Genomic DNA, 71,211 nt, shown 5'->3' with positions numbered 1-71,211 from the left:
AAGGGCTGCATCTCCCCTGTAATCGCCTTCGCGCGGCACGCGGATCGGAACAATCCTTATCACGCTACGATTTTTTAATGCCGACAGGGACGGGCCGAAAGCTTGGCAGGTGGCGTTCGTTAGGAAAAGTCATGGACGTGATGCGGACCGAGTTTCAGGCCATTTGGACCTGGCCCGGCCTAGATGTGAGCCTTCAAAGTCAGCGCGTTTGTTTAAACTTTCTCCTCCAATTCGTTGCAATTGTACAAGCGTTTCTCGCTCATCCGACTGGAGCGTAACGCTTTATCTGTTAATATCTCTGGTCTCCTTGGGAGTAGAAAGTCTGTTCATGGCTCTTTGGAAAGGGATGCATCTCCCCTGTAATCGCCTTTAAGCGGCACGCGGATCGGACCCACCGTTCTCACGCTACGATTTTTTAAACGTGGTGCGCGTCGGAGAAAATGCGCGTAATATCTCTTGTCTCCTTGGGAGTAGAAAGTCTGTTCATGGCTCTTTGGAAAGGGCTGTATCTCCCCTGTAATCGCCTTCGAGCGGCACGCGCATCGGAACCATCGTTATCACGCTACGATTTTTTAATGCCGCCAGGGACGGGCCGAAAGCGTGGCAGGTGGCGTTCGTTAGGGACAGTCATGGAGGTGATGCGCACCGAGTTGCACGCCATTTGGAGTTGGCCCGGCCTAGATGTGAGCGTTCAAAGTCAGCGCGTTTGTTTAAACTTTCTCCTCCAATTCGTTGCAATTGTACAAGCGTTTCTCGTTCATCCGACTGGAGCGTAACGCTTTATATGTTAATATTTCTGGTCTCCTTGGGAGTAGAAAGTCTGTTCATGGCTCTTTTGAAAGGGATGCATCTCCCCTGTAATCGCCTTCGAGCGGCACGCGGATCGAACCCACGTTTTTCACGCTACGATTTTTTTTAAATGTGTTGCGCGGCGGAGAAAAGACGCGCGCCGGACTTATTTGCGGCTTAATATCTCTTGTCTCATTGGGTGTAGAAAGTCTGTTCATGGCTCTTTGGAAAGGGCTGCATCTCCCCTGTAATCGCCTTCGAGCGGCACGCGGATCGAACCCACGGTTTTCAAGCTATGATTTTTTTAAATGTGGTGCGCGGCGGAGGAAATGCACGCGTCGGACGTCATTTCGGCTTAATATCTCTTGTCTCCTTGGGAGTAGAAAGTCTTTTCATGGCTCTTTGGAAAGGGCTGCATCTCCGCTGTAATCGCCTTCGAGCGGCACGCGGATCGAACCCACGGTTTTCACGCTATGATTTTTTTAAATGTGGTGCGTGGCGGAGAAAATGCGCGCGTCGGACGTCATTTCGGCTTAATATCTATTGTCTCCTTGGGAGTAGAAAGTCTTTTCATGGCTCTTTGGAAAGGTTTGCATCTCCCTTGTAATCGCCTTTAAGCGGCACGCGGATTGGACCCACCGTTCTTCCGATACGATTTTTTAAATGTGGTGCGCGGCGTAGAAAAGACGCGCGTCGGATGTCATTTCGGCTTAATATCTCTTGTCTCCTTGGGAGTAGAAAGTCTTTTCATGGCTCTTTGGAAAGGGCTGCATCTCCCCTGTAATCGCCTTTAAGCGGCACGCGGATCGAACCCACGGTTTTCACGCTACGATTTTTTTTAAATGTGTTGCGCGGCGGAGAATAGACGCGCGCCGGACGTATTTGCGGCTTGATATCTCTTGTCTCATTGGGAGTAGAAAGTCTGTTCATGGCTCTTTGGAAAGGGCTGCATCTCCCCTGTAATCGCCTTCGAGCGGCACGCGGATCGAACCCACAGTTTTCACGCTATGATTTTTTTAAATGTGTTGCGCGTCGGAGAAAATGCGCGCGTCGGACGTCATTGCGGCTTAATATCTCTTGTCTCCTTGGGAGTAGAAAGTCTTTTCATGGCTCTTTGGAAAGGGCTGCATCTCCGCTGTAATCGCCTTCGAGCGGCACGCGGATCGAACCCACGGTTTTCACGCTATGATTTTTTTAAATGTGGTGCGCGTCGGAGAAAATGCGCGCGTCGGACGTCATTTCGGCTTAATATCTATTGTCTCCTTGGGAGTAGAAAGTCTTTTCATGGCTCTTTGGAAAGGTTTGCATCTCCCTTGTAATCGCCTTTAAGCGGCACGCGGATTGGACCCACCGTTCTTCCGATACGATTTTTTAAATGTGGTGCGCGGCGTAGAAAAGACGCGCGTAGGACGTATTTGCGGCTTAATATCTTTGGGCTCCTTGGGAGTAGGAAGTCTGTTCATGCCTCTTTGGAAAGGGCTGCATCTCCCCTGTAATCGCCTTCGAGCGGCACGTGGATCGAACCCACGGTTTTCACGCTATGATTTTTTAAAATGTGCTGCGCGGCGGAGAAAATGCGCGCGTCGGACGTCATTGCGGCTTAATATCTCTTGTCTCCTTGGGAGTAGAAAGTCTTTTCATGGTTCTTTGGAAAGGGCTGCATCTCCCCTGTAATCGCCTTCGCGCGGCACGCGGATCGGAACCATCCTTATCACGCTACGACTTTTTAATGCCGACAGGGACGGGCCGAAAGCTTGGCAGGTGGCGTTCGTTAGGAAAAGTCATGGACGTGATGCGGACCGAGTTGCAGGCCATTTGGACCTGGCCCGGCCTAGATGTGAGCCTTCAAAGTCAGCGCGTTTGTTTAAACTTTCTCCTCCAATTCGTTGCAATTGTACAAGCGTTTCTCGCTCATCCGACTGGAGCGTAACGCTTTATCTGTTAATATCTCTGGTCTCCTTGGGAGTAGAAAGTCTGTTCATGGCTCTTTGGAAAGGGCTGCATCTCCCCTGTAATCGCCTTCGAGCGGCACGCGGATCGAACCCACGGTTTTCACGCTATGATTTTTTTAAATGTGTTGCGCGTCGGAGAAAATGCGCGCGTCTGACGTCATTGCGGCTTAATATCTCTTGTCTCCTTGGGAGTAGAAAGTCTTTTCATGGCTCTTTGGAAAGGGCTGCATCTCCCCTGTGTTCGCCTTCGAGCGGCACGCGGATCGAACCCACGGTTTTCACGCTATGATTTTTTTAAATGTGGTGCGCGGCGGAGAAAATGCGCGCGTCGGACGTCATTTCGGCTTAATATCTATTGTCTCCTTGGGAGTAGAAAGTCTTTTCATGGCTCTTTGGAAAGGTTTGCATCTCCCTTGTAATCGCCTTTAAGCGGCACGCGGATTGGACCCACCGTTCTTCCGATACGATTTTTTAAATGTGTTGCGCGGCGGAGAAAAGACGCGCGCCGGACGTATTTGCGGCTTAATATCTCTTGTCTCATTGGGTGTAGAAAGTCTGTTCATGGCTCTTTGGAAAGGGCTGCATCTCCCCTGTAATCGCCTTCGAGCGGCACGCGGATCGAACCCACGGTTTTCACGCTGTGATTTTTTTAAATGTGCTGCGCGGCGGAGAAAATGCGCGCGTCGGATGTCATTGCGGCTTAATATCTCGTTTCCTTGGGAGTAGAAAGTCTTTTCATGGTTCTTTGGAAAGGGTTGCATCTCCCCTGTAATCGCCTTTAAGCGGCACGCGGATCGGACCCACCGTTCTCACGCTACGATTTTTTAAAATCCGCCAGGGACGGAACGAACGCTTGGCAGGTGGCGTTCGTGACGGACAGTCAAGCAGTTAATGCGCACCGAGCTGCAGGCCATTTGGACCTGGCCCAGCCTAGATGTGAGTTTTCAAAGTCAGCACGTTTGTTTCAAAGTTCTCCACCAATTCGTTGTAATTGCGTGTGTGCGCGTGAACACCAGGTTTGTGGAGGAGTTCGTCCTTGGACTGTACAAGGGGAGACAGTGTGTGGCCTGGCTGCGTGAGGTTGCAGTTTGCTGGGCATGAGAGATTGGCATGTGGTGCCCTGGAGGTGTGGTTGTTCCAGGACGGGCAAGGTGGGGTAGTGTGGCTGGGTGACGGTGCGCTTCACTGGGGATGTGGTTGTGAGTTGCAGGCCCATTCCTTTGAATGACAGAAAGGATCTGATTTGTTTCCAGGTTTAAACGTACTTTGCTGGGTATGACTGTGACCTCTTGGGCCAGGAAGTCTGTTTCTAGTTTTATTTAAACGGTCAAACTGCGTGAAGTGTGCCCAGGCCCAGAGCTACTTTGCTGGGCATGGCTGTGTGACCTCTTGGGCCTGGAAGTCTGGTTGTAGTATGATTTTAAAGGGTCAAATGCTCTCCATTGTGTGTCCAGGTTTAAGGCTACTTTGCTGGGCATGTGATTTGGACCCATCGGGTACGGAAGCCTTTCCGTCACGTGCTCGTTTTCCACGCCTTCAGCGCAGGTAGCCTGCGAATTTAAAACCGACGTGCATTTTATTCTTTTCCCCTTTTATCCTTTCATATCTCTCCGCTACCTTGGAGAAGAGAGACGCACGCGGGTAAATAAAATGTAAATATCTCTAAATATCTGTATAATATGTAAATAAAAGGAAGATGTGGTTGTGTAGTGTAGTCGTTTGATTATAAATAATCTCATAATAATTTTATCCACAAATTCTTATACATTTATACATGTTTATCTCTCTCTTTGTGTGTGTGTGTGTGTGTGGTTCTGTGTCACTAGTGGGGCCTGTGGCCCGATTGGAGTGTTTGCGGTGTGAGAAGGAGGAGTTGGAGAACAGTTTGTTGGAGCAGCTGAAGGAGTTGAGGTTGCAGAAGCAGAAGGAGCTGCAGGTTCTTCAGGAGATGCTGAAACACAAGCAGCAGGAGGAGACAGAGCTCCTGCAGAAACAGCAGGAGGAGGAGGAGCATAACAGGTCCATCAAGAGTAAGTACTATGGAAATGCAATAATACTAACATAACTAATAATGAATGTTAGCCTTTAGGCTCCAATAAAAGTGATACTAATATATGTATAGTACTATATATATTATATTTTATATATTCAGTAGTAATTATGTAGTATATACAATCTATGTTATATCCAGCAGTAATGATACTTGCTCTGGCAGATATGAAAATGGCCTGTGAACAGGAGAAGAAATCTCTGGAGGAAGAACTTGAGAAGCTCAGACTGTCACTGCAGGTAGAGATCCCTTATAGTGTCAGTACACATCCACCAGTAGCTCCACCTTTCACTTATAACGTCAGTACACATTCAGTACACATTCCCACCTTTCCATTGTACTGGCTGTAGTGATGATTCGTGTGTGTGTTATACCAGCCCATAGAGGAGGACATTATGAGTCTGAAAGTGGCGCTGGAGATGAAGAACCAGGAGATCAAAGATCAGCACGATCTTTTGGTCAAACTATATACTCTGTATGTATACTATATACTCTGTATGTAGTACCTGGTTTAACACTATACCCTCAGCTTACTCTAGTCTGCAGATGTGAAGAAATTAAACAGAATGTGTATCTGTGTATATGTGCGCACCTGTATGTGTCTGGTTGTAGTATTATTTAAAGGGTCAAACTCCGTAAAGTGTGCCCAGGCCCAGAGCTACTTTGATGGGCATGATTCTGTGACCTCTTGGGCCTTGAAATGTGGTGCTTTGAATGATTTAAAGAGTGAAACGGTCTGAAGTGTGCCCACGTTTAAAGCAACCTTGCTGGGCATGACTGTGTGACCTCTTGGGCCAGGAAGTCTGTTTCTAGTTTTATTTAAACGGTCAAACTGCGTGAAGTGTGCCCAGGCCCAGAGCTACTTTGCTGGGCATGACTGTGTGACCTCTTGGGCCTGGAAGTCTGGTTGTAGTATGATTTTAAAGGGTCAAATGGTCTCCATTGTGTGTCCAGGTTTAAGGCTACTTTGCTGGGCATGTGATTTGGACCCATCGGGTACGGAAGCCTTTCCGTCACGTGCTCGTTTTCCACGCCTTCAGCGCAGGTAGCCTGCGAATTTAAAACCGACGTGCATTTTATTCTTTTCCCCTTTTATCCTTTCATATCTCTCCGCTACCTTGGAGAAGAGAGACGCACGCGGGTAAATAAAATGTAAATATCTCTAAATATCTGTATAATATGTAAATAAAAGGAAGATGTGGTTGTGTAGTGTAGTCGTTTGATTATAAATAATCTCATAATAATTTTATCCACAAATTCTTATACATTTATACATGTTTATCTCTCTCTGTGTGTGTGTGTGTGTGTGTGTGTGTCTGTGTGTGTGTGTGTGTGGTTCTGTGTCACTAGTGGGGCCTGTGGCCCGATTGGAGTGTTTGCGGTGTGAGAAGGAGGAGTTGGAGAACAGTTTGTTTGAGCAGCTGAAGGAGTTGAGGTTGCAGAAGCAGAAGGAGCTGCAGGTTCTTCAGGAGATGCTGAAACACAAGCAGCAGGAGGAGACAGAGCTCCTGCAGAAACAGCAGGAGGAGGAGGAGCATAACAGGTCCATCAAGAGTAAGTACTATGGAAATGCAATAATACTAACATAACTAATAATGAATGTTAGCCTTTAGGCTCCAATAAAAGTGACACTAATATATGTATAGTACTATATATATTATATTTTATATATTCAGCAGTAATTATGTAGTATATACAATCTGTGTTATATCCAGCAGTAATGATACTTGCTCTGGCAGATATGAAAATGGCCTGTGAACAGGAGAAGAAATCTCTGGAGGAAGAACTTGAGAAGCTCAAACTGTCACTGCAGGTAGAGATCCCTTATAGTGTCAGTACACATCCACCAGTACCACCACCTCTCACTTATAACGTCAGTACACATTCAGTACACATTCCCACCTTTCCATTGTACTGGCTGTAGTGATGATTCGTGTCTGTGTTATACCAGCCCATAGAGGAGGACATTATGAGTCTGAAAGTGGCGCTGGAGATGAAGAACCAGGAGATCAAAGATCAGCACGATCTTTTGGTCAAACTATATACTCTATATGTATACTATATCGAACCCACGGTTTTCACGCTACGATTTTTTTAAATGTGGTGAGCTGCGGAGAAAAGACGCGGTCCGGACGTATTTGTGGCTTAATATCTCTTGTCTCCTTGGGAGTAGGAAGTCTGTTCATGGCTCTTTGGAAAGGGCTGCATCTCCCCTCTAATCGCCTTCGAGCTTCAAGCGGATTGGACCCACGGTTATCACGCTACGATTTTTTAAAGCCGCCAGGGACGGGCTGAAAGCGTGGCAGGTGGCGTTCGTTAGGGACAGTCATGGAGGTGATGCGCACCGAGTTGCACGCCATTTGGACTTGGCCAGACCTAGATGTGAGCGTTCAAAGTCAGCGCGTTTGTTTAAACTTTCTCCTCCAATTCGTTGCAACTGCTCAAGCGTTTCTCGCTCATCCGACTGGAGCGTAACGCTTTATATGTTAATATCTCTTGTCTCCTTGGGAATAGAAAGTCTTTTCATGGTTCTTTGGAAAGGGTTGCATCTCCCCTGTAATCGCCTTCGCGCGGCACGCGGATCGGAACCATCCTTATCACGCTACGATTTTTTAATGCCGACAGGGACGGGCCGAAAGCTTGGCAGGTGGCGTTCGTTAGGAAAAGTCATGGACGTGATGCGGACCGAGTTGCAGGCCATTTGGACCTGGCCCGGCCTAGATGTGAGCCTTCAAAGTCAGCGCGTTTGTTTAAACTTTCTCCTCCAATTCGTTGCAATTGTACAAGCGTTTCTCGCTCATCCGACTGGAGCGTAACGCTTTATCTGTTAATATCTCTGGTCTCCTTGGGAGTAGAAAGTCTGTTCATGGCTCTTTGGAAAGGGATGCATCTCCCCTGTAATCGACTTTAAGCGGCACGCGGATCGGACCCACCGTTCTCACGCTACGATTTTTTAAACGTGGTGCGCGTCGGAGAAAATGCGCGTAATATCTCTTGTCTCCTTGGGAGTAGAAAGTCTGTTCATGGCTCTTTGGAAAGGGCTGTATCTCCCCTGTAATCGCCTTCGAGCGGCACGCGCATCGGAACCATCGTTATCACGCTACGATTTTTTAATGCCGCCAGGGACGGGCCGAAAGCGTGGCAGGTGGCGTTCGTTAGGGACAGTCATGGAGGTGATGCGCACCGAGTTGCACGCCATTTGGAGTTGGCCCGGCCTAGATGTGAGCGTTCAAAGTCAGCGCGTTTGTTTAAACTTTCTCCTCCAATTCGTTGCAATTGTACAAGCGTTTCTCGTTCATCCGACTGGAGCGTAACGCTTTATATGTTAATATTTCTGGTCTCCTTGGGAGTAGAAAGTCTGTTCATGGCTCTTTTGAAAGGGATGCATCTCCCCTGTAATCGCCTTCGAGCGGCACGCGGATCGAACCCACGTTTTTCACGCTACGATTTTTTTTAAATGTGTTGCGCGGCGGAGAAAAGACGCGCGCCGGACGTATTTGCGGCTTAATATCTCTTGTCTCATTGGGTGTAGAAAGTCTGTTCATGGCTCTTTGGAAAGGGCTGCATCTCTCCTGTAATCGCCTTCGAGCGGCACGCGGATCGAACCCACGGTTTTCAAGCTATGATTTTTTTAAATGTGGTGCGCGGCGGAGGAAATGCTCGCGTCGGACGTCATTTCGGCTTAATATCTCTTGTCTCCTTGGGAGTAGAAAGTCTTTTCATGGCTCTTTGGAAAGGGCTGCATCTCCGCTGTAATCGCCTTCGAGCGGCACGCGGATCGAACCCACGGTTTTCACGCTATGATTTTTTTAAATGTGGTGCGCGGCGGAGAAAATGCGCGCGTCGGACGTCATTTCGGCTTAATATCTATTGTCTCCTTGGGAGTAGAAAGTCTTTTCATGGCTCTTTGGAAAGGTTTGCATCTCCCTTGTAATCGCCTTTAAGCGGCACGCGGATTGGACCCACCGTTCTTCCGATACGATTTTTTAAATGTGGTGCGCGGCGTAGAAAAGACGCGCGTCGGACGTCATTTCGGCTTAATATCTCTTGTCTCCTTGGGAGTAGAAAGTCTTTTCATGGCTCTTTGGAAAGGGCTGCATCTCCCCTGTAATCGCCTTTAAGCGGCACGCGGATCGAACCCACGGTTTTCACGCTACGATTTTTTTTAAATGTGTTGCGCGGCGGAGAATAGACGCGCGCCGGACGTATTTGCGGCTTGATATCTCTTGTCTCATTGGGAGTAGAAAGTCTGTTCATGGCTCTTTGGAAAGGGCTGCATCTCCCCTGTAATCGCCTTCGAGCGGCACGCGGATCGAACCCACGGTTTTCACGCTATGATTTTTTTAAATGTGTTGCGCGTCGGAGAAAATGCGCGCGTCGGACGTCATTGCGGCTTAATATCTCTTGTCTCCTTGGGAGTAGAAAGTCTTTTCATGGCTCTTTGGAAAGGGCTGCATCTCCGCTGTAATCGCCTTCGAGCGGCACGCGGATCGAACCCACGGTTTTCACGCTATGATTTTTTTAAATGTGGTGCGCGGCGGAGAAAATGCGCGCGTCGGACGTCATTGCGGCTTAATATCTCTTGTCTCCTTGGGAGTAGAAAGTCTTTTCATGGTTCTTTGGAAAGGGCTGCATCTCCCCTGTAATCGCCTTCGCGCGGCACGCGGATCGGAACCATCCTTATCACGCTACGATTTTTTAATGCCGACAGGGACGGGCCGAAAGCTTGGCAGGTGGCGTTCGTTAGGAAAAGTCATGGACGTGTTGCGGACCGAGTTGCAGGCCATTTGGACCTGGCCCGGCCTAGATGTGAGCCTTCAAAGTCAGCGCGTTTGTTTAAACTTTCTCCTCCAATTCGTTGCAATTGTACAAGCGTTTCTCGCTCATCCGACTGGAGCGTAACGCTTTATCTGTTAATATCTCTGGTCTCCTTGGGAGTAGAAAGTCTGTTCATGGCTCTTTGGAAAGGGCTGCATCTCCCCTGTAATCGACTTCGAGCGGCACGCGGATCGAACCCACGGTTTTCACGCTATGATTTTTTTAAATGTGTTGCGCGTCGGAGAAAATGCGCGCGTCGGACGTCATTGCGGCTTAATATCTCTTGTCTCCTTGGGAGTAGAAAGTCTTTTCATGGCTCTTTGGAAAGGGCTGCATCTCCCCTGTAATGGCCTTCGAGCGGCACGCGGATCGAACCCACGGTTTTCACGCTACGATTTTTTTTAAATGTGTTGCGCGGCGGAGAAAAGACGCAAGCCGGACGTATTTGCGGCTTAATATCTCTTGTCTCATTGGGTGTAGAAAGTCTGTTCATGGCTCTTTGGAAAGGGCTGCATCTCCCCTGTAATCGCCTTCGAGCGGCACGCGGATCGAACCCACGGTTTTCACGCTATGATTTTTTTAAATGTGGTGCGCGGCGGAGGAAATGCGCGCGTCGGACGTCATTTCGGCTTAATATCTCTTGTCTCCTTGGGAGTAGAAAGTATTTTCATGGCTCTTTGGAAAGGGCTGCATCTCCGCTGTAATCGCCTTCGAGCGGCACGCGGATCGAACCCACGGTTTTCACGCTATGATTTTTTTAAATGTGGTGCGCGGCGGAGAAAATGCGCGCGTCGGACGTCATTTCGGCTTAATATCTATTGTCTCCTTGGGAGTAGAAAGTCTTTTCATGGCTCTTTGGAAAGGTTTGCATCTCCCTTGTAATCGCCTTTAAGCGGCACGCGGATTGGACCCACCGTTCTTCCGATACGATTTTTTAAATGTGGTGCGCGGCGTAGAAAAGACGCGCGTAGGACGTATTTGCGGCTTAATATCTTTGGGCTCCTTGGGAGTAGGAAGTCTGTTCATGCCTCTTTGGAAAGGGCTGCATCTCCTCTGTAATCGCCTTCGAGCGGCACGCGGATCGAACCCACGGTTTTCACGCTATGATTTTTTTAAATGTGGTGCGCGGCGGAGGAAATGCGCGCGTCGGACGTCATTTCGGCTTAATATCACTTGTCTCCTTGGGAGTAGAAAGTCTTTTCATGGCTCTTTGGAAAGGTTTGCATCTCCCTTGTAATCGCCTTTAAGCGGCACGCGGATTGGACCCACTGTTCTTCCGATACGATTTTTTAAATGTGGTGCGCGGCGTAGAAAAGACGCGCGTAGGACGTATTTGCGGCTTAATATCTTTGGGCTCCTTGGGAGTAGGAAGTCTGTTCATGCCTCTTTGGAAAGGGCTGCATCTCCCCTGTAATCGCCTTCGAGCGGCACGTGGATCGAACCCACGGTTTTCACGCTATGATTTTTTTAAATGTGCTGCGCGGCGGAGAAAATGCGCGCGTCGGACGTCATTGCGGCTTAATATCTCTTGTCTCCTTGGGAGTAGAAAGTCTTTTCATGGTTCTTTGGAAAGGGCTGCATCTCCCCTGTAATCGCCTTCGCGCGGCACGCGGATCGGAACCATCCTTATCACGCTACGATTTTTTAATGCCGACAGGGACGGGCCGAAAGCTTGGCAGGTGGCGTTCGTTAGGAAAAGTCATGGACGTGATGCGGACCGAGTTGCACGCCATTTGGACCTGGCCCGGCCTAGATGTGAGCCTTCAAAGTCAGCGCGTTTGTTTAAACTTTCTCCTCCAATTCGTTGCAATTGTACAAGCGTTTCTCGCTCATCCGACTGGAGCGTAACGCTTTATCTGTTAATATCTCTGGTCTCCTTGGGAGTAGAAAGTCTGTTCATGGCTCTTTGGAAAGGGCTGCATCTCTCCTGTAATCGCCTTCGAGCGGCACGCGGATCGAACCCACGGTTTTCACGCTATGATTTTTTTAAATGTGTTGCGCGTCGGAGAAAATGCGCGCGTCGGACGTCATTGCGGCTTAATATCTCTTGTCTTCTTGGGAGTAGAAAGTCTTTTCATGGCTCTTTGGAAAGGGCTGCATCTCCCCTGTAATGGCCTTCGAGCGGCACGCGGATCGAGCCCACGGTTTTCACGCTACGATTTTTTTTAAATGTGTTGCGCGGCGGAGAAAAGACGCGCGCCGGACGTATTTGCGGCTTAATATCTCTTGTCTCATTGGGTGTAGAAAGTCTGTTCATGGCTCTTTGGAAAGTGCTGCATCTCCCCTGTAATCGCCTTCGAGCGGCACGCGGATCGAACCCACGGTTTTCACGCTATGGTTTTTTTTAAATGTGGTGCGCGGCGGAGGAAATGCGCGCGTCGGACGTCATTTCGGCTTAATATCTCATGTCTCCTTGGGAGTAGAAAGTATTTTCATGGCTCTTTGGAAAGGGCTGCATCTCCACTGTAATCGCCTTCGAGCGGCACGCGGATCGAACCCACGGTTTTCACGCTATGATTTTTTTAAAGGTGGTGCGCGGCGGAGAAAATGCGCGCGTCGGACGTCATTTCGGCTTAATATCTATTGTCTCCTTGGGAGTAGAAAGTCTTTTCATGGCTCTTTGGAAAGGTTTGCATCTCCCTTGTAATCGCCTTTAAGCGGCACGGGGATTGGACCCACCGTTCTTCCGATACGATTTTTTAAATGTGGTGCGCGGCGTAGAAAAGACGCGCGTAGGACGTATTTGCGGCTTAATATCTTTGGGCTCCTTGGGAGTAGAAAGTCTTTTCATGGCTCTTTGGAAAGGGCTGCATCTCCCCTGTAATCGCCTTTAAGCGGCACGCGGATCGAACCCACGGTTTTCACGCTACGATTTTTTTTAAATGTGTTGCGCGGCGGAGAATAGACGCGCGCCGGACGTATTTGCGGCTTGATATCTCTTCTCTCATTGGGAGTAGAAAGTCTGTTCATGGCTCTTTGGAAAGGGCTGCATCTCCCCTGTAATCGCCTTCGAGCGGCACGCGGATCGAACCCACGGTTTTCACGCTATGATTTTTTTAAATGTGTTGCGCGTCGGAGAAAATGCGCGCGTCGGACGTCATTGCGGCTTAATATCTCTTGTCTCCTTGGGAGTAGAAAGTCTTTTCATGGCTCTTTGGAAAGGGCTGCATCTCCGCTGTAATCGCCTTCGAGCGGCACGCGGATCGAACCCACGGTTTTCACGCTATGATTTTTTTAAATGTGGTGCGCGTCGGAGAAAATGCGCGCGTCGGACGTCATTTCGGCTTAATATCTATTGTCTCCTTGGGAGTAGAAAGTCTTTTCATGGCTCTTTGGAAAGGTTTGCATCTCCCTTGTAATCGCCTTTAAGCGGCACGCGGATTGGACCCACCGTTCTTCCGATACGATTTTTTAAATGTGGTGCGCGGCGTAGAAAAGACGCGCGTAGGACGTCATTGCGGCTTAATATCTTTGGGCTCCTTGGGAGTAGGAAGTCTGTTCATGCCTCTTTGGAAAGGGCTGCATCTCCCCTGTAATCGCCTTCGAGCGGCACGTGGATCGAACCCACGGTTTTCACGCTATGATTTTTTTAAATGTGCTGCGCGGCGGAGAAAATGCGCGCGTCGGACGTCATTGCGGCTTAATATCTCTTGTCTCCTTGGGAGTAGAAAGTCTTTTCATGGTTCTTTGGAAAGGGCTGCATCTCCCCTGTAATCGCCTTCGCGCGGCACGCGGATCGGAACCATCCTTATCACGCTACGATTTTTTAATGCCGACAGGGACGGGCCGAAAGCTTGGCAGGTGGCGTTCGTTAGGAAAAGTCATGGACGTGATGCGGACCGAGTTTCAGGCTATTTGGACCTGGCCCGGCCTAGATGTGAGCCTTCAAAGTCAGCGCGTTTGTTTAAACTTTCTCCTCCAATCCGTTGCAATTGTACAAGCGTTTCTCGCTCATCCGACTGGAGCGTAACGCTTTATCTGTTAATATCTCTGGTCTCCTTGGGAGTAGAAAGTCTGTTCATGGCTCTTTGGAAAGGGATGCATCTCCCCTGTAATCGCCTTTAAGCGGCACGCGGATCGGACCCACCGTTCTCATGCTACGATTTTTTAAACGTGGTGCGCGTCGGAAAAAATGCGCGTAATATCTCTTGTCTCCTTGGGAGTAGAAAGTCTGTTCATGGCTCTTTGGAAAGGGCTGTATCTCCCCTGTAATCGCCTTCGAGCGGCACGCGCATCGGAACCATCGTTATCACGCTACGATTTTTTAATGCCGCCAGGGACGGGCCGAAAGCGTGGCAGGTGGCGTTCGTTAGGGACAGTCATGGAGGTGATGCGCACCGAGTTGCACGCCATTTGGAGTTGGCCCGGCCTAGATGTGAGCGTTCAAAGTCAGCGCGTTTGTTTAAACTTTCTCCTCCAATTCGTTGCAATTGTACAAGCGTTTCTCGCTCATCCGACTGGAGCGTAACGCTTTATCTGTTAATATCTCTGGTCTCCTAGGGAGTAGAAAGTCTGTTCATGGCTCTTTGGAAAGGGATGCATCTCCCCTGTAATCGCCTTCGAGCGGCACGCGGATCGAACCCACGGTTTTCAAGCTATGATTTTTTTAAATGTGGTGCGCGGCGGAGGAAATGCGCGCGTCGGACGTCATTTCGGCTTAATATCTCTTGTCTCCTTGGGAGTAGAAAGTCTTTTCATGGCTCTTTGGAAAGGGCTCCATCTCCGCTGTAATCGCCTTCGAGCGGCACGCGGATCGAACCTACGGTTTTCACGCTATGATTTTTTTAAATGTGGTGCGCGGCGGAGAAAATGCGCGCGTCGGACGTCATTTCGGCTTAATATCTATTGTCTCCTTGGGAGTAGAAAGTCTTTTCATGGCTCTTTGGAAAGGTTTGCATCTCCCTTGTAATCGCCTTTAAGCGGCACGCGGATTGGACCCACCGTTCTACCGATACGATTTTTTAAATGTGGTGCGCGGCGTAGAAAAGACGCGCGTAGGACGTATTTGCGGCTTAATATCTTTGGGCTCCTTGGGAGTAGGAAGTCTTTTCATGCCTCTTTGGAAAGGGCTGCATCTCCCCTGTAATCGCCTTCGAGCGGCACGCGGATCGAACCCACGGTTTTCACGCTATGATTTTTTTAAATGTGGTGCGCGGCGGAGGAAATGCGCGCGTTGGACGTCATTTCGGCTTAATATCTCTTGTCTCCTTGGGAGTAGAAAGTCTTTTCATGGCTCTTTGGAAAGGGCTGCATCTCCGCTGTAATCGCCTTCGAGCGGCACGCGGATCGAACCCACGGTTTTCACGCTATGATTTTTTTAAATGTGGTGCGTGTCGGAGAAAATGCGCGCGTCGGACGTCATTTCGGCTTAATATCTATTGTCTCCTTTGGAGTAGAAAGTCTTTTCATGGCTCTTTGGAAAGGTTTGCATCTCCCTTGTAATCGCCTTTAAGCGGCACGCGGATTGGACCCACCGTTCTTCCGATACGATTTTTTAAATGTGGTGCGCGGCGTAGAAAAGACGCGCGTAGGACGTATTTGCGGCTTAATATCTTTGGGCTCCTTGGGAGTAGGAAGTCTGTTCATGCCTCTTTGGAAAGGGCTGCATCTCCCCTGTAATCGCCTTCGAGCGGCACGTGGATCGAACCCACGGTTTTCACGCTATGATTTTTTTAAATGTGCTGCGCGGCGGAGAAAATGCGCGCGTCGGACGTCATTGCGGCTTAATATCTCTTGTCTCCTTGGGAGTAGAAAGTCTTTTCATGGTTCTTTGGAAAGGGCTGCATCTCCCCTGTAATCGCCTTCGCGCGGCACGCGGATCGGAACCATCCTTATCACGCTACGATTTTTTAATGCCGACAGGGACGGGCCGAAAGCTTGGCAGGTGGCGTTCGTTAGGAAAAGTCATGGACGTGATGCGGACCGAGTTGCAGGCCATTTGGACCTGGCCCGGCCTAGATGTGAGCCTTCAAAGTCAGCGCGTTTGTTTAAACTTTCTCCTCCAATTCGTTGCAATTGTACAAGCGTTTCTCGCTCATCCGACTGGAGCGTAACGCTTTATCTGTTAATATCTCTGGTCTCCTTGGGAGTAGAAAGTCTGTTCATGGCTCTTTGGAAAGGGATGCATCTCCCCTGTAATCGCCTTTAAGCGGCACGCGGATCGGACCCACCGTTCTCATGCTACGATTTTTTAAACGTGGTGCGCGTCGGAAAAAATGCGCGTAATATCTCTTGTCTCCTTGGGAGTAGAAAGTCTGTTCATGGCTCTTTGGAAAGGGCTGTATCTCCCCTGTAATCGACTTCGAGCGGCACGCGCATCGGAACCATCGTTATCACGCTACGATTTTTTAATGCCGCCAGGGACGGGCCGAAAGCGTGGCAGGTGGCGTTCGTTAGGGACAGTCATGGAGGTGATGCGCACCGAGTTGCACGCCATTTGGAGTTGGCCCGGCCTAGATGTGAGCGTTCAAAGTCAGCGCGTTTGTTTAAACTTTCTCCTCCAATTCGTTGCAATTGTACAAGCGTTTCTCGCTCATCCGACTGGAGCGTAACGCTTTATCTGTTAATATCTCTGGTCTCCTAGGGAGTAGAAAGTCTGTTCATGGCTCTTTGGAAAGGGATGCATCTCCCCTGTAATCGCCTTCGAGCGGCACGCGGATCGAACCCACGGTTTTCAAGCTATGATTTTTTTAAATGTGGTGCGCGGCGGAGGAAATGCGCGCGTCGGACGTCATTTCGGCTTAATATCTCTTGTCTCCTTGGGAGTAGAAAGTCTTTTCATGGCTCTTTGGAAAGGGCTGCATCTCCGCTGTAATCGCCTTCGAGCGGCACGCGGATCGAACCTACGGTTTTCACGCTATGATTTTTTTAAATGTGGTGCGCGGCGGAGAAAATGCGCGCGTCGGACGTCATTTCGGCTTAATATCTATTGTCTCCTTGGGAGTAGAAAGTCTTTTCATGGCTCTTTGGAAAGGTTTGCATCTCCCTTGTAATCGCCTTTAAGCGGCACGCGGATTGGACCCACCGTTCTTCCGATACGATTTTTTAAATGTGGTGCGCGGCGTAGAAAAGACGCGCGTAGGACGTATTTGCGGCTTAATATCTTTGGGCTCCTTGGGAGTAGGAAGTCTTTTCATGCCTCTTTGGAAAGGGCTGCATCTCCCCTGTAATCGCCTTCGAGCGGCACGCGGATCGAACCCACGGTTTTCACGCTATGATTTTTTTAAATGTGGTGCGCGGCGGAGGAAATGCGCGCGTTGGACGTCATTTCGGCTTAATATCTCTTGTCTCCTTGGGAGTAGAAAGTCTTTTCATGGCTCTTTGGAAAGGGCTGCATCTCCGCTGTAATCGCCTTCGAGCGGCACGCGGATCGAACCCACGGTTTTCACGCTATGATTTTTTTAAATGTGGTGCGTGTCGGAGAAAATGCGCGCGTCGGACGTCATTTCGGCTTAATATCTATTGTCTCCTTTGGAGTAGAAAGTCTTTTCATGGCTCTTTGGAAAGGTTTGCATCTCCCTTGTAATCGCCTTTAAGCGGCACGCGGATTGGACCCACCGTTCTTCCGATACGATTTTTTAAATGTGGTGCGCGGCGTAGAAAAGACGCGCGTAGGACGTATTTGCGGCTTAATATCTTTGGGCTCCTTGGGAGTAGGAAGTCTGTTCATGCCTCTTTGGAAAGGGCTGCATCTCCCCTGTAATCGCCTTCGAGCGGCACGTGGATCGAACCCACGGTTTTCACGCTATGATTTTTTTAAATGTGCTGCGCGGCGGAGAAAATGCGCGCGTCGGACGTCATTGCGGCTTAATATCTCTTGTCTCCTTGGGAGTAGAAAGTCTTTTCATGGTTCTTTGGAAAGGGCTGCATCTCCCATGTAATCGCCTTCGCGCGGCACGCGGATCGGAACCATCCTTATCACGCTACGATTTTTTAATGCCGACAGGGACGGGCCGAAAGCTTGGCAGGTGGCGTTCGTTAGGAAAAGTCATGGACGTGATGCGGACCGAGTTGCAGGCCATTTGGACCTGGCCCGGCCTAGATGTGAGCCTTCAAAGTCAGCGCGTTTGTTTAAACTTTCTCCTCCAATTCGTTGCAATTGTACAAGCGTTTCTCGCTCATCCGACTGGAGCGTAACGCTTTATCTGTTAATATCTCTGGTCTCCTTGGGAGTAGAAAGTCTTTTCATGGCTCTTTGGAAAGGGATGCATCTCCCCTGTAATCGCCTTTAAGCGGCACGCGGATCGAACCTACGGTTTTCACGCTATGATTTTTTTAAATGTGGTGCGCGGCGGAGAAAATGCGCGCGTCGGACGTCATTTCGGCTTAATATCTATTGTCTCCTTGGGAGTAGAAAGTCTTTTCATGGCTCTTTGGAAAGGTTTGCATCTCCCTTGTAATCTCCTTTAAGCGGCACGCGGATTGGACCCACCGTTCTTCCGATACGATTTTTTAAATGTGGTGCGCGGCGTAGAAAAGACGCGCGTAGGACGTATTTGCGGCTTAATATCTTTGGGCTCCTTGGGAGTAGGAAGTCTTTTCATGCCTCTTTGGAAAGGGCTGCATCTCCCCTGTAATCGCCTTCGAGCGGCACGCGGATCGAACCCACGGTTTTCACGCTATGATTTTTTTAAATGTGGTGCGCGGCGGAGGAAATGCGCGCGTCGGACGTCATTTCGGCTTAATATCTCTTGTCTCCTTGGGAGTAGAAAGTCTTTTCATGGCTCTTTGGAAAGGGCTGCATCTCCCCTGTAATCGCCTTTAAGCGGCACGCGGATTGGACCCACCGTTCTTCCGATACGATTTTTTAAATGTGGTGCGCGGCGTAGAAAAGACGCGCGTAGGACGTATTTGCGGCTTAATATCTTTGGGCTCCTTGGGAGTAGGAAGTCTGTTCATGCCTCTTTGGAAAGGGCTGCATCTCCCCTGTAATCGCCTTCGAGCGGCACGTGGATCGAACCCACGGTTTTCACGCTATGATTTTTTTAAATGTGCTGCGCGGCGGAGAAAATGCGCGCGTCGGACGTCATTGCGGCTTAATATCTCTTGTCTCCTTGGGAGTAGAAAGTCTTTTCATGGTTCTTTGGAAAGGGCTGCATCTCCCCTGTAATCGCCTTCGCGCGGCACGCGGATCGGAACCATCCTTATCACGCTACGATTTTTTAATGCCGACAGGGACGGGCCGAAAGCTTGGCAGGTGGCGTTCGTTAGGAAAAGTCATGGACGTGATGCGGACCGAGTTGCAGGCCATTTGGACCTGGCCCGGCCTAGATGTGAGCCTTCAAAGTCAGCGCGTTTGTTTAAACTTTCTCCTCCAATTCGTTGCAATTGTACAAGCGTTTCTCGCTCATCCGACTGGAGCGTAACGCTTTATCTGTTAATATCTCTGGTCTCCTTGGGAGTAGAAAGTCTGTTCATGGCTCTTTGGAAAGGGATGCATCTCCCCTGTAATCGCCTTTAAGCGGCACGCGGATCGGACCCACCGTTCTCACGCTACGATTTTTTAAACGTGGTGCGCGTCGGAGAAAATGCGCGTAATATCTCTTGTCTCCTTGGGAGTAGAAAGTCTGTTCATGGCTCTTTGGAAAGGGCTGTATCTCCCCTGTAATCGCCTTCGAGCGGCACGCGCATCGGAACCATCGTTATCACGCTACGATTTTTTAATGCCGCCAGGGACGGGCCGAAAGCGTGGCAGGTGGCGTTCGTTAGGGACAGTCATGGAGGTGATGCGCACCGAGTTGCACGCCATTTGGAGTTGGCCCGGCCTAGATGTGAGCGTTCAAAGTCAGCGCGTTTGTTTAAACTTTCTCCTCCAATTCGTTGCAATTGTACAAGCGTTTCTCGTTCATCCGACTGGAGCGTAACGCTTTATATGTTAATATTTCTGGTCTCCTTGCGAGTAGAAAGTCTGTTCATGGCTCTTTTGAAAGGGATGCATCTCCCCTGTAATCGCCTTCGAGCGGCACGCGGATCGAACCCACGTTTTTCACGCTACGATTTTTTTTAAATGTGTTGCGCGGCGGAGAAAAGACGCGCGCCGGACGTATTTGCGGCTTAATATCTCTTGTCTCATTGGGTGTAGAAAGTCTGTTCATGGCTCTTTGGAAAGGGCTGCATCTCCCCTGTAATCGCCTTCGAGCGGCACGCGGATCGAACCCACGGTTTTCAAGCTATGATTTTTTTAAATGTGGTGCGCGGCGGAGAAAATGCGCGCGTCGGACGTCATTTCGGCTTAATATCTATTGTCTCCTTGGGAGTAGAAAGTCTTTTCATGGCTCTTTGGAAAGGTTTGCATCTCCCTTGTAATCGCCTTTAAGCGGCACGCGGATTGGACCCACCGTTCTTCCGATACGATTTTTTAAATGTGGTGCGCGGCGTAGAAAAGACGCGCGTCGGACGTCATTTCGGCTTAATATCTCTTGTCTCCTTGGGAGTAGAAAGTCTTTTCATGGCTCTTTGGAAAGGGCTGCATCTCCCCTGTAATCGCCTTTAAGCGGCACGCGGATCGAACCCACGGTTTTCACGCTACGATTTTTTTTAAATGTGTTGCGCGGCGGAGAATAGACGCGCGCCGGACGTATTTGCGGCTTGATATCTCTTGTCTCATTGGGAGTAGAAAGTCTGTTCATGGCTCTTTGGAAAGGGCTGCATCTCCCCTGTAATCGCCTTCGAGCGGCACGCGGATCGAACCAACGGTTTTCACGCTATGATTTTTTTAAATGTGTTGCGCGTCGGAGAAAATGCGCGCGTCGGACGTCATTGCGGCTTAATATCTCTTGTCTCCTTGGGAGTAGAAAGTCTTTTCATGGCTCTTTGGAAAGGGCTGCATCTCCGCTGTAATCGCCTTCGAGCGGCACGCGGATCGAACCCACGGTTTTCACGCTATGATTTTTTTAAATGTGTTGCGCGTCGGAGAAAATGCGCGCGTCGGACGTCATTGCGGCTTAATATCTCTTGTCTCCTTGGGAGTAGAAAGTCTTTTCATGGCTCTTTGGAAAGGGCTGCATATCCGCTGTAATCGCCTTCGAGCGGCACGCGGATCGAACCCACGGTTTTCACGCTATGATTTTTTTAAATGTGGTGCGCGTCGGAGAAAATGCGCGCGTCGGACGTCATTTCGGCTTAATATCTATTGTCTCCTTGGGAGGAGAAAGTCTTTTCATGGCTCTTTGGAAAGGTTTGCATCTCCCTTGTAATCGCCTTTAAGCGGCACGCGGATTGGACCCACCGTTCTTCCGATACGATTTTTTAAATGTGGTGCGCGGCGTAGAAAAGACGCGCGTCGGACGTCATTTCGGCTTAATATCTCTTGTCTCCTTGGGAGTAGAAAGTCTTTTCATGGCTCTTTGGAAAGGGCTGCATCTCCCCTGTAATCGCCTTTAAGCGGCACGCGGATCGAACCCACGGTTTTCACGCTACGATTTTTTTTAAATGTGTTGCGCGGCGGAGAATAGACGCGCGCCGGACGTATTTGCGGCTTGATATCTCTTGTCTCATTGGGAGTAGAAAGTCTGTTCATGGCTCTTTGGAAAGGGCTGCATCTCCCCTGTAATCGCCTTCGAGCGGCACGCGGATCGATCCAACGGTTTTCACGCTATGATTTTTTTAAATGTGTTGCGCGTCGGAGAAAATGCGCGCGTCGGACGTCATTGCGGCTTAATATCTCTTGTCTCCTTGGGAGTAGAAAGTCTTTTCATGGCTCTTTGGAAAGGGCTGCATCTCCGCTGTAATCGCTTTCGAGCGGCACGCGGATCGAACCTACGGTTTTCACGCTATGATTTTTTTAAATGTGTTGCGCGTCGGAGAAAATGCGCGCGTCGGACGTCATTGCGGCTTAATATCTCTTGTCTCCTTGGGAGTAGAAAGTCTTTTCATGGCTCTTTGGAAAGGGCTGCATCTCCGCTGTAATCGCCTTCGAGCGGCACGCGGATCGAACCCACGGTTTTCACGCTATGATTTTTTTAAATGTGGTGCGCGTCGGAGAAAATGCGCGCGTCGGACGTCATTTCGGCTTAATATCTATTGTCTCCTTGGGAGGAGAAAGTCTTTTCATGGCTCTTTGGAAAGGTTTGCATCTCCCTTGTAATCGCCTTTAAGCGGCACGCGGATTGGACCCACCGTTCTTCCGATACGATTTTTTAAATGTGGTGCGCGGCGTAGAAAAGACGCGCGTAGGACGTATTTGCGGCTTAATATCTTTGGGCTCCTTGGGAGTAGCAAGTCTGTTCATGCCTCTTTGGAAAGGGCTGCATCTCCCCTGTAATCGCCTTCGAGCGGCACGTGGATCGAACCCACGGTTTTCACGCTATGATTTTTTTAAATGTGCTGCGCGGCGGAGAAAATGCGCGCGTCGGACGTCATTGCGGCTTAATATCTCTTGTCTCCTTGGGAGTAGAAAGTCTTTTCATGGCTCTTTGGAAAGGGCTGCATCTCCGCTGTAATCGCCTTCGAGCGGCACGCGGATCGAACCCACGGTTTTCACGCTATGATTTTTTTAAATGTGGTGCGCGGCGGAGAAAATGCGCGCGTCGGACGTCATTTCGGCTTAATATCTATTGTCTCCTTGGGAGTAGAAAGTCTTTTCATGGCTCTTTGGAAAGGTTTGCATCTCCCTTGTAATCGCCTTTAAGCGGCACGCGGATTGGACCCACCGTTCTTCCGATACGATTTTTTAAATGTGGTGCGCGGCGTAGAAAAGACGCGCGTAGGACGTATTTGCGGCTTAATATCTTTGGGCTCCTTGGGAGTAGGAAGTCTGTTCATGCCTCTTTGGAAAGGGCTGCATCTCCCCTGTAATCGCCTTCGAGCGGCACGCGGATCGAACCCACGGTTTTCACGCTATGATTTTTTTAAATGTGCTGCGCGGCGGAGAAAATGCGCGCCTCGGATGTTATTGCGGCTTAATATCTCGTTTCCTTGGGAGTAGAAAGTCTTTTCATGGTTCTTTGGAAAGGGTTGCATCTCCCCTGTAATCGCCTTTAAGCGGCACGCGGATCGGACCCACCGTTCTCACGCTACGATTTTTTAAACGTGGTGCGCGTCGGAGAAAATGCGCGTAATATCTCTTGTCTCCTTGGGAGTAGAAAGTCTGTTCATGGCTCTTTGGAAAGGGCTGTATCTCCCCTGTAATCGCCTTCGAGCGGCACGCGCATCGGAACCATCGTTATCACGCTACGATTTTTTAATGCCGCCAGGGACGGGCCAAAAGCGTGGCAGGTGGCGTTCGTTAGGGACAGTCATGGAGGTGATGCGCACCGAGTTGCACGCCATTTGGAGTTGGCCCGGCCTAGATGTGAGCGTTCAAAGTCAGCGCGTTTGTTTAAACTTTCTCCTCCAATTCGTTGCAATTGTACAAGCGTTTCTCGTTCATCCGACTGGAGCGTAACGCTTTATATGTTAATATTTCTGGTCTCCTTGCGAGTAGAAAGTCTGTTCATGGCTCTTTTGAAAGGGATGCATCTCCCCTGTAATCGCCTTTGAGCGGCACGCGGATCGAACCCACGTTTTTCACGCTACGATTTTTTTTAAATGTGTTGCGCGGCGGAGAAAAGACGCGCGCCGGTCGTATTTGCAGCTTAATATCTCTTGTCTCATTGGGTGTAGAAAGTCTGTTCATGGCTCTTTGGAAAGGGCTGCATCTCCCCTGTAATCGCCTTCGAGCGGCACGCGGATCGAACCCACGGTTTTCAAGCTATGATTTTTTTAAATGTGGTGCGCGGCGGAGGAAATGCGCGCGTCGGACGTCATTTCGGCTTAATATCTCTTGTCTCCTTGGGAGTAGAAAGTCTTTTCATGGCTCTTTGGAAAGGGCTGCATCTCCGCTGTAATCGCCTTCGAGCGGCACGCGGATCGAACCCACGGTTTTCACGCTATGATTTTTTTAAATGTGGTGCGCGGCGGAGAAAATGCGCGCGTCGGACGTCATTTCGGCTTAATATCTCTTGTCTCCTTGGGAGTAGTAAGTCTTTTCATGGCTCTTTGGAAAGGGCTGCATCTCCCCTGTAATCGCCTTCGAGCGGCACGCGGATCGAACCCACGGTTTTCACGCTATGATTTTTTTAAATGTGGTGCGCGGCGGAGAAAATGCGCGCGTCGGACGTCATTTCGGCTTAATATCTCTTGTCTCCTTGGGAGTAGAAAGTCTTTTCATGGCTCTTTGGAAAGGGCTGCATCTCCCCTGTAATCGCCTTTAAGCGGCACGTGGATCGGACCCACCGTTCTCACGCTAAGATTTTTTAAATGTGGTGCGCGGCGGAGAAAATGCGCGTGTCGGACATCATTGCTGCTTAATATCTCTTGTCTCCTTGGGAGTAGGAAGTCTGTTCATGGCTCTTTGGAAAGGGCTGCATCTCCGCTGTAATCGCCTTCGAGCGGCACGCGGATCGAACCCACGGTTTTCACGCTATGATTTTTTTAAATGTGGTGCGCGGCGGAGAAAATGCGCGCGTCGGACGTCATTTCGGCTTAATATCTATTGTCTTCTTGGGAGTAGAAAGTCTTTTCATGGCTCTTTGGAAAGGTTTGCATCTCCCTTGTAATCGCCTTTAAGCGGCACGCGGATTGGACCCACCGTTCTTCCGATACGATTTTTTAAATGTGGTGCGCGGCGTAGAAAAGACGCGCGTAGGACGTATTTGCGGCTTAATATCTTTGGGCTCCTTGGGAGTAGGAAGTCTGTTCATGCCTCTTTGGAAAGGGCTGCATCTCCCCTGTAATCGCCTTCGAGCGGCACGTGGATCGAACCCACGGTTTTCACGCTATGATTTTTTTAAATGTGCTGCGCGGCGGAGAAAATGCGCGCGTCGGACGTCATTGCGGCTTAATATCTCTTGTCTCCTTGGGAGTAGAAAGTCTTTTCATGGTTCTTTGGAAAGGGCTGCATCTCCCCTGTAATCGCCTTCTCGCGGCACGCGGATCGGACCCACCGTTCTTACGCTACGATTTTTTAAATGTGGTGCGCGGCGTAGAAAAGACGCGCGTAGGACGTATTTGCGGCTTAATATCTTTGGGCTCCTTGGGAGTAGGAAGTCTGTTCATGCCTCTTTGGAAAGGGCTCCATCTCCCCTGTAATCGCCTTCGAGCGGCACGCGCATCGGAACCATCGTTATCACGCTACGATTTTTTAATGCCGCCAGGGACGGGCCAAAAGCGTGGCAGGTGGCGTTCGTTAGGGACAGTCATGGAGGTGATGCGCACCGAGTTGCACGCCATTTGGAGTTGGCCCGGCCTAGATGTGAGCGTTCAAAGTCAGCGCGTTTGTTTAAACTTTCTCCTCCAATTCGTTGCAATTGTACAAGCGTTTCTCGTTCATCCGACTGGAGCGTAACGCTTTATATGTTAATATTTCTGGTCTCCTTGCGAGTAGAAAGTCTGTTCATGGCTCTTTTGAAAGGGATGCATCTCCCCTGTAATCGCCTTTGAGCGGCACGCGGATCGAACCCACGTTTTTCACGCTACGATTTTTTTTAAATGTGTTGCGCGGCGGAGAAAAGACGCGCGCCGGACGTATTTGCAGCTTAATATCTCTTGTCTCATTGGGTGTAGAAAGTCTGTTCATGGCTCTTTGGAAAGGGCTGCATCTCCCCTGTAATCGCCTTCGAGCGGCACGCGGATCGAACCCACGGTTTTCAAGCTATGATTTTTTTAAATGTGGTGCGCGGCGGAGGAAATGCGCGCGTCGGACGTCATTTCGGCTTAATATCTCTTGTCTCCTTGGGAGTAGAAAGTCTTTTCATGGCTCTTTGGAAAGGGCTGCATCTCCGCTGTAATCGCCTTCAAGCGGCACGCGGATCGAACCCACGGTTTTCACGCTATGATTTTTTTAAATGTGGTGCGCGGCGGAGAAAATGCGCGCGTCGGACGTCATTTCGGCTTAATATCTATTGTCTCCTTGGGAGTAGAAAGTCTTTTCATGGCTCTTTGGAAAGGTTTGCATCTCCCTTGTAATCGCCTTTAAGCGGCACGCGGATTGGACCCACCGTTCTTCCGATACGATTTTTTAAATGTGGTGCGCGGCGTAGAAAAGACGCGCGTCGGACGTCATTTCGGCTTAATATCTCTTGTCTCCTTGGGAGTAGAAAGTCTTTTCATGGCTCTTTGGAAAGGGCTGCATCTCCCCTGTAATCGCCTTTAAGCGGCACGCGGATCGAACCCACGGTTTTCACGCTACGATTTTTTTTAAATGTGTTGCGCGGCGGAGAATAGACGCGCGCCGGACGTATTTGCGGCTTGATATCTCTTGTCTCCTTGGGAGTAGAAAGTCTTTTCATGGCTCTTTGGAAAGGTTTGCATCTCCCTTGTAATCGCCTTTAAGCGGCACGCGGATTGGACCCACCGTTCTTCCGATACGATTTTTTAAATGTGGTGCGCGGCGTAGAAAAGACGCGCGTAGGACGTATTTGCGGCTTAATATCTTTGGGCTCCTTGGGAGTAGGAAGTCTGTTCATGCCTCTTTGGAAAGGGCTGCATCTCCCCTGTAATCGCCTACGAGCGGCACGTGGATCGAACCCACGGTTTTCACGCTATGATTTTTTTAAATGTGCTGCGCGGCGGAGAAAATGCGCGCGTCGGACGTCATTGCGGCTTAATATCTCTTGTCTCCTTGGGAGTAGAAAGTCTTTTCATGGTTCTTTGGAAAGGGTTGCATCTCCCCTGTAATCGCCTTTAAGCGGCACGCGGATCGGACCCACCGTTCTCACGCTACGATTTTTTAAACGTGGTGCGCGTCGGAGAAAATGCGCGTAATATCTCTTGTCTCCTTGGGAGTAGAAAGTCTGTTCATGGCTCTTTGGAAAGGGCTGTATCTCCCCTGTAATCGCCTTCGAGCGGCACGCGCATCGGAACCATCGTTATCACGCTACGATTTTTTAATGCCGCCAGGGACGGGCCAAAAGCGTGGCAGGTGGCGTTCGTTAGGGACAGTCATGGAGGTGATGCGCACCGAGTTGCACGCCATTTGGAGTTGGCCCGGCCTAGATGTGAGCGTTCAAAGTCAGCGCGTTTGTTTAAACTTTCTCCTCCAATTCGTTGCAATTGTACAAGCGTTTCTCGTTCATCCGACTGGAGCGTAACGCTTTATATGTTAATATTTCTGGTCTCCTTGCGAGTAGAAAGTCTGTTCATGGCTCTTTTGAAAGGGATGCATCTCCCCTGTAATCGCCTTTGAGCGGCACGCGGATCGAACCCACGTTTTTCACGCTACGATTTTTTTTAAATGTGTTGCGCGGCGGAGAAAAGACGCGCGCCGGACGTATTTGCAGCTTAATATCTCTTGTCTCATTGGGTGTAGAAAGTCTGTTCATGGCTCTTTGGAAAGGGCTGCATCTCCCCTGTAATCGCCTTCGAGCGGCACGCGGATCGAACCCACGGTTTTCAAGCTATGATTTTTTTAAATGTGGTGCGCGGCGGAGGAAATGCGCGCGTCGGACGTCATTTCGGCTTAATATCTATTGTCTCCTTGGGAGTAGAAAGTCTTTTCATGGCTCTTTGGAAAGGTTTGCATCTCCCTTGTAATCGCCTTTAAGCGGCACGCGGATTGGACCCACCGTTCTTCCGATACGATTTTTTAAATGTGGTGCGCGGCGTAGAAAAGACGCGCGTAGGACGTATTTGCGGCTTAATATCTTTGGGCTCCTTGGGAGTAGGAAGTCTGTTCATGCCTCTTTGGAAAGGGCTGCATCTCCCCTGTAATCGCCTTCGAGCGGCACGCGGATCGAACCCACGGTTTTCACGCTATGATTTTTTTAAATGTGGTGCGCGGCGGAGGAAATGCGCGCGTCGGACGTCATTTCGGCTTAATATCTCTTGTCTCCTTGGGAGTAGAAAGTCTTTTCATGGCTCTTTGGAAAGGGCTGCATCTCCGCTGTAATCGCCTTCGAGCGGCACGCGGATCGAACCCACGGTTTTCACGCTATGATTTTTTTAAATGTGGTGCGTGTCGGAGAAAATGCGCGCGTCGGACGTCATTTCGGCTTAATATCTATTGTCTCCTTTGGAGTAGAAAGTCTTTTCATGGCTCTTTGGAAAGGTTTGCATCTCCCTTGTAATCGCCTTTAAGCGGCACGCGGATTGGACCCACCGTTCTTCCGATACGATTTTTTAAATGTGGTGCGCGGCGTAGAAAAGACGCGCGTAGGACGTATTTGCGGCTTAATATCTTTGGGCTCCTTGGGAGTAGGAAGTCTGTTCATGCCTCTTTGGAAAGGGCTGCATCTCCCCTGTAATCGCCTTCGAGCGGCACGTGGATCGAACCCACGGTTTTCACGCTATGATTTTTTTAAATGTGCTGCGCGGCGGAGAAAATGCGCGCGTCGGACGTCATTGCGGCTTAATATCTCTTGTCTCCTTGGGAGTAGAAAGTCTTTTCATGGTTCTTTGGAAAGGGCTGCATCTCCCCTGTAATCGCCTTCGCGCGGCACGCGGATCGGAACCATCCTTATCACGCTACGATTTTTTAATGCCGACAGGGACGGGCCGAAAGCTTGGCAGGTGGCGTTCGTTAGGAAAAGTCATGGACGTGATGCGGACCGAGTTGCAGGCCATTTGGACCTGGCCCGGCCTAGATGTGAGCCTTCAAAGTCAGCGCGTTTGTTTAAACTTTCTCCTCCAATTCGTTGCAATTGTACAAGCGTTTCTCGCTCATCCGACTGGAGCGTAACGCTTTATCTGTTAATATCTCTGGTCTCCTTGGGAGTAGAAAGTCTGTTCATGGCTCTTTGGAAAGGGATGCATCTCCCCTGTAATCGCCTTTAAGCGGCACGCGGATCGGACCCACCGTTCTCACGCTACGATTTTTTAAACGTGGTGCGCGTCGGAGAAAATGCGCGTAATATCTCTTGTCTCCTTGGGAGTAGAAAGTCTGTTCATGGCTCTTTGGAAAGGGCTGTATCTCCCCTGTAATCGCCTTCGAGCGGCACGCGCATCGGAACCATCGTTATCACGCTACGATTTTTTAATGCCGCCAGGGACGGGCCAAAAGCGTGGCAGGTGGCGTTCGTTAGGGACAGTCATGGAGGTGATGCGCACCGAGTTGCACGCCATTTGGAGTTGGCCCGGCCTAGATGTGAGCGTTCAAAGTCAGCGCGTTTGTTTAAACTTTCTACTCCAATTCGTTGCAATTGTACAAGCGTTTCTCGTTCATCCGACTGGAGCGTAACGCTTTATATGTTAATATTTCTGGTCTCCTTGCGAGTAGAAAGTCTGTTCATGGCTCTTTTGAAAGGGATGCATCTCCCCTGTAATCGCCTTCGAGCGGCACGCGGATCGAACCCACGTTTTTCACGCTACGATTTTTTTTAAATGTGTTGCGCGGCGGAGAAAAGACGCGCGCCGGACGTATTTGCGGCTTAATATCTCTTGTCTCATTGGGTGTAGAAAGTCTGTTCATGGCTCTTTGGAAAGGGCTGCATCTCCCCTGTAATCGCCTTCGAGCGGCACGCGGATCGAACCCACGGTTTTCAAGCTATGATTTTTTTAAATGTGGTGCGCGGCGGAGAAAATGCGCGCGTCGGACGTCATTTCGGCTTAATATCTATTGTCTCCTTGGGAGTAGAAAGTCTTTTCATGGCTCTTTGGAAAGGTTTGCATCTCCCTTGTAATCGCCTTTAAGCGGCACGCGGATTGGACCCACCGTTCTTCCGATACGATTTTTTAAATGTGGTGCGCGGCGTAGAAAAGACGCGCGTCGGACGTCATTTCGGCTTAATATCTCTTGTCTCCTTGGGAGTAGAAAGTCTTTTCATGGCTCTTTGGAAAGGGCTGCATCTCCCCTGTAATCGCCTTTAAGCGGCACGCGGATCGAACCCACGGTTTTCACGCTACGATTTTTTTTAAATGTGTTGCGCGGCGGAGAATAGACGCGCGCCGGACGTATTTGCGGCTTGATATCTCTTGTCTCATTGGGAGTAGAAAGTCTGTTCATGGCTCTTTGGAAAGGGCTGCATCTCCCCTGTAATCGCCTTCGAGCGGCACGCGGATCGAACCAACGGTTTTCACGCTATGATTTTTTTAAATGTGTTGCGCGTCGGAGAAAATGCGCGCGTCGGACGTCATTGCGGCTTAATATCTCTTGTCTCCTTGGGAGTAGAAAGTCTTTTCATGGCTCTTTGGAAAGGGCTGCATCTCCGCTGTAATCGCCTTCGAGCGGCACGCGGATCGAACCCACGGTTTTCACGCTATGATTTTTTTAAATGTGTTGCGCGTCGGAGAAAATGCGCGCGTCGGACGTCATTGCGGCTTAATATCTCTTGTCTCCTTGGGAGTAGAAAGTCTTTTCATGGCTCTTTGGAAAGGGCTGCATCTCCGCTGTAATCGCCTTCGAGCGGCACGCGGATCGAACCCACGGTTTTCACGCTATGATTTTTTTAAATGTGGTGCGCGTCGGAGAAAATGCGCGCGTCGGACGTCATTTCGGCTTAATATCTATTGTCTCCTTGGGAGGAGAAAGTCTTTTCATGGCTCTTTGGAAAGGTTTGCATCTCCCTTGTAATCGCCTTTAAGCGGCACGCGGATTGGACCCACCGTTCTTCCGATACGATTTTTTAAATGTGGTGCGCGGCGTAGAAAAGACGCGCGTCGGACGTCATTTCGGCTTAATATCTCTTGTCTCCTTGGGAGTAGAAAGTCTTTTCATGGCTCTTTGGAAAGGGCTGCATCTCCCCTGTAATCGCCTTTAAGCGGCACGCGGATCGAACCCACGGTTTTCACGCTACGATTTTTTTTAAATGTGTTGCGCGGCGGAGAATAGACGCGCGCCGGACGTATTTGCGGCTTGATATCTCTTGTCTCATTGGGAGTAGAAAGTCTGTTCATGGCTCTTTGGAAAGGGCTGCATCTCCCCTGTAATCGCCTTCGAGCGGCACGCGGATCGATCCAACGGTTTTCACGCTATGATTTTTTTAAATGTGTTGCGCGTCGGAGAAAATGCGCGCGTCGGACGTCATTGCGGCTTAATATCTCTTGTCTCCTTGGGAGTAGAAAGTCTTTTCATGGCTCTTTGGAAAGGGCTGCATCTCCGCTGTAATCGCTTTCGAGCGGCACGCGGATCGAACCTACGGTTTTCACGCTATGATTTTTTTAAATGTGTTGCGCGTCGGAGAAAATGCGCGCGTCGGACGTCATTGCGGCTTAATATCTCTTGTCTCCTTGGGAGTAGAAAGTCTTTTCATGGCTCTTTGGAAAGGGCTGCATCTCCGCTGTAATCGCCTTCGAGCGGCACGCGGATCGAACCCACGGTTTTCACGCTATGATTTTTTTAAATGTGGTGCGCGTCGGAGAAAATGCGCGCGTCGGACGTCATTTCGGCTTAATATCTATTGTCTCCTTGGGAGGAGAAAGTCTTTTCATGGCTCTTTGGAAAGGTTTGCATCTCCCTTGTAATCGCCTTTAAGCGTCACGCGGATTGGACCCACCGTTCTTCCGATACGATTTTTTAAATGTGGTGCGCGGCGTAGAAAAGACGCGCGTAGGACGTATTTGCGGCTTAATATCTTTGGGCTCCTTGGGAGTAGGAAGTCTGTTCATGCCTCTTTGGAAAGGGCTGCATCTCCCCTGTAATCGCCTTCGAGCGGCACGTGGATCGAACCCACGGTTTTCACGCTATGATTTTTTTAAATGTGCTGCGCGGCGGAGAAAATGCGCGCGTCGGACGTCATTGCGGCTTAATATCTCTTGTCTCCTTGGGAGTAGAAAGTCTTTTCATGGCTCTTTGGAAAGGGCTGCATCTCCGCTGTAATCGCCTTCGAGCGGCACGCGGATCGAACCCACGGTTTTCACGCTATGATTTTTTAAATGTGGTGCGCGGCGGAGAAAATGCGCGCGTCGGACGTCATTTCGGCTTAATATCTATTGTCTCCTTGGGAGTAGAAAGTCTTTTCATGGCTCTTTGGAAAGGTTTGCATCTCCCTTGTAATCGCCTTTAAGCGGCACGCGGATTGGACCCACCGTTCTTCCGATACGATTTTTTAAATGTGGTGCGCGGCGTAGAAAAGACGCGCGTAGGACGTATTTGCGGCTTAATATCTTTGGGCTCCTTGGGAGTAGGAAGTCTGTTCATGCCTCTTTGGAAAGGGCTGCGTCTCCCCTGTAATCGCCTTCGAGCGGCACGCGGATCGAACCCACGGTTTTCACGCTATGATTTTTTTAAATGTGCTGCGCGGCGGAGAAAATGCGCGCCTCGGATGTTATTGCGGCTTAATATCTCGTTTCCTTGGGAGTAGAAAGTCTTTTCATGGTTCTTTGGAAAGGGTTGCATCTCCCCTGTAATCGCCTTTAAGCGGCACGCGGATCGGACCCACCGTTCTCACGCTACGATTTTTTAAACGTGGTGCGCGTCGGAGAAAATGCGCGTAATATCTCTTGTCTCCTTGGGAGTAGAAAGTCTGTTCATGGCTCTTTGGAAAGGGCTGTATCTCCCCTGTAATCGCCTTCGAGCGGCACGCGCATCGGAACCATCGTTATCACGCTACGATTTTTTAATGCCGCCAGGGACGGGCCAAAAGCGTGGCAGGTGGCGTTCGTTAGGGACAGTCATGGAGGTGATGCGCACCGAGTTGCACGCCATTTGGAGTTGGCCCGGCCTAGATGTGAGCGTTCAAAGTCAGCGCGTTTGTTTAAACTTTCTCCTCCAATTCGTTGCAATTGTACAAGCGTTTCTCGTTCATCCGACTGGAGCGTAACGCTTTATATGTTAATATTTCTGGTCTCCTTGCGAGTAGAAAGTCTGTTCATGGCTCTTTTGAAAGGGATGCATCTCCCCTGTAATCGCCTTTGAGCGGCACGCGGATCGAACCCACGTTTTTCACGCTACGATTTTTTTTAAATGTGTTGCGCGGCGGAGAAAAGACGCGCGCCGGACGTATTTGCAGCTTAATATCTCTTGTCTCATTGGGTGTAGAAAGTCTGTTCATGGCTCTTTGGAAAGGGCTGCATCTCCCCTGTAATCGCCTTCGAGCGGCACGCGGATCGAACCCACGGTTTTCAAGCTATGATTTTTTTAAATGTGGTGCGCGGCGGAGGAAATGCGCGCGTCGGACGTCATTTCGGCTTAATATCTCTTGTCTCCTTGGGAGTAGAAAGTCTTTTCATGGCTCTTTGGAAAGGGCTGCATCTCCGCTGTAATCGCCTTCGAGCGGCACGCGGATCGAACCCACGGTTTTCACGCTATGATTTTTTTAAATGTGGTGCGCGGCGGAGAAAATGCGCGCGTCGGACGTCATTTCGGCTTAATATCTCTTGTCTCCTTGGGAGTAGAAAGTCTTTTCATGGCTCTTTGGAAAGGGCTGCATCTCCCCTGTAATCGCCTTCGAGCGGCACGCGGATCGAACCCACGGTTTTCACGCTATGATTTTTTTAAATGTGGTGCGCGGCGGAGAAAATGCGCGCGTCGGACGTCATTTCGGCTTAATATCTCTTGTCTCCTTGGGAGTAGAAAGTCTTTTCATGGCTCTTTGGAAAGGGCTGCATCTCCCCTGTAATCGCCTTTAAGCGGCACGTGGATCGGACCCACCGTTCTCACGCTAAGATTTTTTAAATGTGGTGCGCGGCGGAGAAAATGCGCGTGTCGGACATCATTGCTGCTTAATATCTCTTGTCTCCTTGGGAGTAGGAAGTCTGTTCATGGCTCTTTGGAAAGGGCTGCATCTCCGCTGTAATCGCCTTCGAGCGGCACGCGGATCGAACCCACGGTTTTCACGCTATGATTTTTTTAAATGTGGTGCGCGGCGGAGAAAATGCGCGCGTCGGACGTCATTTCGGCTTAATATCTATTGTCTTCTTGGGAGTAGAAAGTCTTTTCATGGCTCTTTGGAAAGGTTTGCATCTCCCTTGTAATCGCCTTTAAGCGTCACGCGGATTGGACCCACCGTTCTTCCGATACGATTTTTTAAATGTGGTGCGCGGCGTAGAAAAGACGCGCGTAGGACGTATTTGCGGCTTAATATCTTTGGGCTCCTTGGGAGTAGGAAGTCTGTTCATGCCTCTTTGGAAAGGGCTGCATCTCCCCTGTAATCGCCTTCGAGCGGCACGTGGATCGAACCCACGGTTTTCACGCTATGATTTTTTTAAATGTGCTGCGCGGCGGAGAAAATGCGCGCGTCGGACGTCATTGCGGCTTAATATCTCTTGTCTCCTTGGGAGTAGAAAGTCTTTTCATGGCTCTTTGGAAAGGGCTGCATCTCCGCTGTAATCGCCTTCGAGCGGCACGCGGATCGAACCCACGGTTTTCACGCTATGATTTTTTAAATGTGGTGCGCGGCGGAGAAAATGCGCGCGTCGGACGTCATTTCGGCTTAATATCTATTGTCTCCTTGGGAGTAGAAAGTCTTTTCATGGCTCTTTGGAAAGGTTTGCATCTCCCTTGTAATCGCCTTTAAGCGGCACGCGGATTGGACCCACCGTTCTTCCGATACGATTTTTTAAATGTGGTGCGCGGCGTAGAAAAGACGCGCGTAGGACGTATTTGCGGCTTAATATCTTTGGGCTCCTTGGGAGTAGGAAGTCTGTTCATGCCTCTTTGGAAAGGGCTGCGTCTCCCCTGTAATCGCCTTCGAGCGGCACGCGGATCGAACCCACGGTTTTCACGCTATGATTTTTTTAAATGTGCTGCGCGGCGGAGAAAATGCGCGCCTCGGATGTTATTGCGGCTTAATATCTCGTTTCCTTGGGAGTAGAAAGTCTTTTCATGGTTCTTTGGAAAGGGTTGCATCTCCCCTGTAATCGCCTTTAAGCGGCACGCGGATCGGACCCACCGTTCTCACGCTACGATTTTTTAAACGTGGTGCGCGTCGGAGAAAATGCGCGTAATATCTCTTGTCTCCTTGGGAGTAGAAAGTCTGTTCATGGCTCTTTGGAAAGGGCTGTATCTCCCCTGTAATCGCCTTCGAGCGGCACGCGCATCGGAACCATCGTTATCACGCTACGATTTTTTAATGCCGCCAGGGACGGGCCAAAAGCGTGGCAGGTGGCGTTCGTTAGGGACAGTCATGGAGGTGATGCGCACCGAGTTGCACGCCATTTGGAGTTGGCCCGGCCTAGATGTGAGCGTTCAAAGTCAGCGCGTTTGTTTAAACTTTCTCCTCCAATTCGTTGCAATTGTACAAGCGTTTCTCGTTCATCCGACTGGAGCGTAACGCTTTATATGTTAATATTTCTGGTCTCCTTGCGAGTAGAAAGTCTGTTCATGGCTCTTTTGAAAGGGATGCATCTCCCCTGTAATCGCCTTTGAGCGGCACGCGGATCGAACCCACGTTTTTCACGCTACGATTTTTTTTAAATGTGTTGCGCGGCGGAGAAAAGACGCGCGCCGGACGTATTTGCAGCTTAATATCTCTTGTCTCATTGGGTGTAGAAAGTCTGTTCATGGCTCTTTGGAAAGGGCTGCATCTCCCCTGTAATCGCCTTCGAGCGGCACGCGGATCGAACCCACGGTTTTCAAGCTATGATTTTTTTAAATGTGGTGCGCGGCGGAGGAAATGCGCGCGTCGGACGTCATTTCGGCTTAATATCTCTTGTCTCCTTGGGAGTAGAAAGTCTTTTCATGGCTCTTTGGAAAGGGCTGCATCTCCGCTGTAATCGCCTTCGAGCGGCACGCGGATCGAACCCACGGTTTTCACGCTATGATTTTTTTAAATGTGGTGCGCGGCGGAGAAAATGCGCGCGTCGGACGTCATTTCGGCTTAATATCTCTTGTCTCCTTGGGAGTAGAAAGTCTTTTCATGGCTCTTTGGAAAGGGCTGCATCTCCCCTGTAATCGCCTTCGAGCGGCACGCGGATCGAACCCACGGTTTTCACGCTATGATTTTTTTAAATGTGGTGCGCGGCGGAGAAAATGCGCGCGTCGGACGTCATTTCGGCTTAATATCTCTTGTCTCCTTGGGAGTAGAAAGTCTTTTCATGGCTCTTTGGAAAGGGCTGCATCTCCCCTGTAATCGCCTTTAAGCGGCACGTGGATCGGACCCACCGTTCTCACGCTAAGATTTTTTAAATGTGGTGCGCGGCGGAGAAAATGCGCGTGTCGGACATCATTGCTGCTTAATATCTCTTGTCTCCTTGGGAGTAGGAAGTCTGTTCATGGCTCTTTGGAAAGGGCTGCATCTCCGCTGTAATCGCCTTCGAGCGGCACGCGGATCGAACCCACGGTTTTCACGCTATGATTTTTTTAAATGTGGTGCGCGGCGGAGAAAATGCGCGCGTCGGACGTCATTTCGGCTTAATATCTATTGTCTTCTTGGGAGTAGAAAGTCTTTTCATGGCTCTTTGGAAAGGTTTGCATCTCCCTTGTAATCGCCTTTAAGCGTCACGCGGATTGGACCCACCGTTCTTCCGATACGATTTTTTAAATGTGGTGCGCGGCGTAGAAAAGACGCGCGTAGGACGTATTTGCGGCTTAATATCTTTGGGCTCCTTGGGAGTAGGAAGTCTGTTCATGCCTCTTTGGAAAGGGCTGCATCTCCCCTGTAATCGCCTTCGAGCGGCACGTGGATCGAACCCACGGTTTTCACGCTATGATTTTTTTAAATGTGCTGCGCGGCGGAGAAAATGCGCGCGTCGGACGTCATTGCGGCTTAATATCTCTTGTCTCCTTGGGAGTAGAAAGTCTTTTCATGGCTCTTTGGAAAGGGCTGCATCTCCGCTGTAATCGCCTTCGAGCGGCACGCGGATCGAACCCACGGTTTTCACGCTATGATTTTTTAAATGTGGTGCGCGGCGGAGAAAATGCGCGCGTCGGACGTCATTTCGGCTTAATATCTATTGTCTCCTTGGGAGTAGAAAGTCTTTTCATGGCTCTTTGGAAAGGTTTGCATCTCCCTTGTAATCGCCTTTAAGCGGCACGCGGATTGGACCCACCGTTCTTCCGATACGATTTTTTAAATGTGGTGCGCGGCGTAGAAAAGACGCGCGTAGGACGTATTTGCGGCTTAATATCTTTGGGCTCCTTGGGAGTAGGAAGTCTGTTCATGCCTCTTTGGAAAGGGCTGCATCTCCCCTGTAATCGCCTTCGAGCGGCACGCGGATCGAACCCACGGTTTTCACGCTATGATTTTTTTAAATGTGCTGCGCGGCGGAGAAAATGCGCGCCTCGGATGTTATTGCGGCTTAATATCTCGTTTCCTTGGGAGTAGAAAGTCTTTTCATGGTTCTTTGGAAAGGGTTGCATCTCCCCTGTAATCGCCTTTAAGCGGCACGCGGATCGGACCCACCGTTCTCACGCTACGATTTTTTAAACGTGGTGCGCGTCGGAGAAAATGCGCGTAATATCTCTTGTCTCCTTGGGAGTAGAAAGTCTGTTCATGGCTCTTTGGAAAGGGCTGTATCTCCCCTGTAATCGCCTTCGAGCGGCACGCGCATCGGAACCATCGTTATCACGCTACGATTTTTTAATGCCGCCAGGGACGGGCCAAAAGCGTGGCAGGTGGCGTTCGTTAGGGACAGTCATGGAGGTGATGCGCACCGAGTTGCACGCCATTTGGAGTTGGCCCGGCCTAGATGTGAGCGTTCAAAGTCAGCGCGTTTGTTTAAACTTTCTCCTCCAATTCGTTGCAATTGTACAAGCGTTTCTCGTTCATCCGACTGGAGCGTAACGCTTTATATGTTAATATTTCTGGTCTCCTTGCGAGTAGAAAGTCTGTTCATGGCTCTTTTGAAAGGGATGCATCTCCCCTGTAATCGCCTTTGAGCGGCACGCGGATCGAACCCACGTTTTTCACGCTACGATTTTTTTTAAATGTGTTGCGCGGCGGAGAAAAGACGCGCGCCGGACGTATTTGCAGCTTAATATCTCTTGTCTCATTGGGTGTAGAAAGTCTGTTCATGGCTCTTTGGAAAGGGCTGCATCTCCCCTGTAATCGCCTTCGAGCGGCACGCGGATCGAACCCACGGTTTTCAAGCTATGATTTTTTTAAATGTGGTGCGCGGCGGAGGAAATGCGCGCGTCGGACGTCATTTCGGCTTAATATCTCTTGTCTCCTTGGGAGTAGAAAGTCTTTTCATGGCTCTTTGGAAAGGGCTGCATCTCCGCTGTAATCGCCTTCGAGCGGCACGCGGATCGAACCCACGGTTTTCACGCTATGATTTTTTTAAATGTGGTGCGCGGCGGAGAAAATGCGCGCGTCGGACGTCATTTCGGCTTAATATCTCTTGTCTCCTTGGGAGTAGAAAGTCTTTTCATGGCTCTTTGGAAAGGGCTGCATCTCCCCTGTAATCGCCTTCGAGCGGCACGCGGATCGAACCCACGGTTTTCACGCTATGATTTTTTTAAATGTGGTGCGCGGCGGAGAAAATGCGCGCGTCGGACGTCATTTCGGCTTAATATCTCTTGTCTCCTTGGGAGTAGAAAGTCTTTTCATGGCTCTTTGGAAAGGGCTGCATCTCCCCTGTAATCGCCTTTAAGCGGCACGTGGATCGGACCCACCGTTCTCACGCTAAGATTTTTTAAATGTGGTGCGCGGCGGAGAAAATGCGCGTGTCGGACATCATTGCTGCTTAATATCTCTTGTCTCCTTGGGAGTAGGAAGTCTGTTCATGGCTCTTTGGAAAGGGCTGCATCTCCGCTGTAATCGCCTTCGAGCGGCACGCGGATCGAACCCACGGTTTTCACGCTATGATTTTTTTAAATGTGGTGCGCGGCGGAGAAAATGCGCGCGTCGGACGTCATTTCGGCTTAATATCTATTGTCTTCTTGGGAGTAGAAAGTCTTTTCATGGCTCTTTGGAAAGGTTTGCATCTCCCTTGTAATCGCCTTTAAGCGTCACGCGGATTGGACCCACCGTTCTTCCGATACGATTTTTTAAATGTGGTGCGCGGCGTAGAAAAGACGCGCGTAGGACGTATTTGCGGCTTAATATCTTTGGGCTCCTTGGGAGTAGGAAGTCTGTTCATGCCTCTTTGGAAAGGGCTGCATCTCCCCTGTAATCGCCTTCGAGCGGCACGTGGATCGAACCCACGGTTTTCACGCTATGATTTTTTTAAATGTGCTGCGCGGCGGAGAAAATGCGCGCGTCGGACGTCATTGCGGCTTAATATCTCTTGTCTCCTTGGGAGTAGAAAGTCTTTTCATGGCTCTTTGGAAAGGGCTGCATCTCCGCTGTAATCGCCTTCGAGCGGCACGCGGATCGAACCCACGGTTTTCACGCTATGATTTTTTAAATGTGGTGCGCGGCGGAGAAAATGCGCGCGTCGGACGTCATTTCGGCTTAATATCTATTGTCTCCTTGGGAGTAGAAAGTCTTTTCATGGCTCTTTGGAAAGGTTTGCATCTCCCTTGTAATCGCCTTTAAGCGGCACGCGGATTGGACCCACCGTTCTTCCGATACGATTTTTTAAATGTGGTGCGCGGCGTAGAAAAGACGCGCGTAGGACGTATTTGCGGCTTAATATCTTTGGGCTCCTTGGGAGTAGGAAGTCTGTTCATGCCTCTTTGGAAAGGGCTGCATCTCCCCTGTAATCGCCTTCGAGCGGCACGCGGATCGAACCCACGGTTTTCACGCTATGATTTTTTTAAATGTGCTGCGCGGCGGAGAAAATGCGCGCCTCGGATGTTATTGCGGCTTAATATCTCGTTTCCTTGGGAGTAGAAAGTCTTTTCATGGTTCTTTGGAAAGGGTTGCATCTCCCCTGTAATCGCCTTTAAGCGGCACGCGGATCGGACCCACCGTTCTCACGCTACGATTTTTTAAACGTGGTGCGCGTCGGAGAAAATGCGCGTAATATCTCTTGTCTCCTTGGGAGTAGAAAGTCTGTTCATGGCTCTTTGGAAAGGGCTGTATCTCCCCTGTAATCGCCTTCGAGCGGCACGCGCATCGGAACCATCGTTATCACGCTACGATTTTTTAATGCCGCCAGGGACGGGCCAAAAGCGTGGCAGGTGGCGTTCGTTAGGGACAGTCATGGAGGTGATGCGCACCGAGTTGCACGCCATTTGGAGTTGGCCCGGCCTAGATGTGAGCGTTCAAAGTCAGCGCGTTTGTTTAAACTTTCTCCTCCAATTCGTTGCAATTGTACAAGCGTTTCTCGTTCATCCGACTGGAGCGTAACGCTTTATATGTTAATATTTCTGGTCTCCTTGCGAGTAGAAAGTCTGTTCATGGCTCTTTTGAAAGGGATGCATCTCCCCTGTAATCGCCTTTGAGCGGCACGCGGATCGAACCCACGTTTTTCACGCTACGATTTTTTTTAAATGTGTTGCGCGGCGGAGAAAAGACGCGCGCCGGACGTATTTGCAGCTTAATATCTCTTGTCTCATTGGGTGTAGAAAGTCTGTTCATGGCTCTTTGGAAAGGGCTGCATCTCCCCTGTAATCGCCTTCGAGCGGCACGCGGATCGAACCCACGGTTTTCAAGCTATGATTTTTTTAAATGTGGTGCGCGGCGGAGGAAATGCGCGCGTCGGACGTCATTTCGGCTTAATATCTCTTGTCTCCTTGGGAGTAGAAAGTCTTTTCATGGCTCTTTGGAAAGGGCTGCATCTCCGCTGTAATCGCCTTCGAGCGGCACGCGGATCGAACCCACGGTTTTCACGCTATGATTTTTTTAAATGTGGTGCGCGGCGGAGAAAATGCGCGCGTCGGACGTCATTTCGGCTTAATATCTCTTGTCTCCTTGGGAGTAGAAAGTCTTTTCATGGCTCTTTGGAAAGGGCTGCATCTCCCCTGTAATCGCCTTCGAGCGGCACGCGGATCGAACCCACGGTTTTCACGCTATGATTTTTTTAAATGTGGTGCGCGGCGGAGAAAATGCGCGCGTCGGACGTCATTTCGGCTTAATATCTCTTGTCTCCTTGGGAGTAGAAAGTCTTTTCATGGCTCTTTGGAAAGGGCTGCATCTCCCCTGTAATCGCCTTTAAGCGGCACGTGGATCGGACCCACCGTTCTCACGCTAAGATTTTTTAAATGTGGTGCGCGGCGGAGAAAATGCGCGTGTCGGACATCATTGCTGCTTAATATCTCTTGTCTCCTTGGGAGTAGGAAGTCTGTTCATGGCTCTTTGGAAAGGGCTGCATCTCCGCTGTAATCGCCTTCGAGCGGCACGCGGATCGAACCCACGGTTTTCACGCTATGATTTTTTTAAATGTGGTGCGCGGCGGAGAAAATGCGCGCGTCGGACGTCATTTCGGCTTAATATCTATTGTCTTCTTGGGAGTAGAAAGTCTTTTCATGGCTCTTTGGAAAGGTTTGCATCTCCCTTGTAATCGCCTTTAAGCGGCACGCGGATTGGACCCACCGTTCTTCCGATACGATTTTTTAAATGTGGTGCGCGGCGTAGAAAAGACGCGCGTAGGACGTATTTGCGGCTTAATATCTTTGGGCTCCTTGGGAGTAGGAAGTCTGTTCATGCCTCTTTGGAAAGGGCTGCATCTCCCCTGTAATCGCCTTCGAGCGGCACGTGGATCGAACCCACGGTTTTCACGCTATGATTTTTTTAAATGTGCTGCGCGGCGGAGAAAATGCGCGCGTCGGACGTCATTGCGGCTTAATATCTCTTGTCTCCTTGGGAGTAGAAAGTCTTTTCATGGTTCTTTGGAAAGGGCTGCATCTCCCCTGTAATCGCCTTCTCGCGGCACGCGGATCGGACCCACCGTTCTTACGCTACGATTTTTTAAATGTGGTGCGCGGCGTAGAAAAGACGCGCGTAGGACGTATTTGCGGCTTAATATCTTTGGGCTCCTTGGGAGTAGGAAGTCTGTTCATGCCTCTTTGGAAAGGGCTCCATCTCCCCTGTAATCGCCTTCGAGCGGCACGCGGATCGAACCCACGGTTTTCACGCTATGATTTTTTTAAATGTGCTGCGCGGCGGAGAAAATGCGCGCGTCGGACGTCATTGCGGCTTAATATCTCTTGTCTCCTTGGGAGTAGAAAGTCTTTTCATGGTTCTTTGGAAAGGGTTGCATCTCCCCTGTAATCGCCTTTAAGCGGCACGCGGATCGGACCCACCGTTCTCACGCTACGATTTTTTAAACGTGGTGCGCGTCGGAGAAAATGCGCGTAATATCTCTTGTCTCCTTGGGAGTAGAAAGTCTGTTCATGGCTCTTTGGAAAGGGCTGTATCTCCCCTGTAATCGCCTTCGAGCGGCACGCGCATCGGAACCATCGTTATCACGCTACGATTTTTTAATGCCGCCAGGGACGGGCCAAAAGCGTGGCAGGTGGCGTTCGTTAGGGACAGTCATGGAGGTGATGCGCACCGAGTTGCACGCCATTTGGAGTTGGCCCGGCCTAGATGTGAGCGTTCAAAGTCAGCGCGTTTGTTTAAACTTTCTCCTCCAATTCGTTGCAATTGTACAAGCGTTTCTCGTTCATCCGACTGGAGCGTAACGCTTTATATGTTAATATTTCTGGTCTCCTTGCGAGTAGAAAGTCTGTTCATGGCTCTTTTGAAAGGGATGCATCTCCCCTGTAATCGCCTTTGAGCGGCACGCGGATCGAACCCACGTTTTTCACGCTACGATTTTTTTTAAATGTGTTGCGCGGCGGAGAAAAGACGCGCGCCGGACGTATTTGCAGCTTAATATCTCTTGTCTCATTGGGTGTAGAAAGTCTGTTCATGGCTCTTTGGAAAGGGCTGCATCTCCCCTGTAATCGCCTTCGAGCGGCACGCGGATCGAACCCACGGTTTTCAAGCTATGATTTTTTTAAATGTGGTGCGCGGCGGAGGAAATGCGCGCGTCGGACGTCATTTCGGCTTAATATCTCTTGTCTCCTTGGGAGTAGAAAGTCTTTTCATGGCTCTTTGGAAAGGGCTGCATCTCCGCTGTAATCGCCTTCGAGCGGCACGCGGATCGAACCCACGGTTTTCACGCTATGATTTTTTTAAATGTGGTGCGCGGCGGAGAAAATGCGCGCGTCGGACGTCATTTCGGCTTAATATCTATTGTCTCCTTGGGAGTAGAAAGTCTTTTCATGGCTCTTTGGAAAGGTTTGCATCTCCCTTGTAATCGCCTTTAAGCGGCACGCGGATTGGACCCACCGTTCTTCCGATACGATTTTTTAAATGTGGTGCGCGGCGTAGAAAAGACGCGCGTCGGACGTCATTTCGGCTTAATATCTCTTGTCTCCTTGGGAGTAGAAAGTCTTTTCATGGCTCTTTGGAAAGGGCTGCATCTCCCCTGTAATCGCCTTTAAGCGGCACGCGGATCGAACCCACGGTTTTCACGCTACGATTTTTTTTAAATGTGTTGCGCGGCGGAGAATAGACGCGCGCCGGACGTATTTGCGGCTTGATATCTCTTGTCTCCTTGGGAGTAGAAAGTCTTTTCATGGCTCTTTGGAAAGGTTTGCATCTCCCTTGTAATCGCCTTTAAGCGGCACGCGGATTGGACCCACCGTTCTTCCGATACGATTTTTTAAATGTGGTGCGCGGCGTAGAAAAGACGCGCGTAGGACGTATTTGCAGCTTAATATCTTTGGGCTCCTTGGGAGTAGGAAGTCTGTTCATGCCTCTTTGGAAAGGGCTGCATCTCCCCTGTAATCGCCTACGAGCGGCACGTGGATCGAACCCACGGTTTTCACGCTATGATTTTTTTAAATGTGCTGCGCGGCGGAGAAAATGCGCGCGTCGGACGTCATTGCGGCTTAATATCTCTTGTCTCCTTGGGAGTAGAAAGTCTTTTCATGGTTCTTTGGAAAGGGTTGCATCTCCCCTGTAATCGCCTTTAAGCGGCACGCGGATCGGACCCACCGTTCTCACGCTACGATTTTTTAAACGTGGTGCGCGTCGGAGAAAATGCGCGTAATATCTCTTGTCTCCTTGGGAGTAGAAAGTCTGTTCATGGCTCTTTGGAAAGGGCTGTATCTCCCCTGTAATCGCCTTCGAGCGGCACGCGCATCGGAACCATCGTTATCACGCTACGATTTTTTAATGCCGCCAGGGACGGGCCAAAAGCGTGGCAGGTGGCGTTCGTTAGGGACAGTCATGGAGGTGATGCGCACCGAGTTGCACGCCATTTGGAGTTGGCCCGGCCTAGATGTGAGCGTTCAAAGTCAGCGCGTTTGTTTAAACTTTCTCCTCCAATTCGTTGCAATTGTACAAGCGTTTCTCGTTCATCCGACTGGAGCGTAACGCTTTATATGTTAATATTTCTGGTCTCCTTGCGAGTAGAAAGTCTGTTCATGGCTCTTTTGAAAGGGATGCATCTCCCCTGTAATCGCCTTTGAGCGGCACGCGGATCGAACCCACGTTTTTCACGCTACGATTTTTTTTAAATGTGTTGCGCGGCGGAGAAAAGACGCGCGCCGGACGTATTTGCAGCTTAATATCTCTTGTCTCATTGGGTGTAGAAAGTCTGTTCATGGCTCTTTGGAAAGGGCTGCATCTCCCCTGTAATCGCCTTCGAGCGGCACGCGGATCGAACCCACGGTTTTCAAGCTATGATTTTTTTAAATGTGGTGCGCGGCGGAGGAAATGCTCGCGTCGGACGTCATTTCGGCTTAATATCTCTTGTCTCCTTGGGAGTAGAAAGTCTTTTCATGGCTCTTTGGAAAGGGCTGCATCTCCGCTGTAATCGCCTTCGAGCGGCACGCGGATCGAACCCACTGTTTTCACGCTATGATTTTTTTAAATGTGGTGCGCGGCGGAGAAAATGCGCGCGTCGGACGTCATTTCGGCTTAATATCTATTGTCTCCTTGGGAGTAGAAAGTCTTTTCATGGCTCTTTGGAAAGGTTTGCATCTCCCTTGTAATCGCCTTTAAGCGGCACGCGGATTGGACCCACCGTTCTTCCGATACGATTTTTTAAATGTGGTGCGCGGCGTAGAAAAGACGCGCGTCGGACGTCATTTCGGCTTAATATCTCTTGTCTCCTTGGGAGTAGAAAGTCTTTTCATGGCTCTTTGGAAAGGGCTGCATCTCCGCTGTAATCGCCTTCGAGCGGCACGCGGATCGAACCCACGGTTTTCACGCTATGATTTTTTTAAATGTGGTGCGCGTCGGAGAAAATGCGCGCGTCGGACGTCATTTCGGCTTAATATCTATTGTCTCCTTGGGAGTAGAAAGTCTTTTCATGGCTCTTTGGAAAGGTTTGCATCTCCCTTGTAATCGCCTTTAAGCGGCACGCGGATTGGACCCACCGTTCTTCCGATACGATTTTTTAAATGTGGTGCGCGGCGTAGAAAAGACGCGCGTAGGACGTATTTGCGGCTTAATATCTTTGGGCTCCTTGGGAGTAGGAAGTCTGTTCATGCCTCTTTGGAAAGGGCTGCATCTCCCCTGTAATCGCCTTCGAGCGGCACGTGGATCGAACCCACGGTTTTCACGCTATGATTTTTTTAAATGTGCTGCGCGGCGGAGAAAATGCGCGCGTCGGACGTCATTGCGGCTTAATATCTCTTGTCTCCTTGGGAGTAGAAAGTCTTTTCATGGTTCTTTGGAAAGGGCTGCATCTCCCCTGTAATCGCCTTCGCGCGGCACGCGGATCGGAACCATCCTTATCACGCTACGATTTTTTAATGCCGACAGGGACGGGCCGAAAGCTTGGCAGGTGGCGTTCGTTAGGAAAAGTCATGGACGTGATGCGGACCGAGTTGCAGGCCATTTGGACCTGGCCCGGCCTAGATGTGAGCCTTCAAAGTCAGCGCGTTTGTTTAAACTTTCTCCTCCAATTCGTTGCAATTGTACAAGCGTTTCTCGCTCATCCGACTGGAGCGTAACGCTTTATCTGTTAATATCTCTGGTCTCCTTGGGAGTAGAAAGTCTGTTCATGGCTCTTTGGAAAGGGCTGCATCTCCCCTGTAATCGCCTTCGAGCGGCACGCGGATCGAACCCACGGTTTTCACGCTATGATTTTTTTAAATGTGTTGCGCGTCGGAGAAAATGCGCGCGTCGGACGTCATTGCGGCTTAATATCTCTTGTCTCCTTGTGAGTAGAAAGTCTTTTCATGGCTCTTTGGAAAGGGCTGCATCTCCCCTGTAATCGCCTTCGAGCGGCACGCGGATCGAACCCACGGTTTTCACGCTACGATTTTTTTTAAATGTGTTGCGCGGCGGAGAAAAGACGCGCGCCGGACGTATTTGCGGCTTAATATCTCTTGTCTCATTGGGTGTAGAAAGTCTGTTCATGGCTCTTTGGAAAGGGCTGCATCTCCCCTGTAATCGCCTTCGAGCGGCACGCGGATCGAACCCACGGTTTTCACGCTATGGTTTTTTTTAAATGTGGTGCGCGGCGGAGGAAATGCGCGCGTCGGACGTCATTTCGGCTTAATATCTCTTGTCTCCTTGGGAGTAGAAAGTATTTTCATGGCTCTTTGGAAAGGGCTGCATCTCCGCTGTAATCGCCTTCGAGCGGTACGAGGATCGAACCCACGGTTTTCACGCTATGATTTTTTTAAATGTGGTGCGCGGCGGAGAAAATGCGCGCGTCGGACGTCATTTCGGCTTAATATCTATTGTCTCCTTGGGAGTAGAAAGTCTTTTCATGGCTCTTTGGAAAGGTTTGCATCTCCCTTGTAATCGCCTTTAAGCGGCACGCGGATTGGACCCACCGTTCTTCCGATACGATTTTTTAAATGTGGTGCGCGGCGTAGAAAAGACGCGCGTAGGACGTATTTGCGGCTTAATATCTTTGGGCTCCTTGGGAATAGGAAGTCTGTTCATGCCTCTTTGGAAAGGGCGGCATCTCCTCTGTAATCGCCTTCGAGCGGCACGCGGATCGAACCCACGGTTTTCACGCTACGATTTTTTTTAAATGTGTTGCGCCGCGGAGAATAGACGCGCGCCGGACGTATTTGCGGCTTGATATCTCTTGTCTCATTGGGAGTAGAAAGTCTGTTCATGGCTCTTTGGAAAGGGCTGCATCTCCCCTGTAATCGCCTTCGAGCGGCACGCGGATCGAACCCACGGTTTTCACGCTATGATTTTTTTAAATGTGTTGCGCGTCGGAGAAAATGCGCGCGTCGGACGTCATTGCGGCTTAATATCTCTTGTCTCCTTGGGAGTAGAAAGTCTTTTCATCGCTCTTTGGAAAGGTTTGCATCTCCCCTGTAATCGCCTTTAAGCGGCACGCGGATCGGACCCACCGTTCTTACGCTACGATTTTTTAAATGTGGTGCGCGGCGTAGAAAAGACGCGCGTAGGACGTATTTGCGGCTTAATATCTTTGGGCTCCTTGGGAGTAGGAAGTCTGTTCATGCCTCTTTGGAAAGGGCTCCATCTCCCCTGTAATCGCCTTCGAGCGGCACGCGGATCGAACCCACGGTTTTCACGCTATGATTTTTTTAAATGTGCTGCGCGGCGGAGAAAATGCGCGCGTCGGACGTCATTGCGGCTTAATATCTCTTGTCTCCTTGGGAGTAGAAAGTCTTTTCATGGTTCTTTGGAAAGGGTTGCATCTCCCCTGTAATCGCCTTTAAGCGGCACGCGGATCGGACCCACCGTTCTCACGCTACGATTTTTTAAACGTGGTGCGCGTCGGAGAAAATGCGCGTAATATCTCTTGTCTCCTTGGGAGTAGAAAGTCTGTTCATGGCTCTTTGGAAAGGGCTGTATCTCCCCTGTAATCGCCTTCGAGCGGCACGCGCATCGGAACCATCGTTATCACGCTACGATTTTTTAATGCCGCCAGGGATAGGCCGAAAGCGTGGCAGGTGGCGTTCGTTAGGGACAGTCATGGAGGTGATGCACACCGAGTTGCACGCCATTTGGAGTTGGCCCGGCCTAGATGTGAGCGTTCAAAGTCAGCGCGTTTGTTTAAACTTTCTCCTCCAATTCGTTGCAATTGTACAAGCGTTTCTCGTTCATCCGACTGGAGCGTAACGCTTTATATGTTAATATTTCTGGTCTCCTTGGGAGTAGAAAGTCTGTTCATGGCTCTTTTGAAAGGGATGCATCTCCCCTGTAATCGCCTTCGAGCGGCACGCGGATCGAACCCACGTTTTTCACGCTACGATTTTTTTTAAATGTGTTGCGCGGCGGAGGAAATGCGCGCGTCGGACGTCATTTCGGCTTAATATCTCTTGTCTCCTTGGGAGTAGAAAGTCTTTTCATGGCTCTTTGGAAAGGGCTGCATCTCCGCTGTAATCGCCTTTAAGCGGCACGCGGATTGGACCCACCGTTCTTCCGATACGATTTTTTAAATGTGGTGCGCGGCGTAGAAAAGACGCGCGTAGGACGTATTTGCGGCTTAATATCTTTGGGCTCCTTGGGAGTAGGAAGTCTGTTCATGGCTCTTTGGAAAGGGCTGCATCTCCCCTGTAATCGCCTTCGAGCGGCACGCGGATCGAACCCACGGTTTTCAAGCTATGATTTTTTAAAATGTGGTGCGCGGCGGAGGAAATGCTCGCGTCGGACGTCATTTCGGCTTAATATCTCTTGTCTCCTTGGGAGTAGAAAGTCTTTTCATGGCTCTTTGGAAAGGGCTGCATCTCCGCTGTAATCGCCTTCGAGCGGCACGCGGATCGAACCCACGGTTTTCACGCTATGATTTTTTTAAATGTGGTGCGCGGCGGAGAAAATGCGCGCGTCGGACGTCATTTCGGCTTAATATCTATTGTCTCCTTGGGAGTAGAAAGTCTTTTCATGGCTCTTTGGAAAGGTTTGCATCTCCCTTGTAATCGCCTTTAAGCGGCACGCGGATTGGACCCACCGTTCTTCCGATACGATTTTTTAAATGTGGTGCGCGGCGTAGAAAAGACGCGCGTCGGACGTCATTTCGGCTTAATATCTCTTGTCTCCTTGGGAGTAGAAAGTCTTTTCATGGCTCTTTGGAAAGGGCTGCATCTTCGCTGTAATCGCCTTCGAGCAGCACGCGGATCGAACCCACGGTTTTCACGCTATGATTTTTTTAAATGTGGTGCGCGTCGGAGAAAATGCGCGCGTCGGACGTCATTTCGGCTTAATATCTATTGTCTCCTTGGGAGTAGAAAGTCTTTTCATGGCTCTTTGGAAAGGTTTGCATCTCCCCTGTAATCGCCTTTAAGCGGCACGCGGATCGGACCCACCGTTCTTACGCTACGATTTTTTAAATGTGGTGCGCGGCGTAGAAAAGACGCGCGTAGGACGTATTTGCGGCTTAATATCTTTGGGCTCCTTGGGAGTAGGAAGTCTGTTCATGCCTCTTTGGAAAGGGCTGCATCTCCCCTGTAATCGCCTTTAAGCGGCACGCGGATCGAACCCACGGTTTTCACGCTACGATTTTTTTTAAATGTGTTGCGCGGCGGAGAATAGACGCGCGCCGGACGTATTTGCGGCTTCATATCTCTTGTCTCATTGGGAGTAGAAAGTCTGTTCATGGCTCTTTGGAAAGGGCTGCATCTCCCCTGTAATCGCCTTCGAGCGGCACGCGGATCGAACCCACGGTTTTCACGCTATGATTTTTTTAAATGTGTTGCGCGTCGGAGAAAATGCGCGCGTCGGACGTCATTGCGGCTTAATATCTCTTGTCTCCTTGGGAATAGAAAGTCTTTTCATGGCTCTTTGGAAAGGTTTGCATCTCCCCTCTAATCGCCTTTAAGCGGCACGCGGATCGGACCCACCGTTCTTACGCTACGATTTTTTAAATGTGGTGCGCGGCGTAGAAAAGACGCGCGTAGGACGTATTTGCGGCTTAATATCTTTGGGCTCCTTGGGAGTAGGAAGTCTGTTCATGCCTCTTTGGAAAGGGCTCCATCTCCCCTGTAATCGCCTTCGAGCGGCACGCGGATCGAACCCACGGTTTTCACGCTATGTTTTTTTAAATGTGCTGCGCGGCGGAGAAAATGCGCGCGTCGGACGTCATTGCGGCTTAATATCTCTTGTCTCCTTGGGAGTAGAAAGGCTTTTCATGGTTCTTTGGAAAGGGTTGCATCTACCCTGTAATCGCCTTTAAGCGGCACGCGGATCGGACCCACCGTTCTCACGCTACGATTTTTTAAACGTGGTGCGCGTCGGAGAAAATGCGCGTAATATCTCTTGTCTCCTTGGGAGTAGAAAGTCTGTTCATAGCTCTTTGGAAAGGGCTGTATCTCCCCTGTAATCGCCTTCGAGCGGCACGCGCATCGGAACCATCGTTATCACGCTACGATTTTTTAATGCCGCCAGGGATAGGCCGAAAGCGTGGCAGGTGGCGTTCGTTAGGGACAGTCATGGAGGTGATGCACACCGAGTTGCACGCCATTTGGAGTTGGCCCGGCCTAGATGTGAGCGTTCAAAGTCAGCGCGTTTGTTTAAACTTTCTCCTCCAATTCGTTGCAATTGTACAAGCGTTTCTCGTTCATCCGACTGGAGCGTAACGCTTTATATGTTAATATTTCTGGTCTCCTTGGGAGTAGAAAGTCTGTTCATGGCTCTTTTGAAAGGGATGCATCTCCCCTGTAATCGCCTTCGAGCGGCACGCGGATCGAACACACGTTTTTCACGCTACGATTTTTTTTAAATGTGTTGCGCGGCGGAGGAAATGCGCGCGTCGGACGTCATTTCGGCTTAATATCTCTTGTCTCCTTGGGAGTAGAAAGTCTTTTCATGGCTCTTTGGAAAGGGCTGCATCTCCGCTGTAATCGCCTTTAAGCGGCACGCGGATTGGACCCACCGTTCTTCCGATACGATTTTTTAAATGTGGTGCGCGGCGTAGAAAAGACGCGCGTAGGACGTATTTGCGGCTTAATATCTTTGGGCTCCTTGGGAGTAGGAAGTCTGTTCATGCCTCTTTGGAAAGGGCTGCATCTCCTCTGTAATCGCCTTCGAGCGGCACGCGGATCGAACCCACGGTTTTCACGCTATGATTTTTTTAAATGTGGTGCGCGGCGGAGGAAATGCGCGCGTCGGACGTCATTTCGGCTTAATATCTCTTGTCTCCTTGGGAGTAGAAAGTCTTTTCATGGCTCTTTGGAAAGGTTTGCATCTCCCCTGTAATCGCCTTTAAGCGGCACGCGGATTGGACCCACCGTTCTTCCGATACGATTTTTTAAATGTGGTGCGCGGCGTAGAAAAGACGCGCGTAGGACGTATTTGCGGCTTAATATCTCTTGTCTCCTTGGGAGTAGGAAGTCTGTTCATGCCTCTTTGGAAAGGGCTGCATCTCCCCTGTAATCGCCTTCGAGCGGCACGCGGATCGAACCCACGGTTTTCACGCTATGATTTTTTTAAATGTGGTGCGCGGCGGAGAAAATGCGCGCGTCGGACGTCATTTCGGCTTAAATCTCTTGTCTCCTTGGGAGTAGAAAGTCTGTTCATGGCTCTTTGGAAAGTGCTGCATCTCCCCGTGTAATCGTCTTTAAGCGGCACGCGGATCGGACCCACCGTTCTTACGATACGATTTTTTAAATGTGGTGCGCGGCGTAGAAAAGACGCGCGTAGGACGTATTTGCGGCTTAATATGTTTGGGCTCCTTGGGAGTAGAAAGTCTGTTCATGGCTCTTTGGAAAGGGCTGCATCTCCCCTGTAATCGCCTTCGAGCGGCACGCGGATCGAACCCACGGTTTTCAAGCTATGATTTTTTTAAATGTGGTGCGCGGCGGAGGAAATGCGCGCGTCGGACGTCATTTCGGCTTAATATCTCTTGTCTCCTTGGGAGTAGAAAGTCTTTTCATGGCTCTTTGGAAAGGGCTGCATCTCCGCTGTAATCGCCTTCGAGCGGCACGCGGATCGAACCCACGGTTTTCACGCTATGATTTTTTTAAATGTGGTGCGCGGCGGAGAAAATGCGCGCGTCGGACGTCATTTCGGCTTAATATCTATTGTCTCCTTGGGAGTAGAAAGTCTTTTCATGGCTCTTTGGAAAGGTTTGCATCTCCCTTGTAATCGCCTTTAAGCGGCACGCGGATTGGACCCACGGTTTTCACGCTACGATTTTTTTTAAATGTGTTGCGCGGCGGAGAATAGACGCGCGTCGGACGTCATTTCGGCTTAATATCTCTTGTCTCCTTGGGAGTAGAAAGTCTTTTCATGGCTCTTTGGAAAGGGCTGCATCTCCCCTGTAATCGCCTTTAAGCGGCACGCGGATCGAACCCACGGTTTTCACGCTACGATTTTTTTTAAATGTGTTGCGCGGCGGAGAATAGACGCGCGCCGGACGTATTTGCGGCTTGATATCTCTTGTCTCATTGGGAGTAGAAAGTCTGTTCATGGCTCTTTGGAAAGGGCTGCATCTCCCCTGTAATCGCCTTCGAGCGGCACGCGGATCGAACCCACGGTTTTCACGCTATGATTTTTTTAAATGTGTTGCGCGTCGGAGAAAATGCGCGCGTCGGACGTCATTGCGGCTTAATATCTCTTGTCTCCTTGGGAGTAGAAAGTCTTTTCATGGCTCTTTGGAAAGGGCTGCATCTCCGCTGTAATCGCCTTCGAGCGGCACGCGGATCGAACCCACGGTTTTCACGCTATGATTTTTTTAAATGTGGTGCGCGTCGGAGAAAATGCGCGCGTCGGACGTCATTTCGGCTTAATATCTATTGTCTCCTTGTTAGTAGAAAGTCTTTTCATGGCTCTTTGGAAAGGTTTGCATCTCCCTTGTAATCGCCTTTAAGCGGCACGCGGATTGGACCCACCGTTCTTCCGATACGATCTTTTAAATGTGGTGCGCGGCGTAGAAAAGACGCGCGTAGGACGTATTTGCGGCTTAATATCTTTGGGCTCCTTGGGAGTAGGAAGTCTGTTCATGCCTCTTTGGAAAGGGCTCCATCTCCCCTGTAATCGCCTTCGAGCGGCACGTGGATAGAACCCACGGTTTTCACGCTATGATTTTTTTAAATGTGCTGCGCGGCGGAGAAAATGCGCGCGTCGGACGTCATTGCGGCTTAATATCTCTTGTCTCCTTGGGAGTAGAAAGTCTTTTCATGGTTCTTTGGAAAGGGCTGCATCTCCCCTGTAATCGCCTTCGCGCGGCACGCGGATCGGAACAATCCTTATCACGCTACGATTTTTTAATGCCGACAGGGACGGGCCGAAAGCTTGGCAGGTGGCGTTCGTTAGGAAAAGTCATGGACGTGATGCGGACCGAGTTTCAGGCCATTTGGACCTGGCCCGGCCTAGATGTGAGCCTTCAAAGTCAGCGCGTTTGTTTAAACTTTCTCCTCCAATTCGTTGCAATTGTACAAGCGTTTCTCGCTCATCCGACTGGAGCGTAACGCTTTATCTGTTAATATCTCTGGTCTCCTTGGGAGTAGAAAGTCTGTTCATGGCTCTTTGGAAAGGGATGCATCTCCCCTGTAATCGCCTTTAAGCGGCACGCAGATCGGACCCACCGTTCTCACGCTACGATTTTTTAAACGTGGTGCGCGTCGGAGAAAATGCGCGTAATATCTCTTGTCTCCTTGGGAGTAGAAAGTCTGTTCATGGCTCTTTGGAAAGGGCTGTATCTCCCCTGTAATCGCCTTCGAGCGGCACGCGCATCGGAACCATCGTTATCACGCTACGATTTTTTAATGCCGCCAGGGACGGGCCGAAAGCGTGGCAGGTGGCGTTCGTTAGGGACAGTCATGGAGGTGATGCGCACCGAGTTGCACGCCATTTGGAGTTGGCCCGGCCTAGATGTGAGCGTTCAAAGTCAGCGCGTTTGTTTAAACTTTCTCCTCCAATTCGTTGCAATTGTACAAGCGTTTCTCGTTCATCCGACTGGAGCGTAACGCTTTATATGTTAATATTTCTGGTCTCCTTGGGAGTAGAAAGTCTGTTCATGGCTCTTTTGAAAGGGATGCATCTCCCCTGTAATCGCCTTCGAGCGGCACGCGGATCGAACCCACGTTTTTCACGCTACGATTTTTTTTAAATGTGTTGCGCGGCGGAGAAAAGACGCGCGCCGGACTTATTTGCGGCTTAATATCTCTTGTCTCATTGGGTGTAGAAAGTCTGTTCATGGCTCTTTGGAAAGGGCTGCATCTCCCCTGTAATCGCCTTCGAGCGGCACGCGGATCGAACCCACGGTTTTCAAGCTATGATTTTTTTAAATGTGGTGCGCGGCGGAGGAAATGCGCGCGTCGGACGTCATTTCGGCTTAATATCTCTTGTCTCCTTGGGAGTAGAAAGTCTTTTCATGGCTCTTTGGAAAGGGCTGCATCTCCGCTGTAATCGCCTTCGAGCGGCACGCGGATCGAACCCACGGTTTTCACGCTATGATTTTTTTAAATGTGGTGCGTGGCGGAGAAAATGCGCGCGTCGGACGTCATTTCGGCTTAATATCTATTGTCTCCTTGGGAGTAGAAAGTCTTTTCATGGCTCTTTGGAAAGGTTTGCATCTCCCTTGTAATCGCCTTTAAGCGGCACGCGGATTGGACCCACCGTTCTTCCGATACGATTTTTTAAATGTGGTGCGCGGCGTAGAAAAGACGCGCGTAGGACGTATTTGCGGCTTAATATCTTTGGGCTCCTTGGGAATAGGAAGTCTGTTCATGCCTCTTTGGAAAGGGCGGCATCTCCTCTGTAATCGCCTTCGAGCGGCACGCGGATCGAACCCACGGTTTTCACGCTACGATTTTTTTTAAATGTGTTGCGCCGCGGAGAATAGACGCGCGCCGGACGTATTTGCGGCTTGATATCTCTTGTCTCATTGGGAGTAGAAAGTCTGTTCATGGCTCTTTGGAAAGGGCTGCATCTCCCCTGTAATCGCCTTCGAGCGGCACGCGGATCGAACCCACGGTTTTCACGCTATGATTTTTTTAAATGTGTTGCGCGTCGGAGAAAATGCGCGCGTCGGACGTCATTGCGGCTTAATATCTCTTGTCTCCTTGGGAGTAGAAAGTCTTTTCATGGCTCTTTGGAAAGGTTTGCATCTCCCCTGTAATCGCCTTTAAGCGGCACGCGGATCGGACCCACCGTTCTTACGCTACGATTTTTTAAATGTGGTGCGCGGCGTAGAAAAGACGCGCGTAGGACGTATTTGCGGCTTAATATCTTTGGGCTCCTTGGGAGTAGGAAGTCTGTTCATGCCTCTTTGGAAAGGGCTCCATCTCCCCTGTAATCGCCTTCGAGCGGCACGCGGATCGAACCCACGGTTTTCACGCTATGATTTTTTTAAATGTGCTGCGCGGCGGAGAAAATGCGCGCGTCGGACGTCATTGCGGCTTAATATCTCTTGTCTCCTTGGGAGTAGAAAGTCTGTTCATGCCTCTTTGGAAAGGGTTGCATCTCCCCTGTAATCGCCTTTAAGCGGCACGCGGATCGGACCCACCGTTCTCACGCTACGATTTTTTAAACGTGGTGCGCGTCGGAGAAAATGCGCGTAATATCTCTTGTCTCCTTGGGAGTAGAAAGTCTGTTCATGGCTCTTTGGAAAGGGCTGTATCTCCCCTGTAATCGCCTTCGAGCGGCACGCGCATCGGAACCATCGTTATCACGCTACGATTTTTTAATGCCGCCAGGGATAGGCCGAAAGCGTGGCAGGTGGCGTTCGTTAGGGACAGTCATGGAGGTGATGCACACCGAGTTGCACGCCATTTGGAGTTGGCCCGGCCTAGATGTGAGCGTTCAAAGTCAGCGCGTTTGTTTAAACTTTCTCCTCCAATTCGTTGCAATTGTACAAGCGTTTCTCGTTCATCCGACTGGAGCGTAACGCTTTATATGTTAATATTTCTGGTCTCCTTGGGAGTAGAAAGTCTGTTCATGGCTCTTTTGAAAGGGATGCATCTCCCCTGTAATCGCCTTCGAGCGGCACGCGGATCGAACCCACTTTTTTCACGCTACGATTTTTTTTAAATGTGTTGCGCGGCGGAGGAAATGCGCGCGTCGGACGTCATTTCGGCTTAATATCTCTTGTCTCCTTGGGAGTAGAAAGTCTTTTCATGGCTCTTTGGAAAGGGCTGCATCTCCGCTGTAATCGCCTTTAAGCGGCACGCGGATTGGACCCACCGTTCTTCCGATACGATTTTTTAAATGTGGTGCGCGGCGTAGAAAAGACGCGCATAGGACGTATTTGCGGCTTAATATCTTTGGGCTCCTTGGGAGTAGGAAGTCTGTTCATGGCTCTTTGGAAAGGGCTGCATCTCCCCTGTAATCGCCTTTGAGCGGCACGCGGATCGAACCCACGGTTTTCAAGCTATGATTTTTTAAAATGTGGTGCGCGGCGGAGGAAATGCTCGCGTCGGACGTCATTTCGGCTTAATATCTCTTGTCTCCTTGGGAGTAGAAAGTCTTTTCATGGCTCTTTGGAAAGGGCTGCATCTCCGCTGTAATCGCCTTCGAGCGGCACGCGGATCGAACCCACGGTTTTCACGCTATGATTTTTTTAAATGTGGTGCGCGGCGGAGAAAATGCGCGCGTCGGACGTCATTTCGGCTTAATATCTATTGTCTCCTTGGGAGTAGAAAGTCTTTTCATGGCTCTTTGGAAAGGTTTGCATCTCCCTTGTAATCGCCTTTAAGCGGCACGCGGATTGGACCCACCGTTCTTCCGATACGATTTTTTAAATGTGGTGCGCGGCGTAGAAAAGACGCGCGTCGGACGTCATTTCGGCTTAATATCTCTTGTCTCCTTGGGAGTAGAAAGTCTTTTCATGGCTCTTTGGAAAGGGCTGCATCTTCGCTGTAATCGCCTTCGAGCGGCACGCGGATCGAACCCACGGTTTTCACGCTATGATTTTTTTAAATGTGGTGCGCGTCGGAGAAAATGCGCGCGTCGGACGTCATTTCGGCTTAATATCTATTGTCTCCTTGGGAGTAGAAAGTCTTTTCATGGCTCTTTGGAAAGGTTTGCATCTCCCCTGTAATCGCCTTTAAGCGGCACGCGGATCGGACCCACCGTTCTTACGCTACGATTTTTTAAATGTGGTGCGCGGCGTAGAAAAGACGCGCGTAGGACGTATTTGCGGCTTAATATCTTTGGGCTCCTTGGGAGTAGGAAGTCTGTTCATGCCTCTTTGGAAAGGGCTGCATCTCCCCTGTAATCGCCTTTAAGCGGCACGCGGATCGAACCCACGGTTTTCACGCTACGATTTTTTTTAAATGTGTTGCGCGGCGGAGAATAGACGCGCGCCGGACGTATTTGCGGCTTCGTATCTCTTGTCTCATTGGGAGTAGAAAGTCTGTTCATGGCTCTTTGGAAAGGGCTGCATCTCCCCTGTAATCGCCTTCGAGCGGCACGCGGATCGAACCCACGGTTTTCACGCTATGATTTTTTTAAATGTGTTGCGCGTCGGAGAAAATGCGCGCGTCGGACGTCATTGCGGCTTAATATCTCTTGTCTCCTTGGGAATAGAAAGTCTTTTCATGGCTCTTTGGAAAGGTTTGCATCTCCCCTCTAATCGCCTTTAAGCGGCACGCGGATCGGACCCACCGTTCTTACGCTACGATTTTTTAAATGTGGTGCGCGGCGTAGAAAAGACGCGCGTAGGACGTATTTGCGGCTTAATATCTTTGGGCTCCTTGGGAGTAGGAAGTCTGTTCATGCCTCTTTGGAAAGGGCTCCATCTCCCCTGTAATCGCCTTCGAGCGGCACGCGGATCGAACCCACGGTTTTCAGGCTATGTTTTTTTAAATGTGCTGCGCGGCGGAGAAAATGCGCGCGTCGGACGTCATTGCGGCTTAATATCTCTTGTCTCCTTGGGAGTAGAAAGTCTTTTCATGGTTCTTTGGAAAGGGTTGCATCTACCCTGTAATCGCCTTTAAGCGGCACGCGGATCGGACCCACCGTTCTCACGCTACGATTTTTTAAACGTGGTGCGCGTCGGAGAAAATGCGCGTAATATCTCTTGTCTCCTTGGGAGTAGAAAGTCTGTTCATAGCTCTTTGGAAAGGGCTGTATCTCCCCTGTAATCGCCTTCGAGCGGCACGCGCATCGGAACCATCGTTATCACGCTACGATTTTTTAATGCCGCCAGGGATAGGCCGAAAGCGTGGCAGGTGGCGTTCGTTAGGGACAGTCATGGAGGTGATGCACACCGAGTTGCACGCCATTTGGAGTTGGCCCGGCCTAGATGTGAGCGTTCAAAGTCAGCGCGTTTGTTTAAACTTTCTCCTCCAATTCGTTGCAATTGTACAAGCGTTTCTCGTTCATCCGACTGGAGCGTAACGCTTTATATGTTAATATTTCTGGTCTCCTTGGGAGTAGAAAGTCTGTTCATGGCTCTTTTGAAAGGGATGCATCTCCCCTGTAATCGCCTTCGAGCGGCACGCGGATCGAACACACGTTTTTCACGCTACGATTTTTTTTAAATGTGTTGCGCGGCGGAGGAAATGCGCGCGTCGGACGTCATTTCGGCTTAATATCTCTTGTCTCCTTGGGAGTAGAAAGTCTTTTCATGGCTCTTTGGAAAGGGCTGCATCTCCGCTGTAATCGCCTTTAAGCGGCACGCGGATTGGACCCACCGTTCTTCCGATACGATTTTTTAAATGTGGTGCGCGGCGTAGAAAAGACGCGCGTAGGACGTATTTGCGGCTTAATATCTTTGGGCTCCTTGGGAGTAGGAAGTCTGTTCATGCCTCTTTGGAAAGGGCTGCATCTCCTCTGTAATCGCCTTCGAGCGGCACGCGGATCGAACCCACGGTTTTCACGCTATGATTTTTTTAAATGTGGTGCGCGGCGGAGGAAATGCGCGCGTCGGACGTCATTTCGGCTTAATATCTCTTGTCTCCTTGGGAGTAGAAAGTCTTTTCATGGCTCTTTGGAAAGGTTTGCATCTCCCCTGTAATCGCCTTTAAGCGGCACGCGGATTGGACCCACCGTTCTTCCGATACGATTTTTTAAATGTGGTGCGCGGCGTAGAAAAGACGCGCGTAGGACGTATTTGCGGCTTAATATCTCTTGTCTCCTTGGGAGTAGGAAGTCTGTTCATGCCTCTTTGGAAAGGGCTGCATCTCCCCTGTAATCGCCTTCGAGCGGCACGCGGATCGAACCCACGGTTTTCACGCTATGATTTTTTTAAATGTGGTGCGCGGCGGAGAAAATGCGCGCGTCGGACGTCATTTCGGCTTAAATCTCTTGTCTCCTTGGGAGTAGAAAGTCTGTTCATGGCTCTTTGGAAAGTGCTGCATCTCCCCGTGTAATCGTCTTTAAGCGGCACGCGGATCGGACCCACCGTTCTTACGATACGATTTTTTAAATGTGGTGCGCGGCGTAGAAAAGACGCGCGTAGGACGTATTTGCGGCTTAATATGTTTGGGCTCCTTGGGAGTAGAAAGTCTGTTCATGGCTCTTTGGAAAGGGCTGCATCTCCCCTGTAATCGCCTTCGAGCGGCACGCGGATCGAACCCACGGTTTTCAAGCTATGATTTTTTTAAATGTGGTGCGCGGCGGAGGAAATGCGCGCGTCGGACGTCATTTCGGCTTAATATCTCTTGTCTCCTTGGGAGTAGAAAGTCTTTTCATGGCTCTTTGGAAAGGGCTGCATCTCCGCTGTAATCGCCTTCGAGCGGCACGCGGATCGAACCCACGGTTTTCACGCTATGATTTTTTTAAATGTGGTGCGCGGCGGAGAAAATGCGCGCGTCGGACGTCATTTCGGCTTAATATCTATTGTCTCCTTGGGAGTAGAAAGTCTTTTCATGGCTCTTTGGAAAGGTTTGCATCTCCCTTGTAATCGCCTTTAAGCGGCACGCGGATTGGACCCACGGTTTTCACGCTACGATTTTTTTTAAATGTGTTGCGCGGCGGAGAATAGACGCGCGTCGGACGTCATTTCGGCTTAATATCTCTTGTCTCCTTGGGAGTAGAAAGTCTTTTCATGGCTCTTTGGAAAGGGCTGCATCTCCCCTGTAATCGCCTTTAAGCGGCACGCGGATCGAACCCACGGTTTTCACGCTACGATTTTTTTTAAATGTGTTGCGCGGCGGAGAATAGACGCGCGCCGGACGTATTTGCGGCTTGATATCTCTTGTCTCATTGGGAGTAGAAAATCTGTTCATGGCTCTTTGGAAAGGGCTGCATCTCCCCTGTAATCGCCTTCGAGCGGCACGCGGATCGAACCCACGGTTTTCACGCTATGATTTTTTTAAATGTGTTGCGCGTCGGAGAAAATGCGCGCGTCGGACGTCATTGCGGCTTAATATCTCTTGTCTCCTTGGGAGTAGAAAGTCTTTTCATGGCTCTTTGGAAAGGGCTGCATCTCCGCTGTAATCGCCTTCGAGCGGCACGCGGATCGAACCCACGGTTTTCACGCTATGATTTTTTTAAATGTGGTGCGCGTCGGAGAAAATGCGCGCGTCGGACGTCATTTCGGCTTAATATCTATTGTCTCCTTGGGAGTAGAAAGTCTTTTCATGGCTCTTTGGAAAGGTTTGCATCTCCCTTGTAATCGCCTTTAAGCGGCACGCTGATTGGACCCACCGTTCTTCCGATACGATCTTTTAAATGTGGTGCGCGGCGTAGAAAAGACGCGCGTAGGACGTATTTGCGGCTTAATATCTTTGGGCTCCTTGGGAGTAGGAAGTCTGTTCATGCCTCTTTGGAAAGGGCTCCAACTCCCCTGTAATCGCCTTCGAGCGGCACGTGGATCGAACCCACGGTTTTCACGCTATGATTTTTTTAAATGTGCTGCGCGGCGGAGAAAATGCGCGCGTCGGACGTCATTGCGGCTTAATATCTCTTGTCTCCTTGGGAGTAGAAAGTCTTTTCATGGTTCTTTGGAAAGGGCTGCATCTCCCCTGTAATCGCCTTCGCGCGGCACGCGGATCGGAACAATCCTTATCACGCTACGATTTTTTAATGCCGACAGGGACGGGCCGAAAGCTTGGCAGGTGGCGTTCGTTAGGAAAAGTCATGGACGTGATGCGGACCGAGTTTCAGGCCATTTGGACCTGGCCCGGCCTAGATGTGAGCCTTCAAAGTCAGCGCGTTTGTTTAAACTTTCTCCTCCAATTCGTTGCAATTGTACAAGCGTTTCTCGCTCATCCGACTGGAGCGTAACGCTTTATCTGTTAATATCTCTGGTCTCCTTGGGAGTAGAAAGTCTGTTCATGGCTCTTTGGAAAGGGATGCATCTCCCCTGTAATCGCCTTTAAGCGGCACGCGGATCGGACCCACCGTTCTCACGCTACGATTTTTTAAACGTGGTGCGCGTCGGAGAAAATGCGCGTAATATCTCTTGTCTCCTTGGGAGTAGAAAGTCTGTTCATGGCTCTTTGGAAAGGGCTGCATCTCCCCTGTAATCGCCTTCGAGCGGCACGCGGATCGAACCCACGGTTTTCAAGCTATGATTTTTTTAAATGTGGTGCGCGGCGGAGGAAATGCGCGCGTCGGACGTCATTTCGGCTTAATATCTCTTGTCTCCTTGGGAGTAGAAAGTCTTTTCATGGCTCTTTGGAAAGGGCTGCATCTCCGCTGTAATCGCCTTCGAGCGGCACGCGGATCGAACCCACGGTTTTCACGCTATGATTTTTTTAAATGTGGTGCGTGGCGGAGAAAATGCGCGCGTCGGACGTCATTTCGGCTTAATATCTATTGTCTCCTTGGGAGTAGAAAGTCTTTTCATGGCTCTTTGGAAAGGTTTGCATCTCCCTTGTAATCGCCTTTAAGCGGCACGCGGATTGGACCCACCGTTCTTCCGATACGATTTTTTAAATGTGGTGCGCGGCGTAGAAAAGACGCGCGTCGGATGTCATTTCGGCTTAATATCTCTTGTCTCCTTGGGAGTAGAAAGTCTTTTCATGGCTCTTTGGAAAGGGCTGCATCTCCCCTGTAATCGCCTTTAAGCGGCACGCGGATCGAACCCACGGTTTTCACGCTACGATTTTTTTTAAATGTGTTGCGCGGCGGAGAATAGACGCGCGCCGGACGTATTGGCGGCTTGATATCTCTTGTCTCATTGGGAGTAGAAAGTCTGTTCATGGCTCTTTGGAAAGGGCTGCATCTCCCCTGTAATCGCCTTCGAGCGGCACGCGGATCGAACCCACAGTTTTCACGCTATGATTTTTTTAAATGTGTTGCGCGTCGGAGAAAATGCGCGCGTCGGACGTCATTGCGGCTTAATATCTCTTGTCTCCTTGGGAGTAGAAAGTCTTTTCATGGCTCTTTGGAAAGGGCTGCATCTCCGCTGTAATCGCCTTCGAGCGGCACGCGGATCGAACCCACGGTTTTCACGCTATGATTTTTTTAAATGTGGTGCGCGTCGGAGAAAATGCGCGCGTCGGACGTCATTTCGGCTTAATATCTATTGTCTCCTTGGGAGTAGAAAGTCTTTTCATGGCTCTTTGGAAAGGTTTGCATCTCCCTTGTAATCGCCTTTAAGCGGCACGCGGATTGGACCCACCGTTCTTCCGATACGATTTTTTAAATGTGGTGCGCGGCGTAGAAAAGACGCGCGTAGGACGTATTTGCGGCTTAATATCTTTGGGCTCCTTGGGAGTAGGAAGTCTGTTCATGCCTCTTTGGAAAGGGCTGCATCTCCCCTGTAATCGCCTTCGAGCGGCACGTGGATCGAACCCACGGTTTTCACGCTATGATTTTTTAAAATGTGCTGCGCGGCGGAGAAAATGCGCGCGTCGGACGTCATTGCGGCTTAATATCTCTTGTCTCCTTGGGAGTAGAAAGTCTTTTCATGGTTCTTTGGAAAGGGCTGCATCTCCCCTGTAATCGCCTTCGCGCGGCACGCGGATCGGAACCATCCTTATCACGCTACGACTTTTTAATGCCGACAGGGACGGGCCGAAAGCTTGGCAGGTGGCGTTCGTTAGGAAAAGTCATGGACGTGATGCGGACCGAGTTGCAGGCCATTTGGACCTGGCCCGGCCTAGATGTGAGCCTTCAAAGTCAGCGCGTTTGTTTAAACTTTCTCCTCCAATTCGTTGCAATTGTACAAGCGTTTCTCGCTCATCCGACTGGAGCGTAACGCTTTATCTGTTAATATCTCTGGTCTCCTTGGGAGTAGAAAGTCTGTTCATGGCTCTTTGGAAAGGGCTGCATCTCCCCTGTAATCGCCTTCGAGCGGCACGCGGATCGAACCCACGGTTTTCACGCTATGATTTTTTTAAATGTGTTGCGCGTCGGAGAAAATGCGCGCGTCTGACGTCATTGCGGCTTAATATCTCTTGTCTCCTTGGGAGTAGAAAGTCTTTTCATGGCTCTTTGGAAAGGGCTGCATCTCCCCTGTGTTCGCCTTCGAGCGGCACGCGGATCGAACCCACGGTTTTCACGCTATGATTTTTTTAAATGTGGTGCGCGGCGGAGAAAATGCGCGCGTCGGACGTCATTTCGGCTTAATATCTATTGTCTCCTTGGGAGTAGAAAGTCTTTTCATGGCTCTTTGGAAAGGTTTGCATCTCCCTTGTAATCGCCTTTAAGCGGCACGCGGATTGGACCCACCGTTCTTCCGATACGATTTTTTAAATGTGTTGCGCGGCGGAGAAAAGACGCGCGCCGGACGTATTTGCGGCTTAATATCTCTTGTCTCATTGGGTGTAGAAAGTCTGTTCATGGCTCTTTGGAAAGGGCTGCATCTCCCCTGTAATCGCCTTCGAGCGGCACGCGGATCGAACCCACGGTTTTCACGCTGTGATTTTTTTAAATGTGCTGCGCGGCGGAGAAAATGCGCGCGTCGGATGTCATTGCGGCTTAATATCTCGTTTCCTTGGGAGTAGAAAGTCTTTTCATGGTTCTTTGGAAAGGGTTGCATCTCCCCTGTAATCGCCTTTAAGCGGCACGCGGATCGGACCCACCGTTCTCACGCTACGATTTTTTAAAATCCGCCAGGGACGGAACGAACGCTTGGCAGGTGGCGTTCGTGACGGACAGTCAAGCAGTTAATGCGCACCGAGCTGCAGGCCATTTGGACCTGGCCCAGCCTAGATGTGAGTTTTCAAAGTCAGCACGTTTGTTTCAAAGTTCTCCACCAATTCGTTGTAATTGCGTGTGTGCGCGTGAACACCAGGTTTGTGGAGGAGTTCGTCCTTGGACTGTACAAGGGGAGACAGTGTGTGGCCTGGCTGCGTGAGGTTGCAGTTTGCTGGGCATGAGAGATTGGCATGTGGTGCCCTGGAGGTGTGGTTGTTCCAGGACGGGCAAGGTGGGGTAGTGTGGCTGGGTGACGGTGCGCTTCACTGGGGATGTGGTTGTGAGTTGCAGGCCCATTCCTTTGAATGACAGAAAGGATCTGATTTGTTTCCAGGTTTAAACGTACTTTGCTGGGTATGACTGTGACCTCTTGGGCCAGGAAGTCTGTTTCTAGTTTTATTTAAACGGTCAAACTGCGTGAAGTGTGCCCAGGCCCAGAGCTACTTTGCTGGGCATGGCTGTGTGACCTCTTGGGCCTGGAAGTCTGGTTGTAGTATGATTTTAAAGGGTCAAATGCTCTCCATTGTGTGTCCAGGTTTAAGGCTACTTTGCTGGGCATGTGATTTGGACCCATCGGGTACGGAAGCCTTTCCGTCACGTGCTCGTTTTCCACGCCTTCAGCGCAGGTAGCCTGCGAATTTAAAACCGACGTGCATTTTATTCTTTTCCCCTTTTATCCTTTCATATCTCTCCGCTACCTTGGAGAAGAGAGACGCACGCGGGTAAATAAAATGTAAATATCTCTAAATATCTGTATAATATGTAAATAAAAGGAAGATGTGGTTGTGTAGTGTAGTCGTTTGATTATAAATAATCTCATAATAATTTTATCCACAAATTCTTATACATTTATACATGTTTATCTCTCTCTTTGTGTGTGTGTGTGTGTGGTTCTGTGTCACTAGTGGGGCCTGTGGCCCGATTGGAGTGTTTGCGGTGTGAGAAGGAGGAGTTGGAGAACAGTTTGTTGGAGCAGCTGAAGGAGTTGAGGTTGCAGAAGCAGAAGGAGCTGCAGGTTCTTCAGGAGATGCTGAAACACAAGCAGCAGGAGGAGACAGAGCTCCTGCAGAAACAGCAGGAGGAGGAGGAGCATAACAGGTCCATCAAGAGTAAGTACTATGGAAATGCAATAATACTAACATAACTAATAATGAATGTTAGCCTTTAGGCTCCAATAAAAGTGATACTAATATATGTATAGTACTATATATATTATATTTTATATATTCAGTAGTAATTATGTAGTATATACAATCTATGTTATATCCAGCAGTAATGATACTTGCTCTGGCAGATATGAAAATGGCCTGTGAACAGGAGAAGAAATCTCTGGAGGAAGAACTTGAGAAGCTCAGACTGTCACTGCAGGTAGAGATCCCTTATAGTGTCAGTACACATCCACCAGTAGCTCCACCTTTCACTTATAACGTCAGTACACATTCAGTACACATTCCCACCTTTCCATTGTACTGGCTGTAGTGATGATTCGTGTGTGTGTTATACCAGCCCATAGAGGAGGACATTATGAGTCTGAAAGTGGCGCTGGAGATGAAGAACCAGGAGATCAAAGATCAGCACGATCTTTTGGTCAAACTATATACTCTGTATGTATACTATATACTCTGTATGTAGTACCTGGTTTAACACTATACCCTCAGCTTACTCTAGTCTGCAGATGTGAAGAAATTAAACAGAATGTGTATCTGTGTATATGTGCGCACCTGTATGTGTCTGGTTGTAGTATTATTTAAAGGGTCAAACTCCGTAAAGTGTGCCCAGGCCCAGAGCTACTTTGATGGGCATGATTCTGTGACCTCTTGGGCCTTGAAATGTGGTGCTTTGAATGATTTAAAGAGTGAAACGGTCTGAAGTGTGCCCACGTTTAAAGCAACCTTGCTGGGCATGACTGTGTGACCTCTTGGGCCAGGAAGTCTGTTTCTAGTTTTATTTAAACGGTCAAACTGCGTGAAGTGTGCCCAGGCCCAGAGCTACTTTGCTGGGCATGACTGTGTGACCTCTTGGGCCTGGAAGTCTGGTTGTAGTATGATTTTAAAGGGTCAAATGGTCTCCATTGTGTGTCCAGGTTTAAGGCTACTTTGCTGGGCATGTGATTTGGACCCATCGGGTACGGAAGCCTTTCCGTCACGTGCTCGTTTTCCACGCCTTCAGCGCAGGTAGCCTGCGAATTTAAAACCGACGTGCATTTTATTCTTTTCCCCTTTTATCCTTTCATATCTCTCCGCTACCTTGGAGAAGAGAGACGCACGCGGGTAAATAAAATGTAAATATCTCTAAATATCTGTATAATATGTAAATAAAAGGAAGATGTGGTTGTGTAGTGTAGTCGTTTGATTATAAATAATCTCATAATAATTTTATCCACAAATTCTTATACATTTATACATGTTTATCTCTCTCTGTGTGTGTGTGTGTGTGTGTGTGTCTGTGTGTGTGTGTGTGTGGTTCTGTGTCACTAGTGGGGCCTGTGGCCCGATTGGAGTGTTTGCGGTGTGAGAAGGAGGAGTTGGAGAACAGTTTGTTTGAGCAGCTGAAGGAGTTGAGGTTGCAGAAGCAGAAGGAGCTGCAGGTTCTTCAGGAGATGCTGAAACACAAGCAGCAGGAGGAGACAGAGCTCCTGCAGAAACAGCAGGAGGAGGAGGAGCATAACAGGTCCATCAAGAGTAAGTACTATGGAAATGCAATAATACTAACATAACTAATAATGAATGTTAGCCTTTAGGCTCCAATAAAAGTGACACTAATATATGTATAGTACTATATATATTATATTTTATATATTCAGCAGTAATTATGTAGTATATACAATCTGTGTTATATCCAGCAGTAATGATACTTGCTCTGGCAGATATGAAAATGGCCTGTGAACAGGAGAAGAAATCTCTGGAGGAAGAACTTGAGAAGCTCAAACTGTCACTGCAGGTAGAGATCCCTTATAGTGTCAGTACACATCCACCAGTACCACCACCTCTCACTTATAACGTCAGTACACATTCAGTACACATTCCCACCTTTCCATTGTACTGGCTGTAGTGATGATTCGTGTCTGTGTTATACCAGCCCATAGAGGAGGACATTATGAGTCTGAAAGTGGCGCTGGAGATGAAGAACCAGGAGATCAAAGATCAGCACGATCTTTTGGTCAAACTATATACTCTATATGTATACTATATCGAACCCACGGTTTTCACGCTACGATTTTTTTAAATGTGGTGAGCTGCGGAGAAAAGACGCGGTCCGGACGTATTTGTGGCTTAATATCTCTTGTCTCCTTGGGAGTAGGAAGTCTGTTCATGGCTCTTTGGAAAGGGCTGCATCTCCCCTCTAATCGCCTTCGAGCTTCAAGCGGATTGGACCCACGGTTATCACGCTACGATTTTTTAAAGCCGCCAGGGACGGGCCGAAAGCGTGGCAGGTGGCGTTCGTTAGGGACAGTCATGGAGGTGATGCGCACCGAGTTGCACGCCATTTGGACTTGGCCAGACCTAGATGTGAGCGTTCAAAGTCAGCGCGTTTGTTTAAACTTTCTCCTCCAATTCGTTGCAACTGCCCAAGCGTTTCTCGCTCATCCGACTGGAGCGTAACGCTTTATATGTTAATATCTCTTGTCTCCTTGGGAGTAGGAAGTCTGTTCATGGCTCTTTGGAAAGGGCTGCATCTCCCCTGTAATCGCCTTTAAGTGGCACGCGGATCGAACCCACGGTTTTCACGCTACGATTTTTTTTAAATGTGTTGCGCGGCGGAGAATAGACGCGCGCCGGACGTATTTGCGGCTTGATATCTCTTGTCTCATTGGGAGTAGAAAGTCTGTTCATGGCTCTTTGGAAAGGGCTGCATCTCCCCTGTAATCGCCTTCGAGCGGCACGCGGATCGAACCCACGGTTTTCACGCTATGATTTTTTTAAATGTGTTGCGCGTCGGAGAAAATGCGCGCGTCGGACGTCATTGCGGCTTAATATCTCTTGTCTCCTTGGGAGTAGAAAGTCTTTTCATGGCTCTTTGGAAAGGGCTGCATCTCCGCTGTAATCGCCTTCGAGCGGCACGCGGATCGAACCCACGGTTTTCACGCTATGATTTTTTTAAATGTGGTGCGCGTCGGAGAAAATGCGCGCGTCGGACGTCATTGCGGCTTAATATCTCTTGTCTCCTTGGGAGTAGAAAGTCTTTTCATGGTTCTTTGGAAAGGGCTGCATCTCCCCTGTAATCGCCTTCGCGCGGCACGCGGATCGGAACCATCCTTATCACGCTACGATTTTTTAATGCCGACAGGGACGGGCCGAAAGCTTGGCAGGTGGCGTTCGTTAGGAAAAGTCATGGACGTGATGCGGACCGAGTTGCAGGCCATTTGGACCTGGCCCGGCCTAGATGTGAGCCTTCAAAGTCAGCGCGTTTGTTTAAACTTTCTCCTCCAATTCGTTGCAATTGTACAAGCGTTTCTCGCTCATCCGACTGGAGCGTAACGCTTTATCTGTTAATATCTCTGGTCTCCTTGGGAGTAGAAAGTCTGTTCATGGCTCTTTGGAAAGGGCTGCATCTCCCCTGTAATCGCCTTCGAGCGGCACGCGGATCGAACCCACGGTTTTCACGCTATGATTTTTTTAAATGTGTTGCGCGTCGGAGAAAATGCGCGCGTCGGACGTCATTGCGGCTTAATATCTCTTGTCTCCTTGGGAGTAGAAAGTCTTTTCATGGCTCTTTGGAAAGGGCTGCATCTCCCCTGTAATGGCCTTCGAGCGGCACGCGGATCGAACCCACGGTTTTCACGCTACGATTTTTTTTAAATGTGTTGCGCGGCGGAGAAAAGACGCAAGCCGGACGTATTTGCGGCTTAATATCTCTTGTCTCATTGGGTGTAGAAAGTCTGTTCATGGCTCTTTGGAAAGGGCTGCATCTCCCCTGTAATCGCCTTCGAGCGGCACGCGGATCGAACCCACGGTTTTCACGCTATGATTTTTTTAAATGTGGTGCGCGGCGGAGGAAATGCGCGCGTCGGACGTCATTTCGTCTTAATATCTCTTGTCTCCTTGGGAGTAGAAAGTATTTTCATGGCTCTTTGGAAAGGGCTGCATCTCCGCTGTAATCGCCTTCGAGCGGCACGCGGATCGAACCCACGGTTTTCACGCTATGATTTTTTTAAATGTGGTGCGCGGCGGAGAAAATGCGCGCGTCGGACGTCATTTCGGCTTAATATCTATTGTCTCCTTGGGAGTAGAAAGTCTTTTCATGGCTCTTTGGAAAGGTTTGCATCTCCCTTGTAATCGCCTTTAAGCGGCACGCGGATTGGACCCACCGTTCTTCCGATACGATTTTTTAAATGTGGTGCGCGGCGTAGAAAAGACGCGCGTAGGACGTATTTGCGGCTTAATATCTTTGGGCTCCTTGGGAGTAGGAAGTCTGTTCATGCCTCTTTGGAAAGGGCTGCATCTCCTCTGTAAGCGCCTTCGAGCGGCACGCGGATCGAACCCACGGTTTTCACGCTATGATTTTTTTAAATGTGGTGCGCGGCGGAGGAAATGCGCGCGTCGGACGTCATTTCGGCTTAATATCACTTGTCTCCTTGGGAGTAGAAAGTCTTTTCATGGCTCTTTGGAAAGGTTTGCATCTCCCTTGTAATCGCCTTTAAGCGGCACGCGGATTGGACCCACTGTTCTTCCGATACGATTTTTTAAATGTGGTGCGCGGCGTAGAAAAGACGCGCGTAGGACGTATTTGCGGCTTAATATCTTTGGGCTCCTTGGGAGTAGGAAGTCTGTTCATGCCTCTTTGGAAAGGGCTGCATCTCCCCTGTAATCGCCTTCGAGCGGCACGTGGATCGAACCCACGGTTTTCACGCTATGATTTTTTTAAATGTGCTGCGCGGCGGAGAAAATGCGCGCGTCGGACGTCATTGCGGCTTAATATCTCTTGTCTCCTTGGGAGTAGAAAGTCTTTTCATGGTTCTTTGGAAAGGGCTGCATCTCCCCTGTAATCGCCTTCGCGCGGCACGCGGATCGGAACCATCCTTATCACGCTACGATTTTTTAATGCCGACAGGGACGGGCCGAAAGCTTGGCAGGTGGCGTTCGTTAGGAAAAGTCATGGACGTGATGCGGACCGAGTTGCACGCCATTTGGACCTGGCCCGGCCTAGATGTGAGCCTTCAAAGTCAGCGCGTTTGTTTAAACTTTCTCCTCCAATTCGTTGCAATTGTACAAGCGTTTCTCGCTCATCCGACTGGAGCGTAACGCTTTATCTGTTAATATCTCTGGTCTCCTTGGGAGTAGAAAGTCTGTTCATGGCTCTTTGGAAAGGGCTGCATCTCTCCTGTAATCGCCTTCGAGCGGCACGCGGATCGAACCCACGGTTTTCACGCTATGATTTTTTTAAATGTGTTGCGCGTCGGAGAAAATGCGCGCGTCGGACGTCATTGCGGCTTAATATCTCTTGTCTTCTTGGGAGTAGAAAGTCTTTTCATGGCTCTTTGGAAAGGGCTGCATCTCCCCTGTAATGGCCTTCGAGCGGCACGCGGATCGAACCCACGGTTTTCACGCTACGATTTTTTTTAAATGTGTTGCGCGGCGGAGAAAAGACGCGCGCCGGACGTATTTGCGGCTTAATATCTCTTGTCTCATTGGGTGTAGAAAGTCTGTTCATGGCTCTTTCGAAAGGGCTGCATCTCCCCTGTAATCGCCTTCGAGCGGCACGCGGATCGAACCCACGGTTTTCACGCTATGGTTTTTTTTAAATGTGGTGCGCGGCGGAGGAAATGCGCCCGTCGGACGTCATTTCGGCTTAATATCTCTTGTCTCCTTGGGAGTAGAAGGTATTTTCATGGCTCTTTGGAAAGGGCTGCATCTCCACTGTAATCGCCTTCGAGCGGCACGCGGATCGAACCCACGGTTTTCACGCTATGATTTTTTTTAAATGTGGTGCGCGGCGGAGGAAATGCGCCCGTCGGACGTCATTTCGGCTTAATATCTCTTGTCTCCTTGGGAGTAGAAAGTCTTTTCATGGCTCTTTGGAAAGGTTTGCATCTCCCTTGTAATCGCCTTTAAGCGGCACGGGGATTGGACCCACCGTTCTTCCGATACGATTTTTTAAATGTGGTGCGCGGCGTAGAAAAGACGCGCGTAGGACGTATTTGCGGCTTAATATCTTTGGGCTCCTTGGGAGTAGAAAGTCTTTTCATGGCTCTTTGGAAAGGGCTGCATCTCCCCTGTAATCGCCTTTAAGCGGCACGCGGATCGAACCCACGGTTTTCACGCTACGATTTTTTTTAAATGTGTTGCGCGGCGGAGAATAGACGCGCGCCGGACGTATTTGCGGCTTGATATCTCTTGTCTCATTGGGAGTAGAAAGTCTGTTCATGGCTCTTTGGAAAGGGCTGCATCTCCCCTGTAATCGACTTTGAGCGGCACGCGGATCGAACCCACGGTTTTCACGCTATGATTTTTTTAAATGTGTTGCGCGTCGGAGAAAATGCGCGCGTCGGACGTCATTGCGGCTTAATATCTCTTGTCTCCTTGGGAGTAGAAAGTCTTTTCATGGCTCTTTGGAAAGGTTTGCATCTCCCCTGTAATCGCCTTTAAGCGGCACGCGGATCGGACCCACCGTTCTTACGCTACGATTTTTTAAATGTGGTGCGCGGCGTAGAAAAGACGCGCGTAGGACGTATTTGCGGCTTAATATCTTTGGGCTCCTTGGGATTAGGAAGTCTGTTCATGCCTCTTTGGAAAGGGCTCCATCTCCCCTGTAATCGCCTTCGAGCGGCACGCGGATCGAACCCACGGTTTTCACGCTATGATTTTTTTAAATGTGCTGCGCGGCGGAGAAAATGCGCGCGTCGGACGTCATTGCGGCTTAATATCTCTTGTCTCCTTGGGAGTAGAAAGTCTTTTCATGGTTCTTTGGAAAGGGTTGCATCTCCCCTGTAATCGCCTTTAAGCGGCACGCGGATCGGACCCACCGTTCTCACGGTACGATTTTTTAAACGTTGTGCGCGTCGGAGAAAATGCGCGTA

The sequence above is a fragment of the Electrophorus electricus genome, chromosome 2 (assembly GCF_041902795.1).
Source record: "Electrophorus electricus isolate QZ-2024a chromosome 2, ASM4190279v1, whole genome shotgun sequence".
Classification (NCBI taxonomy): domain Eukaryota; kingdom Metazoa; phylum Chordata; class Actinopteri; order Gymnotiformes; family Gymnotidae; genus Electrophorus; species Electrophorus electricus.
This window is presented reverse-complemented; position numbering follows the sequence as displayed.